Source organism: Chenopodium album, chromosome 17 (assembly GCF_948465745.1).
Source record: "Chenopodium album chromosome 17, dcCheAlbu1.1, whole genome shotgun sequence".
Classification (NCBI taxonomy): domain Eukaryota; kingdom Viridiplantae; phylum Streptophyta; class Magnoliopsida; order Caryophyllales; family Amaranthaceae; genus Chenopodium; species Chenopodium album.
This window is the reverse complement of record NC_137850.1, coordinates 11,002,949-11,075,037: the sequence shown is the minus strand read 5'-3', so window position 1 is coordinate 11,075,037 and position 72,089 is coordinate 11,002,949. Positions and strand designations below refer to the sequence as shown.

General features: G+C 37.5%; 1 protein-coding gene across 1 annotated transcript; it reads left to right on the top strand.

Annotated features, from left to right (window-relative positions):
* Nucleotides 1-45,282: 45,282 nt before the first annotated feature.
* On the top strand, nucleotides 45,283-48,626 carry LOC145589491 (ran-binding protein 1 homolog b-like). The gene is made up of 4 exons (XM_081646081.1): nucleotides 45,283-45,488; nucleotides 45,743-45,894; nucleotides 46,016-46,141; nucleotides 48,027-48,626. Exons 1-4 carry the CDS (start codon nucleotides 45,343-45,345, stop codon nucleotides 48,335-48,337), a joined length of 735 nt encoding a protein of 244 aa, XP_081502207.1. The 5' UTR covers nucleotides 45,283-45,342; the 3' UTR covers nucleotides 48,338-48,626.
* The last annotated feature ends 23,463 nt before the right edge of the window (nucleotides 48,627-72,089 follow it).

Here is a 72,089-nt window from a genome sequence, read left to right as displayed (position 1 = left end):
ATATGTACAATAACTAGTGCATGTTATTTTTAGAGTTTGTAATTGAATTTTTTGCTTAGTTTTTAGGCAGAGTATGATAATTGGAATTGATCTTGATTTTTAGGTAGAGTTTGAGAATTTATAAGGATAATTAGGGAATTATCATCTGTGTTTTAATTTAATAATAAGTATATGTTGTAGCATATTATTCACACAAACACTCCTACCAAAGGATTATTATAAGGATTAATACAAACATATCAAACACAGTAAAGGGGAGTAATACTATATGGTATATGGATCACTCATATGAATAAAAAGGGTAATATTTGTGCATACAAATGGTGACTTTTTTTTTATACAACCTGAATTTTCTCAAGAGTAATTTGTGAATTAGTAATTCATGCGTGGTAACTTTTATCTCTGTATTAATCATTATTCATAACTATTTTATATAGGTGGTTCTATAGGTGGATATCGTTATAAAGTGCCTTCAAAGGGGAAAGCAATGCCTAAAGAGTTTGCTCAGGGTAACATAATACCTAAAAAGGTCAAAACGGTACCTAAGAAGGCCAAAGTAGAACCTAAAGAGTCTACTAAGGGTAATCTAGTACCTACAAAAGTCAAAATAGTACGTAAGAATGTCAAAACAGTACGTGATGTAAAGAAGAGAAAGAGGAGTTCTCAATTGGAATTGGTTTCTAATTTTGATTTTGATACTTCAGTGTAAGAGAAAATGTTTTCAATGACTCTTGATTTGCATTTTTTTATTATATTTTGTTTGTAGTCTATATTGTTTTAGTTATTTTTTTAAAAAATTATTTAGGGTCCAGAGACCTTTGATGACAAGGTGTAGACCGCATACCTTGGGAAATTTGGTGAAGAACCAAAGTGATAAACAAAAATAAGTTGTTATTGAAAGTTGGTTTTGGCGGTTTGTTACATTTAAAATTAAAAACTCTTTGTTCGTAAAATGCTTCCTTAGCTTGTTGAAAACTTTAATGGTGGTAACTGCATGTTTACTGTTACTAGTGGCCAAAAAGGCAACCAAAAGGACCACCAACCTAATTAGCAAGGGATTGTTTCACCTTACAACCCCTAAAACTGACCAACCAAGTGCCAAAGACAACGATAACACTGCGATAACCTCCATAACTAGAACTACCCTATGGAACTCTAACTTATTACCAAGCAAAGAAGTAGAATTATTGAAAAAAACCCAAACAAGCAACTTACACAAGAGCAACATAACTAATCTAAGACAAACCAAGAACAATATCTAACCCCTACTAACCAGAGAAAAAAAAATTTTAACACAAACATAAAGAGATTCATGAATCAACATGAAGAAGCAACAAGAATCCGAAATAAATTTCACAAGCAGAAACCGACCAAACACCAAGAACTTTCATCACGGTCAACGCAAGAACGAACTGAAAGGAATGGTGTCTTTCGAACAAGTGTATTATTCAGTGAAGTCAAGTGATCGGAATGCCTAGTTGTAGGGCGCTTCTAATCAATAATATTAATGCATAACTAATATTACAGCTTGCTCTTGAGTGAACCCTTCGGGTCACACCCAATCGTGTAACCGAACAAATGCGACGAATAAATTCGAAGGATTAAATAAGTCGATAGAGATTTTACCAACTCAGACGTCAAATTATGAGCTTAGAGCGTCGAACGTCAAGTCGATTCAAGGAATTGACGAGACGATAAATAAGTCAAATGACAAGTCAACAACTAGCCATAGCCTTGCAATGGCCTAATTAGTAGCTAGGCATGCGAGGGCTAGGCTAATTGGGCTGCTTGCTGCAAGGCAAGGCTTGGCCGCAACCCCAGCATGCATCGCATGCCATGGCTGGCCTGGGCGAGTTAAGTCGAGCAGCCAAGCATTGCTAGCAGGGGTTGCTGCCTTTCGAGCTATGCATTGTAGTGCTAGCAGTAGGAAGCACACCAGCCTGTAACCGAACAGGCACCAGCAGTGCTGGGCTTACGAGTGTAAGCCCAACTAAAGGCCAAGGCTGCCAGCGCGGCATGCCTTGAGGCCCAAGGTTGGGGTGTGTGCCGTGCACATGGGGACGGTGTGAGTTGGCGGTTTTGCTTGCTCCCCAAGGAAAGGGTTTGTGGTCCTTACCTAACCCCTCCATTACATTGCCACCTGTCATTTGCTTATTGTTTAAACTATTTAACTTAATTTAGAATTAAATTAATTGATTATTTTTCTCACTTATCATTTCTCCCACATGGAAAGATGATTGAAGTTTTTGGGAGCCTTTTCCTATAAATACCAACCTTGGGAGTTAGGATTATTCACTTGTGTTGAACTCAATAAGGTATCTCCTAAAAGCGTGAGAAAACCTTTAAGTTAGTAATACTCTAGTTTTCTTTGGTCTAGCCTCGTCTAAGATACGAGGTAGGGACATGTTCAGGCGCGTGGGTGTGCAAGGAAGGATGACTTACACTTTTGGGTCTAGAGATTTCTATGTTCGTGCTCGCTGTTCGTGAGAAGCACGCTTCATAAGGAAGTCTTTTCCTTACTTTCTCTCTCTCTCCCTCTTTGTATATTTATGTGTTTATTACTTTTAATAATTGCATGTTAGGTTATTTAGTTGTATTAATCATGCATGCGATCATTTGCAGGTTTTGTTCCTGCGAGGTGTCGGACATCGTAAAAACCAACACGAACCACCTCGCTGAACCTAACCTTGGAATAAGCAAGGAAACTCTAGCCTTAACTTCACCTTTACCTTTGGAAATATAATTTATGGAATTCCTTTCAATGGTGGCGTTAAGAATAGCCTCGATCCTTGTTTCGTTGATATGAAACTACCTGACGATACACTTTGTCCTCACCAAATTTTATATAAATTTAATCAATTAAAATGAGGACATTCAAATATGATATAAGAAATATAATGATAACCATTGGTTGATTTATCTTTGGTAACCTCAAATCATTGTGAGACTAAAATTTGCATGTCGTATCCCCCTAGTTTATTTAATAAAACAAATTCACAATGTATGATACTAGCTCAAAATTAAAAAGGTATGGCATGTGTTGCAAGTTTGCAACGAATATAAAGTTAAACATACTCTTAATTCAAACCCAAATAATATAGGTTGTTATTTTGGCCAAATGCACCATAATTTGTCTCTAGCTAGTCTTGATTTTAAAACTACATATCAGTTGAATACATATTATCCAACTTTTATATGTTCATAAAGTTTTATAGATATGAACAATTATTATTCTAGTACATAAACATATCAGTGGACGGAAATGAATATATATGCATACATTATACAAATGAACATATGTATTTTGTAAATGATTATTTTACATTAGAGTTGAAGACATTTTTAGATCTGGACGTGAGGTATTTAAAAGTTTGAATCTACATATTAGTTGAATATTATCTAATTTATACATGTTCATAAAGTTCTATAAGATAAGAACAATTATTATTCTGGCTTATAAACTTATCAATTAATTAAATTGTACAAATATGAACATGCATATGCAACCAAACATTTTAATGAGAACACTATCCAAAAAAAAACATATATCATTTTGTAAATGATTATTTTACTTTGGAATTATTGGAGACATTTTTAGATCATTACCACATGAGGGTTTTTTTTTTTTTTTTTTTTTTTTTTTTTTTTTTTTTTTTGGTTTGGATCTACAATAGGATATTTTTGTTCGCTTTTTTTTTTTAAAAAAAAAAAAAAAATTTCTAGTCTTGACTGAATAGGAACTCCTTCATAATCTCTGTTTTTTTTCAAGAAATTGTTAATGTTTTTTTTTACTAAAACAATCTTCAAGTAATATTTATAAATAAATACTTTGATAAATACCACTTATGTATTGTCAGACTCTTTGTTTATGGTCTCCGAAATACTCTTCACCATTCAGCCATTTTAGAAAACTATCATAAATGATTGTAGATTTTAATTATTTTTGAGCAACCATATATAGTACTATATAAAAAGAAAAGGCATCTTGGTTGGATAAATTTGACTATTTCCAAAATATCCCTCTAAAAATGCAAAATTACATATAATTTTTTATGCACAATTAAATATTTTCCTTATAATAATTACCCCTTATTCCCGTTTTTAATATTTTTTTAATATTTTTTAATTTTTTTTATCAAAAACATTGAAATTCACTTCTCCGGACCAAATAATTGATTGAATATTGTTTGCTTTTTAGAAATCATTCAGCGAAAAATTGAACTTAGGAGTGAAGTACTGAGTGAGAAATAAGAAATGGGAGGGAAAAAGGGAGGGAAGGTATTATGTGGGGCCCACATGACGTCATAAGGTGGTTGAGAGCCAACTAGGTGGGAACTTTTGGTGTTTAAGAAAAAAGTTAGTGGTAATTTTCAAAAAAAAAATAATAGTAGGTGATAATTGCTAAAATGAAAACAATAGTAGGTGGTAATTGTCAAAATTTCCAAAAATTAAAAATAAAAAATTATACATCACTTTTATTTTTTAGATACTCTCTTTAATCATACATATATCTTAGGAACAAAGATTATCTGGTTCAAAACAAAAAGGAACAATGATTATCTTTTAGCCATGGTTAATTGTTAAATTAGGAACAGAAAAAATAAATAAATTAAACCACCAAGGTTAAACGTATAGTTTCTAAATACCTAATTAATGCCTTGGCCCTATATTCACTACCTACAGTTACCATTAAAAAAATAAAAATAAAAAAACAATACCCCACATTAGTCTTTCATCCGGAGTTTGTATTATTTACTCCTAGATCATGTACTCCATACCAATTATGATTAAGTTATTTTTCCTAAACCTTAGGTTATTGAAAAAATTGTCAAAAATAATACAAACTTTGAGTTGTTCGCCAAAAACTAGATAATCTTTTAATTATTTCTAAATAATACAAACTTTTGAGGGCATCAGCTTTAAACAAGTTATGACATGTTGTTGACTTGATTAATAGGTATATAAGACATGTGTCATTGTTTGATTGGGTTAAAAAATTTAATTTTTTTTATTTAATATTTTAATTTTAATAAGTAATAATATTAATTATTATCATTATTATTATTTGTAAAAAAAAAAAAAAAAAGCAACCCCCTCCTCCACCACCCACCCCTTCCTCTCCCAGCCAAGGCTGCCAACACCTCTTCCCGGCTGTCTGGCCCTCTGGCGACCACCTACCAGCGCCACAGCCCCCTCTACGCGCCGAAAAAGCCGACCAAGCATCCTACCCCTTCCCCTTCCCCTTCCCATTACCCACCCAACTCCCCTTATGAAAACCGCGCTATATACTTCCTTTCCCACCACTAAATTAAACCCCAATAAATCGCCCCTCCTCACCCCTGAAAACCTAGAGGCTAGGGTTTTTGAGGGTGGAGGGAAGGGCGGTTGGGGTTTTGGAGGCAAGGGAGGGAGTTTTTAGGGAGTTTCTTGGGGAAGGAGGGGTTTTGGAAAAGTTATTTCGGGGGGGAAGGGGAGGAGCGACGACCGGCAACAGGGGTGGGGGAAGGGCGTCGGCTCGGCAAGGGAGGGGATGGGCACCGCCGGGAGTGTGGTTGGGAGGGAGTTCGATGGTTTTACGGGGAAGAGGGAGTTCGGTGGTTCAGCCAATGTCGGGAAGAGGGAAGGGATTACGTGTGGGGGAGGGGAGGCTGGCACCAGGGATTGGGATCTGGGTGCAACCGGCACCAAGGGCTGGGAGTATCCGCCAAAAATAAGTCAAACTTTTGATTATTTCTGAATAATACAATCTTTGGGGAGCATCCTCTTTAAACAAGTTATGACCTGTTATTAATCTAATTAGCAAGTTATGTGGGACACGTGGCATCATCTTACTGGTTGGGACATAAAATTTGTTTTTTTTTTAATTTTTTACAAGAGTATTATTATTATTATTATTATTATTATTATTATTATTATTATTATTATTATTATTATTATTATTATTATTATTATTATATTTATAAAAAAAACCCCACCCATCTCCTCCACCAACCACCAGCCACCAGCACCACCACGCCAACCTCCCTCCCAACCCTAATCGGACCTCTCCATCCATCACTAGGGGTTTGGTTAGGGTTTTCAAGAGTGAAGAATGGGTTTTTGGTGCTTTTACAAGGGAGGGAAGGTGTTGGGGAAGGGGTTTCAGGAGTTTAGGCCAGCCTCGGGGATAGGGAAGGAGGTCGGTGCTCACGTCGGCGCCGGGGGAAAAAAAATCCGAGCATGGCCGACGCCGGTCGGCTTGGAGTAGGCTGGCGCCGCTGGTGCAGCAGCTGGTGGTTAGAGGATTTTTTATTTAATATTTTATTTTTGAAGAAATTTTTGAAAAATAATTCAATTATTAATTAATCATAATTAAAGTTATTATTAAGAATTGATTACGTTCTTAAATAAATTTATCAAAAAGAAATAAATAATTTAACCGGTTATTCAGGTTGCAGGTAAAATAACTTGTTTAAAGCGAATACTCCTTAAATTTTGTATTATTTAAAAATAATTAAAAGATTAACTTATTTTTGGCGGGCCACTCAAAGTTTGTATTATTTTTGACAATTTTTCCTTTAATTTTTGTAAAAAGTTTTTAAAAATATTTAATTGTTTTTTTTTTTAAAGAATAAAAATATTTTAAATGTTAATGACCATCATTAAAGTTGTTATTAAGAGTTAATTACATTATTGTTCCTCCATTATTGACAATGAGAAAATCAACCCTGAAATATTATACAGCATACAACCCTACCAGATAACTTGGTATACATAACCAACACCAAAGCTTCCCTAATGCTCTTACAGGAGCTCTCACCTTGGTAGGGTAAGGGGGTTGGATATACACAGCCTCACCCCTGAAATTTTAGAAAGGATACTTCAATTAAGTCATTGGCCATTGATCCGAGAGGACCAAGATAGAGAAATTGTCTACGCTATACAGCTTCACAATGTTAAAGAAGCACAAAGGGAGTTGCTATATTTTATTTCATTAAAATACAAAAGCCAAATACTAGTAGAGAAAGAGGATATTCAACAAATACGAATATAAGGAGCAAGCTGTATGTATGTCGAATGCTCTAATTGTAAAATTTCTAAGAAGAAGACGCTTGTCCTCAATAATTTAATCAATCCACCGTAGGGATACTTATAAACCTTTAACTAAGTTGATAACCATGAGATTGCCTCATTTAATATGTATTATTTTAATAACTTAGTCAATTGTGACAAGGATACACTTGAAGAGGACACATGTTGTAGGCTTGTAGCTATGAAATCTTTAGAGTTGCCAAGGTTGAAAATGCGCGCTTAAAAAGTTGTTGTCACTATCTCAAATGTTGATTCCTAATGATGCTAAGTTTAGAAGAATTGTTAGGTTGTACCTCCCAAGCAACCAAGATGGAGTTTGTTCACGAAGAATGTGGGGATGGGATAGGATCTCGAGAATGGAGATCCCATGGATTGAAAGGTATCGATGAGAATTCTATTGCGCCAATCAGACATTGAAAAATGCATTCAATTATACTATGTAAATTCAATAGCTACTCGAATTTTCTTGACAAAAATAGCAGAGTTTCACTCTTCCCATGTGTATGTTTATGTATTACATATATTTTGTTTTCAGTTTTTAAAATTAGCTATATTTTTCATTTAAAAGTCCTCACTGATTCACTAAACCTATGTTTGATTCACCTCATTTATGGAGTATTATTTTTTTTCAAAATTAAATTAGAAATAGAAATTAGGGATAGATTAAATTAGAAAAAATAAATTCAGATAATCTATGACTTTGGTTGGACTTTCAAAATCTACAAGTCATCCTATTCATCAACAATCTTCTTCCTTTTTTCTCTTATCATTCCTTGGCTCTGCAATACAACCCTTCTCACTCCTCGGCCGTTGTATCTCTTCACCGGCGGCCACTTTCTCGACTCCATTATCTCATTCTCTTTCTCTAGACCATGTTCTCCAAATTCTACAATCTTTATATAAAGGAAGAGAACAACATTGAAGGATTGTATTACTACTCGTAATGGAGAAGCAATTATGGGTATTAAGTAAGCAGTGATGCCACCCTTCATTCATTTCACTTTGACTTACCCTATTATAAGGAGCAATAATGTAGATAATAAAGTCCTAAAAGTTTGACTTCTCCTTATGTTTTTTCTCGTAAGCCTCTAGGGTTTTCGTAGAGAAATATTTCTACCTTCTTGATCCAAAGAAGTTTGATCGCTGGTCTAATCCTAATTTACCCGTGATTTCGTGGATTCGTGAGTTAGCAAGTGTGAGATGTCTGCGGCTTTGGAGAACAAAATTTATGGCATGACCTTTACAGAAGAAGAAGAGGAGATTTTAGGTTGTGATGACGAGGAGGAGGAAGCAATCAATGAACAGCTAATGTTATGCTTGGTTGGTAAATTACTGACCACAAACCCGTTTAGTATTGAAGCATTAAAGAACACGATGCGCTCAGCATGGAGACTAAGCAAAGGGAAGGTTGTGCATGAGATCGATAGCAATGTCTTCATGTTCTAATTTTTTGCTTTGTCAGATAAAATCAAAGTTTTGGAGGAGGGGTTATGGATGTTTGATGGAGCACCTTTAATTTTAAAAGTGATTAAGGAGGGTATCCAACCATCAGAGTTGGTTTTTGACACTGTTAGGTTGTGAGTCAAGGTTGAAGGTGTACCTTTGAATAAGAGGACCAAATCAATGGCAGTCTCTATGGCTACAAACATGGGGTCATTCGTGGAGTTTGATGAATCAGATCCTATAGGTTGGAGTAAGTACATGCGCTTTCGAGTAAACTTGAAGATAAATAAGCCGTTACGCAGGGGAATGAGAATCGCTGTGACAGGGGGTAGTAAATGGGTGAAATTTAAGTATGAGAAGCTAATTGATTTTTGCTTTGCGTGTGGTATGCTTTGCCATTGTTACCAGCAATGTTCTAACTATGATGATACAACTCCAATAGCAGAGTTACCTTATGGGAAGTGGATAAGGGGATCTCCAACTCGTAGACGTAGGACTATGGACTCAAGGAAGGAGGAGGAAATAGAGATGTGTCGTGAGTTCAAGGGAAGCCTTAAGTCTACAAAGGCTAAAACAAAACTTGACTTTGATGAAAGGGGGAAGAATCTGGGTTTTGATCAGGGCCACAAGGTTTAAGGAGGTGAGATGTTAGTGTATGAGAACCCTATTGCAAAGGAGGGGAGTATGATAAGGAGTGATATTGCTCAGACAGAGGATGATTATATGGAGGAGGAGGGTGGGAATGGGAGAGACCGAAACCTGAAGAGAGGAAGGCTGGAGGTTAAGTCAATTAAAAAAATTAACCCTAGTACTGACTGAAAGTATGCCTATGATACTCCTATGTACGGTACACCCAGCAACATGAATAGTGCTATTTTTCCCAATGAGGATGGTAGTAATATGGATGGTGCGATTGAAAATATATCAGCGGCGATTGGGGCATCCCAATCCCGTCGGGTGCAATGAGTCTTATAAGCTACAACTGCCGGGGGCTTGGCAACCAACATGCAGTTGGACAGCTTAGGAAGTTGCTACGTAAGGATTTACCAGATGTGTTATTTTTAATGGAGACAAAAAGAAGTGCGAGAGAAATGATGAAAATAAAAGCAAAGTTGAATTTTGAAGAGTGCTATTTTGTTGATTCGGCTGGGAGGTCAGGTGGTTTAGCCTTATTTTGGAATGATAGTGTTAATGTCAGTATTTTACCAGTTTTGCTACATCATATTGATTGTGAGATACAGGGTCTTTTTTGTGAAGAAAAATGGAGATTAACCTGCTTTTATGGGTGGGCGGATAGTACGGAGAAATATCTTTCATGGGAACTGATTAGAGCTCTAAAAAATAATTCTTCTCTACCTTGGTCGGTGGTACGTGACTTTAATCAAATTTTGTTTGAGGTTGAGAAGGATGGTGGGGTTCAAAGAAGTCAAAGGGAGAGATGGACTTTCGAGAAGCTCTTGATGACTGTAACTAATAGGATTTGGGGTTTAATGGGAAGCCGTTTACCTGGTGGAATAAACAATCAGAGGAGTACGCACTTTTTGAAAGACTTGATAAGGGAGTGGCTACATATTCATGGATGGAGCTTAACCCAAGTGTTGGAGTTTTTTTATCAATCGAGTGACAAATCTGATCATGTTCCGATCAAGATTTCCTATATGACAAGGGGAAGGAGTCGAGAGAGAAAGAAGGTGTTTAGGTTTGAGGATATGTGGCTTTCATCGCCAGACTGTGAGCAGATTGTCCATAATGCATGGTTGAATGAAATGGGGTTATGGAATGCTAATGACATAATAGTGAAGATTAAAAAATGTAGTGAGGCACTTACAAGTTGGAGTAGGCAAGAGTTTGGAAATGTGAGTAGGAAAATTAAAGAGGCAAGGGAAAAGCTAGCTAGTATTGATGGTTGTGAGCCAACATATGAGTCTATTGAAGAGAGGAAAAGAATATGTGAGGACATTGATTATTTGATTGGCTTGGAGGAAACTATGTGGAGACAACGTTTGAGGGTAAACAATTTGAAAGAAGGTGATCGAAATGCAAAAATTTTCCACACGAAAGCTTCGGCTAGGCGCAGAAGAAATACAATTCATGGGATCCGAAAGGAGAATGGAGAGTGGGTCTGTGAACATGAGGATATTGCAGCAACAGCTACAGAGTACTTTTCGGGGTTGTTTACTTCGGTACATCCTGAATTGGTTGAAGTAGCTCTTGAGGGGATGGAGGGTAGAGTGACTGAAGCCATGAATCAGCACCTTATGAAGCCTTATGATCGAGAAGAGGTTCGTATTGCAATTTTTCAGATGCATCCTAGTAAAGCTCCGGGTCCAGACGGTATGAATGCTAATTTTTTTCAAAAACATTGGCATATAATTGGTGATGATATTTCAAAATATGTGATCAATGGGAGAGGAGAGATGGAAGCTATCAATGAGAGAACATCGTCCTATTAGTCTCTACAATGTAATTTATAAAATTATCTCAAAAATGTTAGCTAATAGGATAAAGCTTATTCTTCCTGATATTATTTCCCTAAATCAGAGTGCATTCACCCCAGGAAGATTAATAACTGATAATATTATGGTAGCATATGAGATTTTTCATTACATGAATAGTATTTCTTTGGGAAATGTGGGTTGTATGGCGGTTAAACTTGATATGAGTAAGGCATATGATCAGGCTGAATGGAGTTTCTTGAGGAAGGTGATGAAGAAAATGGGATTCAATGACGGTTGGACTGAGTTGATAATGGGATGCATTTCGTCTGTTACCCATGCTGTTATTATTAATAGGGAGCCGTCAAATCAATTTAAACCCGGGAGAGGGTTACGCCAGGGGGACCCCATCTCGCCATATCTCTTCATTCTTTGTGCAGAAGTCTTCCCTCATTTGATTCAAATTCTGATTCTTTTCTATTGTTTCTGGACAATTTTCTTTATAAATAGGCTCTTATTTCCCCGTTTTCATTCATTCAGATTAATTCAAGAACAATCAACAATCATCAATAATTCTCTCAAGCTAATAGCTTATTCTTCTCTCTTTTTCTAACCTTCCCTTTTACAAAATTCTGCATTCACGAGTTCTAGACACACCTAGCCAAGTTCAAAGTTGCCTTCGGCCTAGACGTGAAAGGTTGATTAATTTCTGAGGGTTTAGTCCCAAATTCCTATTTCAATTATTTGAATTAATTTTTTGATTTAATATTTTCCTTGAAGTTACTAATGTGTGTATTGTTTTGATAGAAAGAAATACGAGGCATCGAAGTAAGTAATTTAATTGCTTAATTATTATTTTGACATAGAAAAGCATGCTTATATTATTTTAAATCCTAGTATCATGTTAGGATGCTTTTATTGCTTTCTAGTATCATGCTTAGGTTTGCTTCCTATTCTTTCTTCTATCATGTTAGTATCATGTTAGGGATAAAGCTTTGATCTTTATTGTTTAGTGACATGCTAAGATTTGTTATTAATCTTGTTAGTATCATACCTAGGATCTTGTTAATATTATTATGCTTTATTGAGATTGAGATTATTTTGATGATGATTGTTGTTATTGCTTGATCACGCCCTCTCTTGCAGGTTTAAAGGGAATTTGTACTTGTAATCACTCTTAATAAGTGTCGGGAATATTTCAAGCATTACGATAACCCCAAACTTGAACCCCACTGTGATCATACACTAAAGTACGGTGGCGTTCCAAAGGGAAAGACAAAGAGCAAAAAGAGTCGCCAACAAGTTTTAGGAACTTGTAAACCCAAAAGACAATCCAAAAGGACCATCAACTACTCCATAAGGTCTTGAACCAAACAGGGTCCGGGGATGAAGGTACGAATCCAATCTACAAAAGAAAGGACCCGCCCTATAAAATAGGCCTCTACTTTGTTCTACTCGTATTCATGTGCGCTTTTCGAATAACATACAAACGTTATATTAAACCTACCCTGTTTATCTATGTTGGTTGAATATTAATGCACAAATAAATCTATTATTGGCGATCACTTGAATTAAAATCACATTAGCCTAAACCAAATTATTAATTATCTTATTAAGCGTGATTTCAAGTACAAATTCCCTTTAACAAGCATAAAAGGTGTGATCAAGCAATAACAATAAAATATATCAAGCAACATAATAATAAATCAATAACAAATAAACAATAACAGCGATGATAATAACATGATATAATAAAGCTTAAATATAATAGCAAGATCCTAGGCATGATACTAACAAGATTAATAACAAATCCTAGCATGTCACTAAACAATAAAGATCAAAGCTTTAAACCTAACATGGTACTAACATGATATTAGAAAAGATAAGAGGCACCCTAAACATGATACTAGAAAGCAATAATAACATCCTAACATGATACTAGGAAGCAGTAAAAGCATCCTAACATGACACTAGGAATTAAACATAATAAACATGCTTTCTACATTGTGAAAGAGAGTAATAAGATTACATACTTTGAAGCCTCGTACCTCTTTCTAATAACAAAATACACAAGTTAGTAAACTTCAATGAAAATCAATAAAGAATAATTAAAGAATTAAATTAAAATCAAATTAAATAAAGTTTAGACTAGTTTTGGACCAAACCCTCAGAAATTATCAAACCTTGCACGTCTAGGGCGAAGGCAACTTCGAACTTGGCTAGGTGACTCTAAGTCTTGTGAATACGGAATATTTTATTTGTAAAAAAGCTAGTTTAGAAAGAGAGAGAAAGAAAGCATATATTGCTCAAGAGAGAAGAGAGAGAATTAAGGAAGAGAATAGATGAGAATTGATAGAGAAAATTCATGAAAGTTGATGAAAAGTTGATGAAGAGTTGATGATTGTGAATGATGTTTTTTAGATGATCTTGAAAACAGAGATTCGGACGCTATTTATAATGAAAATAATCCGGAAAAACATAGAATTTGATAAGGAATAAAACTCCACGCTGTCGCCAGGAAATAACTCTGTCGCGACGCGACAATGTCTGTCGCGCGGCGACAGGGTCTGTCGCGCGGCGACAGACTTGTCGTTTGGCGACAGCCTGTATTAGCGCGTTTTCTTCACGCGGAATCCGATCTTTAATCAACTTGATCTACGGAATCCGTACATAAGATAAAATACGTATTTTTAAGATAACCAAACAATATTTTATTCCAAATAAAAATCTTTTAAAGATAATTAATTATTAAATCTAACAATATTAGAATTAAAAGGAACTTTCTAGAAACTTCTAGAAAACTATAATTAATCCTAATAATTTTAGGAATAATAATTAATATTGGGCCCTCCTCTAGATCATTGGGCCGTATTAAAATAAATAACCGGGCCCAGTTTAGTATTTTGGCCATAACTTCCTCAATATTCATCGGAATCGGGCTTATAATATATCGTTGGAAAGGTCTTTTCAAGCCCCATCCATCTACTCCATTATTGGACCCTTATCATGGACCAAAATAAACCGAAATGGACGTTTTCATAAAATAGAGTCGTTTTCAAAAACAGAGAGAAAAGAGAATTTAATTAAAACTAAACCGCAACATTTGGCTTTCGAATCACTTTCACCTAATTCGATAATAACACAACGTGCAAGGCATTCATCACTGGGTTTGGTTTTGGGGAGACACAATTTGGTGTCTACAGAAGCCCCCACTTTGACTGAGTTTGAAGAAACTTATGTTTCGAAAAACGAGAGTCAAAGTATCGATAGGGACGGAGAATGATTCAAAATGTTCTGCAATTCCAAATCATTCTTATAACGCCGATACCTGCAAAACAATCATTAGTTAAACAGATAAAAGAGTTAAGAAACACGTATCTTGCACCGTCGAGCACACGTCTCTGAACGTAACCATTTTGTTGTTGCATCGTATGTTGTTTGTGACAACCTCCAGTGTGCCTCGTGAATGCCATCGTTGAAGATAACCATATGTCGTCGCCTTCAATATTCTTGATGACAATCCTCCACAGTATTTCGGGAACATCGTCGAAAATAACTGTATGTCGTCATCTTCAGGGTTGTGGCCGTATGTCGCCACGGCAGTGCATCGCCGCTATAGACAATCTCTTCTTTACCTTGAGGGACCGTCGAAGTTGACCTTGCTTTGCCATCTTCAAAATTTGTGACATTACCTCGCCACGGCTGTATTTCGCCACTAGACAACTCTCCACATCCTAGGGAACACTGTCTATCATTGCTGCTACATCTCGAGCTTTTCCTTGAATCATGGTGACAACCTTCCCAATCATAGCGAATGTCGTCGAAGACTGTCTTATCACGAACCGCTCTTCTCAAATCTAGGTGACAACTTCCACAATCTTAGTGAATGTCGTCGAAGATTGCCCATCTCGTGCTATCTTCTCAAATCTTGATGACAACTTCCACAATCTTAGCGAATGTTGTCGAAGATCGCCCATCTCGTGCTATCTTCTCAAATCTTGATGACAACTTCCACAATCTTAGCGAATGTTGTCGAAGATTGCCCATCTCGTGCTATCTTCTCAAATCTTGATGACAACTTCCACAATCTTAGCGAATGTTGTCGAAGATTGCCCATCTCGTGCTATCTTCTCAAATCTTGATGACAACTTCCACAATCTTAGCGAATGTTGTCGAAGATTGATCATCTCGTGCTATCTTCTCAAATCTAATAATAACCTCCCCAATCATAGTGAAAGCTATTGAAGGTCGCTTCATCTCAAACCGCCCTTCTCAAATCCAAGTAATAGACTCTTTTAATCTTAAAGCCCCCTGTTGAAGGCTTCGTCATCTTGAACCTTCAAATCATCTTCCATCCTAGGAAATCGTTTTGAACCGTTACTTTGGTGCTTTTTGCCTTTGTAAACCATTATTTCGGTGCCTCTATTGAACCATTATTTCGGTGCCTTGCTATGAGCCAATACTTAGGCGCTTTAAGTTAAGTGAGACGATCTTTTGTCAGGTCGATCACTTATTGTTGTTATAATCGAGCCGACTAAATCATGTCAATTTTGCTTAAAGGGGCTAACTGGCGTACCAAGGAACCCAAACTACTAAAATAGACCCACAAAGTCATAAAGAGGGGCCCAGCATTCTGTCGCCGCGATATCATTCTGAACTTTCAATTTGGTCATTTCCTTACAACCAAATCTGCTCAAATCTTTTATAAATTAAGGCTTTTCATAATTTTGCTCAAACTTCTCTCATCTTGGAAGAATCTCATATATCTATATTCACGGTTTTTCGAAAAAATCCGGGAATATTCTTGCTCGCTGGAATGTACCTGCATTTATATTTTGGACTATAGGACTTTGCTCATCTTTTATTATCTTAGGGTTGACCTAAGGCTTAGTGTTGCTTGACTCATTGATTTGACATGACTTAACTCAAAGCGTTTGACACATGTGTTAGCTAGACTCCACTCGATGTGATATGACACGACATGACTCAATGTACATGACTTGTGTATAAAGTGCGACTTGAAAATGCAAAAAAGCAAAAATTTTCCGTCATTTTTGTGGAGAGTACCGACTTTCTCCCGAAAAAGAAAGACGCGAAAAAGAATCGAAGTGTTTGATGGTGCATGTTGAATGAGCTTGATCAAGTATATGAATTTGATGCTATCTCTCAAGGTGCAAGGATTAATTCCTCCTAAACTATCGTAGTTGACTCGATTATGAAAGTATTTGGGTAACTTAGGCACGGAGGCTAAGTACTTCATACTTTGATACAATGATGGTTATAAGTGATGAGTGATGTGTGATATGACAAAGCATGCTTCAACGTTATGTTAAGAATTCATGACAAAGGGTTCCTAATTGGAAGTCTATTTGGCCATGTATCTGTGATGTGTGTGAAAGTGACACTAAAGTTAGGCTGCAAAGGCTAAGTGTATGGAAAAGTATTATTTGATAAGAGTCAAATAATGATGACTCTTAGGCTAGGTAGGCTAATGATGTAAGGATCAAGCCCCCAAGTCTAGCTCTAAGTAAATAGGGATGAGCATTGGAAATCCCTTGATATGATCATGGTGTAAGTGTGTGAATGTGAAAATGAATGCATTTTTATTATGGCCGCACCTCAATATGAGGTTGCCTACGTATCCGTTAGGAATCAGGCCAAACGTAGCTCTAGCCGAACCTCGCACAAGTGTGTGTATACCTCAAAAAGGTCTTTTAAGGGTTGTAACGTGGTTAGGCTAAAGGTTGAAGAAGAAGGGGATAAAGGCTCAAGACCCTAGATAAGCCCCCAAGGTGTGTAACCTTGCTTTTGAATCTTTGTATTTTTATGCTTGAGGTTTCTCATTTTTTAGCTCTCTTTTTTTATTTTTTGCTCTTCTTTTTTTTGCTTTTGCATTTTTATTTTATTTTCATAAGTGTGGGCAATCCCGATCATGCGGTCTATCACTCACTTGGCATTCATGTTTCTCAAGCACGGTACCGAGCACTCGATAAGAAACGCAATCTGAGACATGTTCTTATCAAAAATATTTTCATATCATAGACATTGGAACACTTGCCCTTTTGTACACTTTTATTCATTTACTTATTTTTATTTTATTCTTTTGAGATCACTCAAGCTTTCATATTTGTAAATTGCATAAGTTACACACCATCCCATCCCAAGGTTAGTAGATGTGGGTTGAAAAATGAAAGGTCTATCGTTAGACGAGGCTCAAAGTGGTTTATCAAGAAAGGGATTATATATTTGAAGGGTGAAGATGATATGACATGGCTACAAGGGGTGCCTCAAATCATTGGTATACCTTGTGCTTAATTCGGCGCTTTTTTTTTTTTTTTTTAATAATGCAATGATCATATGCAAGAAATTAAAATGCTCATTTTATTAAAGGGGAACAAAATAAAAAAAAAACCTATGTAATAAATCTAAGGTAGACAAAGGGTGCCTATGCTAGACTTATTGGGAAAAGGTTTGAAAAAAGAAAAAGAAAGCATGAAATCTTAGTGAGAATCTTGCCTTGTGTTTTGTCTCATCATTACTCCTTTTTTTTATTATTATTATTGTCAGTCACATGACTCGAACTCGATTCAACATGCATAGATGGGAAGAGATCATGAAAGAATGAAGGGAATGGTATGTGTGGAGAAAGTATGTGGAGTGTAGGAGGATGATGTAGATGAAGAAATATTGAAGAAATAGGAATAGAATGGACCCCCACTCAAATGACGGAAAAATCGACTCATGCATGAACCTAAGACATGGTCATGGTAACCTGTACAAAGTGTGTGCTAAGACTAGTGAGTTTAGGTGACATGTTAAGACTTTTGTCATGACCATGTGGCTAGACTATGTGACTAGACTTAAGCAAAGACTAAATTAAGACTTCACGTATGTGCATTAAACTGGACAGGCTGTGGTATTTTAGTCATAACTTTTAATCTGTGACTCTGATTGGGATGAAACCAACGCCAAATTAAAGATAAAACTCGGGGCTACAGATCCATAGGTTATACGACTCGTGGTTCTTCCTAGAACTCCGGCTATGACCAAAACAAGTTGACGCATGTGCAGTATACGGGAATAAAAATCCGGGTTGACTTAATGGAACTATGACTCGATTTTAGGCTTTTCTTATTAGTTCAAATTAATTAATTAATTAATTAAACAAAGTCCTTTAGTCATTGGTTAGTTTATTAAGTCTTTAACACAAGTCAAACAAACGGTTAACACATATATAAATACAAGCAAGGGTGCACAAGTAGTTCACATAGTCACAAGATGAGTTTGCAACCTAACCATGGCTCTAGTTCTCTAAAGTTCGAGGATATGGGTTAAGTCAAAAAGGTCCATGGTTAAGAATCCATATGCATTGGACACAAGCCTACCGGGAGGGTTGGAGCGAATGGACAGGATTCCGCGAGTGCGAGATGAAATCGGACTCGACTCCATGGTTTGGTGGATTCACAAACATTACACGTACCCAAATCTGAACTTTGCACATGATAGTGGGATATTCCATTGGGCAGGTGAAGCAGGAACCCCCAGAGGGTTATTTCCATATGTAGAACACATATGGGTTCAGAAAAGTGAGAAAATGACTCAATCAATAAGCAAAATCAAGCCAACAATGCTAGAAATGGTCAAAGCAAGAAGGCAGACCCCTGGCTCGGTATTGGAAGAACTTGGCGCCAGACTACAGGGACTGTCGCCGCAAAAAATCTTTTGTCGCCAGGCGACAGAAACTTTTTACGGGCGACAAGCCCTGTTTTCTAGACGCTAGTTCCTACATGCCTTGGCAAGTTTCTGTGTTCTTCGAATTTTCCAGATTTCGCATCATCTTTTCGATTCTAGTCATGAAAGATATTTCCCAAATTTCCTACGTGTAAAATTCCTATGGATTGACTCATGGGTTACTCCCATGAGGACCTTTTAATGCATATGACAATAATGTTAATCAAATCACACACATGAAATACTTAGAATTTTTCAAGTCTCATCCGCTCATTCTAAATAATTGCCAAAATTTAATAAATTTCAGGAATATAAATAGAAATCCTCCCCAGTGGAGTCGCCAAAAACTGTAGGGAATATTTCAAGCATTACGATAACCCCAAACTTGAACCCCACTGTGATCATACACTAAAGTACGGTGGCGTTCCAAAGGGAAAGACAAAGAGCAAAAAGAGTCGCCAACAAGTTTTAGGAACTTGTAAACCCAAAAGACAATCCAAAAGGACCATCAACTACTCCATAAGGTCTTGAACCAAACAGGGTCCGGGGATGAAGGTACGAATCCAATCTACAAAAGAAAGGACCCGCCCTATAAAATAGGCCTCTACTTTGTTCTACTCGTATTCATGTGCGCTTTTCGAATAACATACAAACGTTATATTAAACCTACCCTGTTTATCTATGTTGGTTGAATATTAATGCACAAATAAATCTATTATTGGCGATCACTTGAATTAAAATCACATTAGCCTAAACCAAATTATTAATTATCTTATTAAGCGTGATTTCAAGTACAAATTCCCTTTAACAAGCATAAAAGGTGTGATCAAGCAATAACAATAAAATATATCAAGCAACATAATAATAAATCAATAACAAATAAACAATAACAGCGATGATAATAACATGATATAATAAAGCTTAAATATAATAGCAAGATCCTAGGCATGATACTAACAAGATTAATAACAAATCCTAGCATGTCACTAAACAATAAAGATCAAAGCTTTAAACCTAACATGGTACTAACATGATATTAGAAAAGATAAGAGGCACCCTAAACATGATACTAGAAAGCAATAATAACATCCTAACATGATACTAGGAAGCAGTAAAAGCATCCTAACATGACACTAGGAATTAAACATAATAAACATGCTTTCTACATTGTGAAAGAGAGTAATAAGATTACATACTTTGAAGCCTCGTACCTCTTTCTAATAACAAAATACACAAGTTAGTAAACTTCAATGAAAATCAATAAAGAATAATTAAAGAATTAAATTAAAATCAAATTAAATAAAGTTTAGACTAGTTTTGGACCAAACCCTCAGAAATTATCAAACCTTGCACGTCTAGGGCGAAGGCAACTTCGAACTTGGCTAGGTGACTCTAAGTCTTGTGAATACGGAATATTTTATTTGTAAAAAAGCTAGTTTAGAAAGAGAGAGAAAGAAAGCATATATTGCTCAAGAGAGAAGAGAGAGAATTAAGGAAGAGAATAGATGAGAATTGATAGAGAAAATTGATGAAAGTTGATGAAAAGTTGATGAAGAGTTGATGATTGTGAATGATGTTTTTTAGATGATCTTGAAAACAGAGATTCGGACGCTATTTATAATGAAAATAATCCGGAAAAACATAGAATTTGATAAGGAATAAAACTCCACGCTGTCGCCAGGAAATAACTCTGTCGCGACGCGACAATGTCTGTCGCGCGGCGACAGACTTGTCGTTTGGCGACAGCCTGTATTAGCGCGTTTTCTTCACGCGGAATCCGATCTTTAATCAACTTGATCTACGGAATCCGTACAGAAGATAAAATACGTATTTTTAAGATAACCAAACAATATTTTATTCCAAATAAAAATCTTTTAAAGATAATTAATTATTAAATCTAACAATATTAGAATTAAAAGGAACTTTCTAGAAACTTCTAGAAAACTATAATTAATCCTAATAATTTTAGGAATAATAATTAATATTGGGCCCTCCTCTAGATCATTGGGCCGTATTAAAATAAATAACCGGGCCCAGTTTAGTATTTTGGCCATAACTTCCTCAATATTCATCGGAATCGGGCTTATAATATATCGTTGGAAAGGTCTTTTCGAGCCCCATCCATCTACTCCATTATTGGACCCTTATCATGGACCAAAATAAACCTAAATGGACGTTTTCATAAAATAGAGTCGTTTTCAAAAACAGAGAGAAAAGAGAATTTAATTAAAACTAAACCGCAACATTTGGCTTTCGAATCACTTTCACCTAATTCGATAATAACACAACGTGCAAGGCATTCATCACTGGGTTTGGTTTTGGGGAGACACAATTTGGTGTCTACAATAGGATAATTAATAATCTTGTTTTGGCTAATATGATTATAATTCAAGTGATCGCCAATAATAGTTTGTTTGTGCATTAAGATTCAACCAACATAGATAAACAGGTTTAGGATTAATCTAATGATTGTATGTTAGTCAGAAAGCGCACATGAATATGAGAAGAATAAAGTAGAGGCCTATTTTTAAGGCAGGTTCAATCTCTTTTAGGTTGGATTTGTACCTTCATCCCTGAATATCCAGTCATGGTTCCAGACCACTATGGAGTTAACGATCTCATGGATCATGAAGGGGTGTAACCTTCACCCTTTGAACGGTTTACAAGTTCCTAAAACTTGTTGGCGACTCTTTTACTCTAGCTTCCTTCCCTTTGGACGCCACCATGCTTAAGTGTATGATCACAGTGGGGCTCAAGTGTGGAATGCTTGAAATATTCCCTACAGTTTTTTGGCGACTCCACTGGGGAGGATTTCTATTTTAATTCCTAAAATTTATTTTGGCAATGATTTAGAATAAGTGGATGAGACTCGAAAAGTTCTAAATATTCATAAGCGTAATTTTGATTGGTATTATTGGCATAAGCATAAAAAAGGTCCGCATTGGAAAGATCATCCTTAATTCGTCAAAAACATAGGATTTTTACACGTAGGAAATTTGGGAAATATCTTTCACAACTAGAATCGAAAAAACGCTGCAAAAAATTAGAAAATTCAAAGAATAGAAAGCTGCTGAGGCATGTAGGAACCGGCGCCGAGAAAACAGTGCCAGTGCCATGTGATGGCTCTATTGCCGTGCGACAGAATTGTCGTTTGGTGACAGGGTCATCGTCTGGCGACAGGCCCTGTTGTCTCGTGCCATGTTCTTCTAATACCGAGCTAGAACTCTACCTTCTTTGTTTCAACCGATTCTAGTACTGTTTGCTCGATTCTACTTCCTGATTGAGTTTTTCTCACTTTACTGAACCCATATGTGTTCTACATATGGCCATAACCCTCTGGGAATTCACGCTCCATCTACCCAATCAAACGCTCATGGCAACGAAGGGAACATCCGAGTTTGTTGAATTCACCAAACCGTGGAAGCGAGTTTAACTCACGGGGTCCCATCCACACGCGCCAACCCTTCCAAAGGTAAGGCTTCCGCTCGGTGCATCCGGACTCCTAACCATGGACCCTTTTCACTAACCCTTATCCTCAAACTGTAAAGAACTAGAGCCATGGTTAGGTTTCAAACTCATTGCATCATATTGTGCTTACTTGACTACTTGTGCATTCTTTGCTTGTGCATAACCTATGTGTGCTTACATTAACCGTTTGTTTGACTTGTGAATAAGTCTAAATAAACTAATTAATGACTAAAGGACTTTGCTTAATTAATTAATTCACTAATATGAGTCTAAATAAATTGATCAAACCTGACTTAGTACGACTATAGGCTTGTCGTTTTAGAGTAAAACACTGGAAATAGGCCCAGACTACTGCTCTAGTAATGGCGCATGAGTTTGGCCTGTGGCGCGACACGCTAGTGTCCAGCGTTATGCGACAGCACTGTCGCATTACGCTGGTCCTGGCGTATGGCAATAGTTCTGTTGCTTCGGCGACGGTCCAGTTTTTTGCTCGAGTCCTCACGTTGAGTCTAATTAATCAATTTATTAAACGGCAGAAGCTATACTTAGTCCTTAATTGAGTCTAAGCACATAGTCCATGGTCTTACACAAGTGTCAAAGTATGTCACTCTCACTCACTATTAAAAGCACACACTTTACATGTATATTTCTCCTTGACCATATCTAGAGAGTCTTGTATGCGTGTGTTTTCCGTCATTTTTTTTAGGGGGGAAAGTCGGATATTAATCCTCCAATTAAACCATACTTGTTCAAATCCTATACTTAATTCCCATTTGAACCCTATACACCGATTCCCAAAAATATACACCCTATTTTTGCTTTTTTGCCTTTTAAAAACCAATAAAATCAAAGTCAATTTGGGTCAAGTCATTAAAATAAATGGTTTAATTTACAGCGCTTGGTCAAGAAGAAAAGGGCAGCGAATCAAGGACAACACTTTTGTTCAAATCTCACTTTTTGATAAATCGATTCGTCAAAAAAGAAAAGCTAAGAGGATAATGGCAACTCAAGAAGAAGTCAATGAACTTAGGCAGAACTTGGCCAATGTAACCGAAATGATGAAGGCTATGGCTGTTCAAGTCAATGACCCTGCGAAACAGCAACAGATGCAGCGAATGGAGGAAAGTTTGAACAAACTCTCCAACGACTACAAGTTCTAGGGCATTAGTTCACAAGGGGTCTCAATGGACAAGGAGATTCTTCCGCAAAAGTTCAATGATAATAACATCCCTAGGTTCAAACCTACAGACAATCCTTGTTTCCACTTAAGAGCTTTCGAAACCATAATGAACATTAAGGGGATTGATAGGAAAGTCTTTCACTCTTTGTTCTCTTTATCTCTTGAAATCGTTTGCCAACAATGGTTCTTTTCCCTTGACAAAGAAAAGATCTCTACTTGGGATGGGATAGTAAACGCTTTCATTGGTAGGTACAAATGTAATATTCAAGTTGAAACTGATCATAAAGAACTTGAAATGTTAAAACAAAAGGAGAATGAAGGTTTTACTTCTTTCTTCAATAAGTGGAGGGAAACTTCTACTAAAATGGTTGAGGTGCCGAGTGAAAAGGAATCTGTAAGGATGTTCATTAAGAACCTTCAAGAAAAATATTCTAAGCATCTCAAGTATCGAAGTAATTTGAATAATTTCAAGGCTGTCTATGACATAGGGATCAACATCGAGGACAACCTTGCAAAGCAAAAAGCCGCTAACAACTCTAACAGTGGCTGGAAAGGAAAGAAGAAAGACAATTCTTCTTCCTCCAAAACCACCCACTCAAATAACGTTAGTACCTTTAATCTGAATGAAGTCCTTGCTATGAATAATCAAGGAAAAGAAGCCATTTAGGAAGAACTTTACTCCTATTGGCATGAGTTATGACACCGCATTTGATCGCCTTCATGAAAAAGGTCTTATAACTCCCATTAGACCATTTGGAGATCCACCAATCGAAAGGAGGACGGCTAGTTGGAACCCCAATGCACATTGTAAGTACCATCAAGGCAGGGGCCATCTTACTGAAAATTGTTGGAAGCTAAAGGAAGTTATTCAAGATCCATTGATAGCAACAAACTTCCATTGCCCCTGCAAGTAAGAAGCCAAGCATCAATAGCGCCCCACTTCGAGAGTGGGAAGATCAAACCTCTCGAGCCAAGACCATTTGAATCATTGAAAAGGACAGATAGATTCTATTGTCCATACCTTCAAGCTAGAGGGCATACCATAGAACACTATTTCAAATTCAAAGATCTAATCCAAGGGTTGATTGATTGTAAAAAGTTGGTCCAAATCCCACTAGAAAGGGATGTTAGCATCAACGGAGTCTGGGAAAGTGATGATGAGGATGTCTACCTCAAAGATGTAGAAGAAACCCCACTTTCCACAATATACCCAGTAAACGACAATTGGGATGAAGAGGATTCACCCATAGAAGACAACGACGTTGTCAAACAACTTAAAAAGACTAAGGTCGAAATGAACGTATGGAAATTACTAGCCACATCTCGTGAACATATAATTGCAGTAATGGATGCTTTGACTAAAGTAGGGATAGATTCGGAAACCACTCCTGAGGGATTAGCTAATTTTCTCACGAGTGATCTTCCAAGTCCCATCAATCTAATCACCTTCTCTGACAAGGACTTACCTCCAGAAGGTGACAAACATAATAAGGCCTTAAACCTCACAGTAATCTGCAAGAGAATGAATGCCCCAATGACTCTTGTAGACAATGGGTCAGCAATTAATGTTTGCCCACTACGAACTACGAGGATGGTAAGAATAAGGGATGAAAACTTGTTCCCATCCACACAAGGAATAAGAGCTTATGACAACACTCGTCGTCAAGATCTTGGGACTATTACTATTAATGTCACTGCAGGAGTTATAGAACATGCTACAACTTTCCAAGTGGTTGATATCAAGGCTTCTTTCAACTTATTGTTGGGACACCCTTGGCTTCACAACCTTAAGGCCGTCCCTTCATCACTTCATCAACAGGTGAAGGCTATAGTTGGAGGAATTCCTGTTACAATCGATGCCTCCCAACTAAGAATCAAGGCAATTTATAAGCCAATCATAAATGTGGAACATGATGATAACGATGAAGACCTATGGGGCTTCAACGCAGAAGAGGTCTTCTTAATCAAGGAAGATGAAAGGACCCCTCTTTGCTACGACCTCCATTCAAATATGATAGTTAATGGTATACTCCGAAAACAAGGACACTTTCCCGGAATGACTCTAGGAAAGAAGAAAAGAGTAGCAATGCAAACAAGATCGTCTGGCCTTCCTAAATTAGATACTTTTGGACTTGGTTTTGAACCGACTCCGAAAGACTATAAGCAAGCCCAAGAAAAGGCTAATGCGCGGAGAAATGCTCTTACTCAAAAGAAAGCAATCCCAATGGATCAATATCCCCTCACCCTAAATGGACAATTCATAAGAGAGGGTAAAGATTATCCATGCTATGAATTTCCCGAGCCCTGTATCAAAGATGGAATAAGACAACCTGGGTTAGAAATCTTCCAGGATTGTCACTTCTTAGATGACATCCCAACTCCTGTCTGTAAGGAGAAAGCACCTCCGTGCTTCGACTTTAATGTCATGGGACTTCTTTTTGGACACGAGAAGAATGAGCCAAAATATGTTGAAGATAACTCCGCGCTCATTCAAACAGCATTACAAAGCGAGAGCTTTGACCCCTCAAAGCTTATCACTCTAGCAGAGGGATTAGTCCAAGGATGGCGAAAGACTGTGAAGGTGACTACACCAAGCGGACAGAAGATCTCTATAACAACAGGACAAGGACCAATGTTCGAAGAGTCTTCTGAGTCAGAGTCTGAATCTGAGTCTTCCCCTATCGAGTCTCCAAAATCTTTAGCTATAGTACCTCTCCCTAGTTCTTCTACTTTAGCACCTACTCCTAGGATAGTTAGTAGTCAAGTCCCAATGGACATGTCTTTATTTGATGTAATACTTTCTGAATTCAATAATATGTCTTCTTTTGCTTACTCCTCGTGTCATTCCTTAACCCAAGATGACGAGCATTGGTTAACTAACAATGAAAGTGACAAAGAAATAATTAAAGCAATGGAAACACTTGAGAATAAAACACCAGTAATAGAAGACACTGAAACAATGGATATCTCAAAAGATCCAAACGATAAAAGAGAAGTTAAAATCAGACTGACTCTTACTAAAGAAGAAAGAACCGGTTTAATTAATTTACTAAAGGAATATATCAATGTATTTGCTTGGTCATATGAAGATATGCCAGGAATAAGTAGAAAAATAGCTCAACACACAATACCACTGACTCCAGGAATGAAACCTGTAGAACAAAAGTTACGTCGAATGAAACCCGACGTAGCTCTTAAAATTAAAGAAGAAGTTCAAAAACAAATTACTGTAGGTTTTATAAGGGTTTCTAAATACCCCGAATGGTTTGCAAATGTGGTGCCAGTTCCAAAGAAAGATGGAAGGGTAAGAATGTGTGTCGACTATAGAGATCTAAATAAGGCAAGTCCAAAGGACGACTTCCCTTTAACACACATCGATATTTTGGTAGATAACACAGCAAATCATGCGCTTCTCTCATTTACGGATGGATACGCGGGGTACAACCAAATTCTCATGGCCAAGGAAGATATGGAAAAGACTACATGGGGCACTTACTGTTACACGGTAATGTCATTCGGTTTGAAAAACGCGGTACCAAAGAGCAGCGACTGCCTTATTACATGACATGATACACGAAAAAGTTGAAGTCTACGTGGATGATATGATTGTAAAATCAAAAGATCGTCCAGGACATCTAGTAGTCTTAAGAAAATTCTTCGAAAGGCTGAGGAAATACAACATGAGATTAAACCCATCTAAGTGTGCCTTTGGAGTCACCTCAGGAAAACTCTAGGGATATGTCATTAGCTCTAGAGGAATAGAGATAGACCTAACCAAGATTAAAGCAATCATGTCAATGCCACAACCTAAAACCGAGAAACAGATTCGAGGATTCATTGGCCGGTTGCAATACATAAGTAGGTTCATATCCAAATTAACCGTGATATGTGAACCCATATTCAAGAAACTAAAGAAGAACGTGCCAGTAATATGGGACGATGAGTGCCAAAAAGCCTTTGAGAAGATCAAAGTCTATCTCGCTAATCCTCCCATATTAGCACCTGCGCTCCCGGGAATCCCTCTTAGGTTGTATTTAACAGTCACTAAAGAGACAATGGGGGCTATGCTCGCACAAGAAGTAGAAGGAAAAGAAAACACCATCTACTATTTAAGCAAAAAGATGCTCGAGTATGAAGTACGCTACACACCACTTGAGATATTGTGCCTCGCATTAGTGTGGGCCACAACCAAGTTGAGACACTACATGCTCGTTCATACAGTCTATGTGGTATCTCGGATGGATCCACTAAAATATCTCTTCGAGAAATCAACACTTAATGGGCGAATATCAAGATGGATAGTTAACTTAGCCCAATTTGATGTAAGGTTTATGCCTAAAAAGGCTATCAAAGGATCAGTGGTCTCAGATTTCTTAGCGGATTTCCCAATAGAAGATTCGACACCTATACATGAAAATGAGTTTCCAGATGAAGACTTAATGCTTATAGAAGATGATACTTGGACGTTATACTTCGATGGAGCATCAAACCAAAAGGGTTGTGGTGTAGGAGTATTATTAGTGTCACCTAAAGAGGAACATGTTCCAATCTCCATAAAGTTAGATTTCGACGTTACCAACAACGATGTGGAATATGAAGCATGCGTGGTAGGCCTCGAAACAACTTTGGCATTGGGAGTAAAGAAACTTCGAAGATTCGAAGATTCTTCTTTAATCATCAACCAAATTTCCAAAAGGTGGAAAGTAAGGAGTGAAAGCTTGGCTCCTTAACAAACATATCAGGAAACCCTCACTAATCAGTTAGAAAAGGTAGAATACACATATCTACCAAGAGAAGAAAATCAATTTGTTGATGCTTTGGCAAGGCTAGCCTCAATTGTTAGAATTCCCATAGAAATCGAGCAAATGCCTTTGACAATAGAAAAGAGGCATAAACCTGCTTACATTGAAGCCATAGAAGACGATGAAGTAGTCCAAGGAGAAGAGGAAGAAGAAGAACCTTGGTATACAGATATCCTCAACTATGTCACCAAAGGAGAATATCCACTCCACGCTGACAAAAGAGCAAAACGAGCCTTAATACTTTTGGCTTCTCAATATGTACTCATAGACAATGAGCTACACAAAAGGGTACCTAAAGGTCGAGCTCTCTTGTGTGTAGGCAAAAAGGAAGCCTAAAAGGCAATGAGGAAAGTCCACGAAGGAGTATGTGGAACTTATGTGAATGGCAAGATGCTAGTCCAAAAGATAATGCGCGAAGGATATTATTGGATTACCATGAATAGAGATTGTTATCACTATGTAAAAAGATGTCCTAAATGCCAAATATACGCCAACTTACAGCACGTTCCTCCATAACTCCTTTACACTTACACTTCACCATGGCCATTCTCAACATGGGGAATAGATATCATTGGAAAGATTACTCCTCCTGGGACAGGACGTCATGAATACCTCCTAGTAGCAATCGATTACTTCACAAAGTGGGTCGAAGCAGCATCATACACAAAACTCACTTCAAAGCATGAAGCACTCTTTATCGAAAGAAACATTATATGTCGATATGGAGTCCCACGTGAAATGATAAGTGACAATGGAACTCACTTTCAAGCAGAATGTGAGGAATTGCTACAAAATTATGGCATTCAACATCATCATTCTTCCCCATATAGACCTCAAGCAAATTATGGCATTCAACATCATCATTCTTCCCCATATCGATAATGCTCTTTGGGATTATCGCACGTCAATTCGCTCATCAACAGGAAATACGCCATTCTCCGTAGTCTATGGAATGGATGCCGTACAACCTGTAGAGCTAGAAATACCTTCCCAACGCATTGCGTTGGAAAGTGGACTCGATGAAGTCGAATAAACTAGAGCGAGATATGAGGAGCTAATTCTACTTCATGAAAAACGACTAGAAGCTCTACATCATACTCAATGCTACCAAACTCATATGGCTAGACACTTTACAAGAAGGTCAAGACAAGAAACATCAAAGTAGGTGACTAAGTGTTAAAAGCATTAAGGAAAAATGTTCTAGACCTAAGAGGTAAATTTAAGCCTAATTGGTCCGGACCATACATTGTCAAAACTATCCTATCAGGAGGGCTGCAAAACTAACTGATATGGATGGCAATGAATTCTCAAATATGACAAATCTTGACCAACTTAAGAAGTATTACCCATAATTACTTGAGTAGGATACTCAAGAGAGCTACGTTTGGCCTAATTCCTTAGGAAAGCATACGTAGGCAATCCCTTACAGGGTGCGGCCACTTTAATCTTCACAAAAATCAATTCGTCATTAACAGAGCAACAAGCGCGCAAGAATTAAGTCTAGCGCGACACGCCGCGACTGTCGCACAGCGACAGAAAGCAGCGCATCGCGATAATCGCTCAGAATGGCGACAAGTTCAAATTCGCAGCGCCAGACGTTCTGCGTCGATCTGGGCAAATTTCGGTGTTTTTCTGAAATTTTCGACTTTCGTACTCGAATAATTCTCAGAAAATTCAAGACGTTTTCACTGCTTTAATAAATTTTTAATGGAAAAGCTAAAAATTGCATTAATAAAATAAAGTAAATTACATTATTGATGGAATTTTAAATAAAGCTTAATGAATAAAAATTGACTTAAAATTAAATTTGTCTAATAAATTGAAAGTAAAGCAATGCTCTAATCTATTTTCACTTTTCTAGCTCTTTTCCAATTCTTGTCCGCTTCTTCTTCATCATCCATCACTTTTGCTAGTAGACATCCTTTCGAAGATCTACACTCAATCTTGGTGTCAATAGTTTCTCCAATAGCCATTACACCATTCTTCTTTTCAACCCATACTTTCTTTTCTGTAGAGTCAGCTTTTCTTTTCTCTTTACCCTTAGTAGAACTTTTCTTCTTAGGCTTAAAAGGAGTCTTGCATTCAACTCTTTCACCCAAATGCTTCTTAGGAGGATTTTTCCTATCCCTTAGGCGGTCCTTCACATTGGTCTTGCTCAACTTCCGAGCTTTGTTCTTGTCCTTTTGAGATCTACCAAGTAACCATATTCACATCCCTAGACAAAGAAGGTGGGATCTTTTGGGTAACAACTTCCCATAAAGGCCTAGCACACCAATAATCGTCAAATCTCTCTACATCCTGTGAAACGGGAAATTCATAGGGACGACGGAGATCACCAGATGGAACAGTTTGAGCAAGACCATATTGTCTTCTTACGCTGGAAGGGTAATAAAAAGTCAATTTTGACAAGCTAGGAAGACGGCAAAAGGGTTGACTATTGACACCAACCATCTTTTCAATTTTCCACCAAGGAACGACCCATTTGATGACAAAGTTGCAAGTTTCAAAGATTCTCCTCCACTCCCGGCGGCCCATCTTTATGGAAAAGCGTTTCTTCTGTCTTACAAAGCAATTTGGTGTATATTTGTCAACATTGCCTGGAGGGCTAATTAATTCAAGTCTCTCCATTGGCCATATCTGCAAAAAATTCAATGTAAATAATTATTATTACTATACAAAGTTAGATATTTTTTATTTCTGTGATTAAAAGTATTGATTTTTCACCTGTAATAATATTGGAGAACCTCGAAGAGGTGCTTTTAGATTCTTCTTTAATTCATCTAAACCAAGCATGGTTTCTCCAACGATCAAAGGCATTGGATTTCTACCTGATTCAATTTGCTCCATGACAGATGCTAAAATAGCTTGGCCCTCATGAATATTACCGCTAGTAAGTATATATTGGTTCAACATGCAAAAAAGGAAGGCTCTACTCCTGTAAACATGAAAAGATTCGGAGCGTGGTCTGTCAAAATAAAAAGTGCAAATTCCTTCAAATTAACTACGTTCCCATGCACTATATCTTTCAAGTCCTTATCCTTAAGGTTGAGGAAACGCTCAAAATCTTTATAATAATACTCGCTCACTTTAGGAATTACCGCAAGATTTAGGGAAGGAAAGCCTAAAATGGCACCAAATTCTTCCGGTAAAGGACAAATTTCATCATAACCAAGTCTAAAGCAATGAGTTTTTGAATCCCAATACTCCAAGGCGGTATGAATAAAATCTATGTCAAGATCTACCCCCCTTATACCATATATACCCCCCAAATGAAAAAAGTCAAGCTCTTTTCTCTCCTTAGCAGTAAGAGACCGGCACCACCCACGAGTGAAATCGCTAAAACTCATAGACATAATTGAGAGATAAAAGCTAGAATAATTTTTAATCTGTTCGACTATACAGAATCGACAAATTTGGGGGCTATTTATGCACAAAATTGGCGCAAATCAAATCCTGTTAAGATTCGGAAAAATAGGTCCAGCGCCATGCGACAGAAATCACGCACCGCGTGATGCTTGTCGCATCGCGACAACTAGGTGTATGTCACGCCAGCATCGCGCACTACGCTAACTGATTTTTTTTTTCGACTTTGACTCAGTTTTGTACTACGATTTTACGATTTCTACCCTTTTTTTTTTCAAAACCTCATCCACTCAATTCCGACCTTATTCCATATTTGATTGTCTCGAGTTTAAATTTAAGCTTATTAAAGACAAACTCACTTTTATTTTTCATTTTTCTTTTTGGGGGAGAAAGTCGGATACCCTCCATTGATAATAAAAATGACAGAAATTTTTTGCGCAAAAAATTAGTCGTAGTCTCCACACGCTCACACAAAATAAAAAATGCAAGGCTAAATAATCATAGATATATATACAAAGTATCTAGTACAAATGATGAGTCAAATGAGCAAAGTCCTACAAAGTCAAAATAAATATAAGTACAGGTACATCTATGACGGCGGAAGACGCAGATGAAGAGAGACTCTGAATGTATCAAAAAACTGTACAGTCCGTGGAGTATGATCCTCGTCTGTAGCTTGATCAGTAGTAGCCGGGATCGAGAAAGTAGGGCCAGCACATCCAGGCTCACCCTGTTGCTAAACTCCCGAATGTTGAGGCTGCTATGGCTGCTGCGACGACGAGCCAACCTCGTATGTCCTACCACCCGCTAAAGGAGTTGACGTCGTGCCTCTTTGGCCAGTCGGCCTCCCTGATTTACGGTCTGACTCTGCTCGACCGCCCTGACTCCCAGCCGAGGTACGACGACGCCTCGAATCAGACCCCGATCTTTCCCTCCTAGCCTCGGGTCTCGTACGAGTCCGCGTCGAAGGAATAGGCTGAAATAGAAAAAACAAACTAAGTCAAGTACAGAAAGACAAATGTAAACATAAGAGAAGGTCAAGAGAAATACCTCCATGCCTTCATCACCGCGACGACACATGGCTCGGTGGCTCAGCCTCACGAGCTGGTAACGGAAGGCGTCTATGCCTCTCGCCATCCTCGTCAGCACCTCACGAGAAAACTGTCAAAGTCACAAAGTCAGAGATAATCAAAACATATGTGCAAATAATGTAACAAATAAAATGCCTTACCGAAGTCTGGTGACGAGGTATCGACTCCTCTATGAAGCATCATGGCTCAGGAACCAGGGAAATCATCTCCTCAACAGGACCAAAAGTACCCTGGTAAATGATGGATACCGCGAAGGCACGAACTCTCTAGTCGAATCCTGCCAAAATAAAAATGGTTAGAATTTGTTAGGGGGCTACCAAATGAATAAATAAAAGAATACAAAAGATACCTCTGCCCTCTCTAGCAAGCAAGGTAATGGGGCCAAACGCGGCAAAAGCTTATCCCCATAACTCCGGTTCGGATAGGTATGACTCCGCCAATCAGTACCCGCTGGTATCCTAGCCGCCCGAGCTCTCAGCCTCGTCTGATCGAACATATGGCATGGAGGGCGAGAAGGAACAATAAGGGACTTTGAAGAGTGCTGAATCGCAACTCTCTCACCCAGGTATACCATGGCGTCGTAGGTCCCCTGAAAATACCGACGTTGGGCAGTGTAATGGACGGCCAGTGCAGGAAAAACGAAATCATCCCACGGCCGAAACTGAACATCAGGCTCCTATAAAACGAACATCCATAAGCTCAAATCCTACTAAGGGTAATACAAACAAAAAGTGTTAAGAAAACATGCCGAGAGAATCAACTCACGAACGCGAGTAGTAGCAGTTTGGTCGTTATAACGGCCTCCCCAACTGGCAAAAATGGGGAGCCCTCGAGGCGAGGCCTCGCTGGTGAAAAAGAAGTGAAATACTCGTAGAACCAGACCTAAAACAGGGAAGCGTCAACGAGTGCTAGCATAAAACCTAAAGTGAACTTCGATTAAAGGAAATAAAGTATACCTCTATGAGTCCCCAGAAACAGGAAAGTATGACTTCCCCATCAAATCTGCGGTGGCGACAAGCGAGTCGCAATCCAAGCAGGAAGTCAGCATAGGCCAAGCTGGCCCAGTCATATAACCCGACCATACGAAGGCCGCGAAGAGCAGGCAAATAGTAGAGTAGCACACGGCTACCCTTGTCAAGGGAGAAGGTCCCCGACAAAAGAATCAAAGCAAAGATGCGCACCCGCTGCTCCAGGGTAGTCGCACCATCTTGAAAGGCCTCTGTCAGCATGGTCTGACGAATGCACCGAGCATTGATACACGTCGGTCGAGCCTCGCCACGAGCTCGAACAGTTATAGGGTCGATCAATTCCTCTACCTCCGGAGAGAAAACAGTAATGTCGCTACCGAATGTAATCGCAGCTGGCCGAAATTCCAGTCCAATGATGAGAGAGAAGTCGAGGGGAGTGATAGTCATCTCACCCCAAGGAAAAGTGAAAAGTGTTGATGCTGTCCCAAAAGAATTCTACCAAAGCTCGAACCAGAGAATGGCTCGACACGAAAGAGTACATGGCCTAAGTAGCCTAAAGTAGAGGAGTCAGACCACAAGACTCCCATAACTCGCGCAACTCATTGTTGTCGCGAAAGTAAAGGTCGTACAGCTGACCAATCGCCTCGTTGCCTAAGCCATGACAACAAACCCGATTGCCAGTCATCCTAAGCCGCACCCACTCCAAGATGTGAAACTCGGGCGCAAAGTAAAGAGTACGCTCATCCCACTCAGGGAACTCCCCTAGGCTAGTGGAAGCTCCCTCGTCAACGGGATCGTCCTCCCGGTAAGCCTCGCGAGAACGAGAGCCAGAGCCACGACGTCGAGACATGCTAAATTATACAAAGCAATAGTAAATCAAAGGTTTTATAGTATCTAAGGTTTAGCCGCATGATACTATGTTTGAAAAAAAAACAGAGTACGTAGTACTAAAACAGAGCATAATTTTAATTCGAGCAGAGATAGCATTTTCAAGCAATCAATGATTTCTTACAATACTATGACAAATATTGTGACAAATTAAGCATGAATAGCTAGCAAGAACATCAAGAACAAGTCGCATTGTTCTCACGAACTCAAAGGGCTCAACAATGGCAGAATGTTCGTTTCTCCACTAAATCGAGTCAAATAAGTCTCAAAACGCTCCCAAGACAATATACAAACATAAACAAACAATTGCATGGCATAAGATTCAACGAACAAGGCGAATTGAGCAACATAAGTTTCGAATTTTTCGAAAATTCGCGAACAAAGCATGCAAAATTCAGCAAAAACCGAGGTAAGTGTGAGTAAAACTTACATGGATCGGGAGACTTGAGATCGAAAGCTTCGATTTTCCAAAAAACTTGAGCAAATTCGGTTGAGAAACGAGTGAGAATGAGCGATTCGAAATTTTGAGCGAAACCGAGCAAATAAAAGCAGCCACGACAAAATGGAGAAAGAAGGGGTTTTTATTTCGAAAACCCAACTTGTCGCATCGCGACAGCTCCTGCGCGCAACGACGGCGTATAGCAGTGTGCGCTGGCTCGGCGACAAAGCCTGTGGCCCCCATATTGGTTTATGCGAACCTAATGCAACGATTTTGGGTTCCTTGGTACGCCAGTTAGCCCCTATAAGAAAATTAACGTGATTAGTAGTCGGGTCGATTATAATCGCATAAGTGATCGACTTGGCAACGATCGTCTCACTTAGCTTAAGCGCCTAAGTATTGGCTCATCACAAGCACCAAGGTAATGGTTCACAAAGCAAGCACATGCGCCAAGGCACCGGCCCATTACAAAACGCACCAAGGCACTAGCTCAGCAAATAATCGCATTGAGCAACTACAGCAACGCAGCATCACAACAAGCGTTCAAGCAAAGCATCAGCAGACAGAGGATCACAAGGCAATGAGATCTTTGATGACTTTCACTAGGATGAGAAGGTTGTCAATTAAATGATCAAGTTAAGGCACAGACGAAAAATTGGAGGTAGCTACAAGCAGCAATCTCCGACGATGAGCCAAAGCAAGGAGGAAATTGTCTACAGCGGTGAGGTACTGCCGTGGAAAGGTATTGCCACAACCCTGAAGACAACTACAAGCAGTGGTCTTCGACGATATTCTCTAGGATGAGAAAATTGTCAAAACTGAAGATGGCTACAAGCAGTCAACTTCGACGATATTTCCTAGGATGTGGAAGATTGTCACAGCAAAGCTGAGGATGGCTACAAGCAGTCACCTTCGACGATGATCCCTAGGATGTGGAGTGTTGTCACAAACAATCGAGGATAGCTACAGGCAGCGATCTTCGACGATGGCGTTCACGAGGCACTGTGGAGGTCGTCACAACAAAATGCAGCAACAAAATCGGTTACTCTAGAGACGTGTGCTCGACGGTGCAAGATACGCATTTCTTAACTCTTTTATCTGTTTAACTAACTCTAATTTGCAGGTATCGGCGTTACAAGGATTGTAGGGAATAGTTCAAGCATTACCCCAAACTTGAACCCCACTGTGATCATTCACTTAAGCATGGTGGCATCCAAAGGGAAGGAAGCTAGAGCAAAAGAGTCGCCAACAAGTTTTAGGAACTTGTAAACCATTCATAAGGTGAAGGTTACACCCCTTAACGATCTATGAGATCGTCAACTCCAAAAGGTCTTGAACCAAATAGGGTTCGGGGATGAAGGTACAAATCCAACCTAAAAGAGATTGAACCTGCCCTAAATAGGCCTCTGCTTCATTCTTCTCGTATTCATGTGCGCTTTCTGACTAACATGCAATCAATAGATTAACCCTAAACCTGTTTATCTATGTTGGTTGAATTTAATGCACAAATAAAACTATTATTGGCGATCACTTGAATTATAATCAAATTAACCCTAAACAAGATTATTAATTATCTTATTAAGCGTGATTACAAGTAAAAATTCCCTTTAAGCATGCATAAAAGGCGTGATCAAGCAATAACAATAATAAAATATATCAAGCAACATAATAACAATCATCATAATCATAATCATAATAACGCTAAAGCATAATAATAGCAAGATCCTAGGCATGATACTAACAAGATTAATAACAAATCCTAGCATGTCACTAAGCAATAAAAATCAAAGCTTTAGCCCTAGCCTGATACTAACATGATATTAGAAAAGAGTAAAAGGCACCCTAAACATGATACTAGAAAGCAATAATAACATCCTAACATGAAACTAGGAATTAAACAAATTTAAACATGCTTTCTACAAGAATAGAGCAATAAGACTACATACTTTGATGCCTCGTGCCTCTTTCTAATAACAAAATACACGCGTTAGTAACTTCAAGGAAAATAATAAATCAAAAAATTAAATTAAATAATTGAAATAGAGATTAGGGACTAAACCCTCAGAAATTATAACCTTTCACGTCTAGGGCGAAGGCAACTTCGAACTTGGCTAGGTGTTTCTAAATCTCGTGTATGCGGAATTGTGTTTGAGAAAAGTTAGAGAGATGAGAGCATAGAGAGAATAGATGATGGATGATGAGAATTGATGATTGTGAATGATTAAAAACGGAGGTTCAGGACCCTATTTATAAGAAAACAGTCCGGAAATAAGTAGAATTAAAATAAGGAATAAAACTCCACTCTGTTGCTGCAAAACTGACCTTGTCGCCTGGCGACAAGGCTTGTCGCGTGGCGACAGGCCTGTCGTTTGGCGACAGTCTGGATTCCTACGCGCTTTCAAACACGGAGTCCACTTATCAATCAAAATTGATTTGTACAGTCCGTATGAAAACTGAAATCGTATTTTTCATAAAATAATATTTTATTCCAAGTAAAACTTATCAAAATATAATTATTAATTCTAATTCTATTAGGACTTAAAAGAACCCTCTAGAGAATTCTAGAAGACTATAATTAATTCTAATAACTTTAGGAATAATAATTAATATTGGGCCCTCCCCTAGATCATTGGGCCGCATGTAAAGATCGATCAAACCGAGCCTAATTTAGTATTTTGGCCATAACTTCCTCATTATTCATCGGAATTGGGCTTATAATATATCGTTCGAAAGCTCTTTGCAAGACCCATCCAACTACACTATTATTGGACCCTTGTCGTGGACCAAACTAAACTGGATTGGCTATTTTCATAAAATACAGTTGTTTTTCGAAAACAAAAAAAAAAGAATTTTTAATAAAAACCAACTGCAACACCTGACCTTTCACACTTTCACTTCGTTCGATAATCATTCGACGCAAAAGGTATTCATCACTGGGTTTGGTTTTGGGGAGACACATTTGGGTGTCTACAAGGATGATTTAGGATCGCAGAACGTTCTGAATCATTCTCCGTCCCTATCGCTACTTTTGACTTTCATTTTCGAAACATGCGTTTCTCCAAACTCAATCAAAGTGGGGGCTTCTGTAGACACCCAAATGTGTCTCCCCGAAAATCAAACCCAGTGATGAATAGTTTCCACGTCGCTTGATTATCGAATAAGGTGAAAGTGTGAAAAGTCTTGTGACGCGGTTATTTTTAATATAAAATCTTTCCTTCTGTTTTCGAAAATCTTCTCTATTTATGAAAATAGCTAGTCCAATTTATCTTGGTTCATGACGAAGGTCTAATAATAGTGTAGTTGGGTCGAGCTCGCAAAGAGTTTTTCAATGATATATTATAAGCCCAATTCCGATGAATAATGAGGAAGTTATGGTCAAAGTGCTAAGTTAGGTCTGAAATGGTTTTATGGCCCAATGATCTAGTGGAGGGCCCATTAATTATTATTCCTAAAATTATTAGAATTGATTCTAATTTTCTAGAGTAGTCTAGAAGGTTCTTTTGAATTATAATAGCGTTAGCACTGATAATTATCTTTTGAAAAATAATTAATAAACACGGAGTTTAATTGCTTAATTATATTAAGAAAAGGATTCCGTACAAAAGCACGTTTTATCTTTTAACTAGCGCAAAACAACAAGTCTGTCACCAAACGACAGAGCCTGTCGCCATGCGTGATGCTTGTCGTTTCGCGCTGGGCTCTGTCGCTGGCGACAGGGGACAGTTTTATTCCGATTCAAATTCTGATTCTTTTCTATTGTTTCCGGACAATTTTCTTTATAAATAGGGTCGTATTTCCCCGTTTTCATTCATTCAAGAACAATCAACAATCATCAATAATTCTCTCAAGCTAATAGCTTATTCTTCTCTCTTTTTCTAACCTTCCCTTTTACAAAATTCCGCATTCACGAGTTCCAGACACACCTAGCCAAGTTCGAAGTTGCCTTCGGCCTAGACGTGAAAGGTTGATTAATTTCTGAGGGTTTGGTCCCAAATTCCTATTTCAATTATTTGAATTAATTGTTTAATTTAATATTTTCCTTGAAGTTACTAATGTGTGTATTGTTTTGATAGAAAGAAACACGAGGCATCGAAGTAAGTAATTTAATTGCTTAATTATTATTTTGATATAGAAAAGCATGCTTATATTATTTTATTTCCTAGTATCATGTTAGGATGCTTTTATTGCTTTCTAGTATCATGCTTAGGTTGCTTCCTATTCTTTCTTTTATCATATTAGTATCATGTTAGGGATAAAGCTTTGATCTTTATTATTTAGTGACATACTAAGATTTGTTATTAATCTTGTTAGTATCATGCCTAGGATCTTGCTAATATTATTATGCTTTATTGAGATTGGGATTATTTTGATGATGATTGTTATTATTGCTTTATCACTTCCTCTTTGCAGGTTTAAAGGGAATTTGTACTTGTAATCACGCTTAATAAGATAATTAATAATCTTGTTTAGGCTAATATGATTATAATTCAAGTGATCGCCAATAATAGTTTGTTTGTGCATTAATATTCAACCAACATAGATAAACAGGTTTAGGATTAATCTAATGATTGTATGTTAGTCAGAAAGCACACATGAATATGAGAAGAATAAAGTAGAGGCCTATTTTTAGGGCAGGTTCAATCTCTTTTAGGTTGGATTTGTACCTTCATCCCCGAATATCCAATTATGGTTCCAGACCACTATGGAGTTAGCGATCTCATGGATCGTGAAAGGGTGTAACCTTCACCCTGTGAACGATTTACAAGTTCCTAAAACTTGTTGGCGACTCTTTTACTCTAGTTTCCTTCCCTTTAGACGCCACCATGCTTAAATGTATGATCACAGTGGGGCTCAAGTGTGGGATGCTTGAAATATTACCTACAGTACTAATAATAATTAGTCCTCGAGAACGTCTTTCTCAAAAAAAAAAAAAAGAGTTAATTACATTATTAAACGAAGTTATTAAAAAGAAAACAATAATTACAATATTTTATTTTTGACAATATTTCCTATGTTGTTTTGCTTAAATCTTATGTTATTTTGCTAAAAAAGTGTGAACTTTTGACAATTTTTCCTATGTTATTTTGTGTTATTTTGCTAAAACAGTATGTTATTTACTTAATTACTTCAACATGTATAAAAAAAAAAAGGAAAATTGGAAACTAATAATCCCACCTTTGCCTTTTCTGCTCAAAACAATCACACCTTTTCGAATTACCAAAATAATCCCACCTTTGACCCCCATCTTCTCAAAATGAGCCTTTTAACCCACAACTTGTTTAACAGGTTAACTTTTTTTTTTTTTAAACTTTTTTATTTTATTAACTTTTTTATTTTTTTCAATCTCTCATCTCCCACCTTAGCTACCCACCATAACCACCACCACACTTCCATAAGCACCACCATATCACCACCTAACCCTACCACCTTCTTTCTCTCTCCTAACCCCGACCACCCCCATCCCCCCACAAAACCCCCTAACACCAACCACCCCAGCCACCCCGAAATACCACTGCCCACAAACCCCAGCCACCCCGAAATACCGTCGCCCACGAACCTCGACCACCCACGAACCCCAATCTCACCCACGAACCCCCGACCACCCACGAACCTCGACCACCCATAAACCTAAACCACCTCGAAATACCGCCGACCACGAACCCCAGCCACCCCGAAATACCGCCGCCCACAAACCCCAATATCACCCACGAAACCCAAGCTACCCACGAACCCTGACCACCCACGAACCTAGATCTCAAGCCCACGAACCCCAGCCACCCTGAAATACCGCCGGCCACAAAACCCCAATATCACCCACGAAACCCAAGCTACCCACGAACCCCGACCACCCACGAACCTAGATCTCACCCACGAAACCCAAACCACCCCGAAATACCGCCGCCCACGAACCCCCACCACCCCGAAGTACCGCCGCCCACGAATCTCAACCACCCACGAACCCCGACCTTACCCACGAATAATACCTAATTAAAAATAATACCTAAATCCACTAACTATGTAGATAGGGAAGAAGGGTCGAATCCATAGGGAAACGAGTCTTTCTATTCCTAATTAATTATTATAATCTAAATTATTAAGTAACCCAAAGTTGTTATTTGAAGGAACTATACTACGAAGAATATGAGTAGGGAGAAATAAAAGTAGGGAGAAATCAAATAATAAAAGACCTAGGGCTTAGGTTCATCAATAAATAATATTCCAGGGTAAAATATAACAATCAAACATCAATGCATCAATTAATCAGATCATAAAGGGCTTTCACTACGTATTACAATCACAGAGTTAATTTACCGGTATTAAATCTCATCTCTCAAATCTCGACCTAACCATTTATAAATTAGTCTGCCTATTGAAACTATGCCTAAACATCAATTCTCATCTCTCGAATCTCGAATCAATATTGCTAAACTCATACGAAATAAATCTGGCCAAATCTAATCGCATAGCATTAAATCAATCAATAGGAAATTAATCAAGCATTGACAATTAACAATAATAAATTACCCCTTCATATTATTTATGGATCCCCATAACCCTAGAAAGAAAACTACTCACACATAATTAAATATAAACTAAACAAATCAATTAAACAAGTCATGATGGAAAAGAGAGAATAAATAACTGAGATTAAAGGAGAAGAAATCATTACCAAAGTTGAAGGAAACAAGAGATGGAATTAAAAAAAGAGTTGTAGAGAAAGAAAATAATACTAGAGTTTAAGAGGAGAGAGAGAAAAGTTAGAGAGAGAAAGAGAGAGAGTAAGGGAAGGGAGAAAAAGAATACCAAACTCGCTTAACAAAAGCGTATATAAAACTAAGTTCGAAAATCCTAAATTAAAACAACTTAAACGACACTTAAACTTCTCCTCAAAAACACGCGTCCGATCGGGCCCGCCTTTTTTTTTTTTTTCCTTCGTGAGCTTCTCTCCTCGCGCCCGATCGGGCGCAGCACTGCCTGATCGGGCGTGCCATCGGGCGGAGACCCTTGCATAGGGCGGTGACACTTCGGGCTACTTGGACTCCTTGTTTAGGCTTGTAACTCGGCCCAAACCAAATATCCTCCTTAGGGCTTTAATCATTCGGTCCAATGCCTCATCTTCTTATAAGTCGAGCCCTTAATCACCGATTCGATGACTCTAACCGATCTTGGGCTATGAAAGATGGTCGTGCTCCTCCAATACTCGTAGTCGCTCCATAAAATCCCGGAAAAATGCTCCAAGAGTGCAATTCCCTATAAAACACAACCAAAACTACGAAAACACTAGAAAACACGTATTAGTAATAAAAGTGACTCTAAAGAGCCAAAAACACTACCAATTATGACCAAGGGACGGGGGTAAAATACTATATAAATTGGACACATCAAACCCCGACCTTACCCACGAAACCGGGAAAGGGAGGTGGAGAAAGGGGAGGGGTGGTGAAGTGGTGTTTGATGCAGTGGTGGGGAGTTGGGGATGGAAGATTATTTTTGTTTTTTTTTTAATTGAAAAAATTAAAATTGTACCAATCAGAAGGTGACACGTGGCAATTCACCTTCTAAAATAAGTTACCAATTTCACAAACCGGTAAAAGGCTTGTTTTAAGAAGATGGGGGTCAAAGGTGGGATTATTTTGGGAATTCGAAAAAGTGGGTTTGTTTTGAGCAGAAAAGGCAAATGAGGGATTATCAGTTTCCCATTTCCCTAAAAAAAAGCATGCAAGAATGAAATAACATGTACTTATTTAAAAATAACATATATATAAATTGAAATAATAAGAAGTTCATTTATCAAAATAACATGAATTTTATAAACTTGGAGTACATTAAAATGATCGACGTTTAATATAAAAAAAATATGCAAGTATAAAATAACATGTACTTATTTCAAAATAACATATATATAAATTAAAATAATAAGAAGTTAACATCAAAATAAATTAAATTTTATAAATCTGGAGTACCTTGTGCATGGTGCTCCAGGAGTAACATAGAAATTTCCTTAATATCTTACTTTTCTCTTTTAATTTTTTCTACACAGTTCTTTCTGTACATTATTATCTTCATTCCTCGGTATTTATAATTGTTTATTAAGTTTACTAACCTCTTCTATCTTTCTAAAAAAAAAAAATTATAAATTACGAGTAAATTAAAATAGTTAATTTCTTATACTATACATGCGCAGCATGTGCCTCTTAACTTAGCTTGTAAGTATAATTAGATTAGATTACATTTCAGAACATATAATCACAAAAAAATCTAGAAAAACTAGAGTTTATACATAAAATTGTTCCAAAAAAAGATAAAAAAAATAAAAACAAACTACTTACAGTTTCGTAAATTGTTGTTATGATTGAAGATTTTCTTCACGAATGTTAGATAGTTGGAGTACTTGTTGTAATTTTCTACAAATTTAGCGTGATTATGTTTGAAATTGTTCATGAAGAGGAAAGTTGAAGAGAGAGAAAATGAATTGAAAAAAGTGTTTTTTTTTTTTACGGATATCTTTGTGGGATAGGGGCAATTAATTTGTAGCAACTGCGGTTAATGGGGTAAATGGGTAGTTACTGTGATTAGTGGGATGAAGTTAAACACCGTATTGAAAGAGGAAATATAAGTTAATCAGATTGATATACATCTATTGTATATCAGGAGGTATTTTGGTATATTTTCGAATAAATTTGGGGACAAATACGTAAATATAATCATGTCTTCCTTTGACTGTTCGAAGTTCCTAACACCATGTTGTTGAGATGAAGATGTCGCTGCGAATAACATTTCATCGCGAATACGATGCTTTCCCTAAGGGTTAATATGACCCTAATTTTACACTCTTTGCTATTAGGGTGTCTTTTTGCTATCGCCACGAAGCGGCGTTGGATTCATTATTCTTGAGAAAAGAAGATGACGGTGGAACGCAGATGTTTGTGGTTGATCGACGGGAAGACCAATGGGGTGCCTGTGAATTTGTGATGGATTTTGAGTGGTAGTGGTTGATTGGTTGTGAACTATGATGGTTGGTAGAGCTGTCAAAAGCTGACCCGACTCAAAATACTGACCCTAACCCGACCTATTAACCGACCCGTCTGAACCCGAAAAAAATGGTGACCCTAACCCGACCTGAAACCAACCCTAGACCCGAGTTGACCCGAGTAATTGAGACCCGAACCCGAACATTAACCGACCTAGAGACGACCCGACCCGAATGTAGCCCGTAAATTATTGACCTGAACTGAAATTGACCCAAACACGTTTTAACCCGTCAAAACCCGAATTCAACCCGATCTGTTCCTAATCCGACCCGAATTCAACCCGACCTGTTCCTAACCCAACCCGAATTTAACCCGACTTGCTACAAACCCGACTCGAATTTCAACCCAACCTGTTACAAACCCGACCTGAATCAACCCGACTTGTTATTGACCCGACCCAAATTCAACCCGACTTGTTATTGAATCAATATGTATAGGTCGTTATCTCATGTTGGTATTGGAACGGAAATTGAATCCTAACTCTATTCCTTCAATATTTCACTTTGAATTTTAAGAGGTTAGTTTCACAACATGTTTTTAGGAACGAATCTCAGGGACGAAACATGTTTTCCGCAAATTATTGACTTGAACCGAACCCGACTCGAACCCGAGAATGACCCGACTTGATTATAACCCGCAAATTATTGACTTGAACCAAACCCGACTTGAACCCGAGAATGACCCGACCTGATTATAACCCGTAAATAATTGGCTTGAACCGAACCCGACTCGAACCCGAGAGCGACCCTAACTCGTTTAAACCCGTAAAGACCCGAATTTAACCTGATCTACTTTTCACCCGACCCGAATGTAACCCGACCTAAACCCGACCCAAACCCAATAAGATGTATGATCCGATGTGACCCGACCCAAGCATGACCGAACCCGACCCGCATATGTTATGACATTAACCCGAGATGACCCGACCCGAGATGACCCGACTCACACTAACCCGACTCAAACCCGACCCGTTTACCCGAATTGACAGCTCTAATGGTTGGTATGCTGGATCTGAATATTTGATTTATTCTATTTTATTTTCAATTTTTAAAAAAAGTTGCAAAAAATTACCTATTTGCCACAGTGGGGGCAGCCCTATTTTGAAATGGGTGTAGGTAGTTCTAACTCCTTAAGGTGTTGGAATTAAGAATTAAGCTTCAACATAACTCAAATCCAAATTAGACCCATCCTAGCCTAACTAGACCTAACTAAGGTTGAACCAATCACCCGAATTGACACCTTAAGTGGTGGGTGAATGGTAATCTCTTTTTTAAGCTTAACTAGCAATCCAACCTTTATGCATCTATATAAAGTTGAAGTTTAAGAAAACCCTTCCTCTCTCTTTCATTTCTCAATCTCGACTATTCATTCTCTTCTGCCGTTCTCTCTCTCTCTCCTCCCACACCACAACACTCTCAACACAGTATAACAATGGCGTCAGTAGATCCTGAGCACAGAGACGACGAGCACGCTCCCGCCGAAGAAGAAGACACTGGTGCCCAAATTGCCCCCATCGTTAAGCTTGAAGAGGTCGCCATCACCACTGGTGAAGAAGACGAAGATGCCCTCCTCGATCTGTAATTTTCTCACTTTTCTTCATGATTTTTGTTGATTTAATGGTTGAATTTTGCCACAATCCCAGGTTTTTTTTTTGCCCTGATTTTTAGGGTTTTGTGTTGTTTTTAATTGGGTGCTCTTGAATTGTTGTTTTCAATGCATTTATTGATCCAATCTTTGAATTTTGCCACTAATTTAGGGATATGTTCGGATTTCTAGGGTTTTTGTGATGGTTTATTATTTCTAATTGTTTGTGTTTTGGAATTGTTATTAGAAAAGCGAAGCTTTACAGATTTGATAAAGAAGGAAATCAATGGAAAGAAAGGGGTACTGGTACAGTGAAGTTTCTAAAGCATAAGGTTTCTGGGAAAGTTCGATTGGTTATGCGGCAATCTAAAACTCTTAAGATCTGTGCTAATCATCTGAGTATGTGACTTTATTTCTATCATTTATTAATTGTTGTGGGTTTTGTTTTCTTGTTTAATTATTGTGTGAAATTGCTTGAATTAATGAGTTTTTTCTATGAATGATCAATTTTTATTTGTAGTTATTGCGGGTATGACGGTTCAAGAGCATGCCGGGAATGAAAAATCTTGTGTGTGGGTTGCTAGTGATTATGCTGATGGAGAGTTGAAGGAGGAGATGTTCTGTATTCGATTTGCATCGATAGACAGTGAGTAAATTTGGTTTAATGGTTTATTACACCGTATTTACATATTCACATGCCTGTTTATTACTCCATGCCACCAGTCCAATATTCTTTTTGTGATTCTTCGTCTGTATTAATTGATATCGTGTGTGTTCTTGATTGGAAGTGTTTCCGGGTCTTAGTTGATTAGTGAATTTGTTATTTTTTTGCTATAGCTCTTATCATGTCTAATGTGTCTCATCTCTTAAGAGAAGCTTTTTATTTGTTGATTAGTGAATTCTTTATTTGTTTATGTTGGCAAGTTTGATACTATGAGGGTAATCTAAACTTTGAGCTTATGTTTCTAAAAAAAAAAAAGAGTAAACTTTGAACTTATATCCTAGAATATAGGAATGTAGAATGATGAATCAGGGATTTTATTCATTTGACCAAGCTCAAGGATTTCGAGTTTTTTATCGTCTAGTTCTTATGTCAAAACTCAAAATTACAAAACCATTGTTTAGGTAATTTAATGAACCTATATATATATATATATATATATATATATATATATATATATATATATATATATATATATATATATATATATATATATATATATATATATATATATATATATATATATATATATATATATATATATATATATATAATTGTGAGTACTTGTGGCCTTGTGGGTTTAACTTAGTGTGTTCCGATTTAGAAATAACTTAGTGGGATACAGTTAAGAAATAATTGGACACCATATCAGAAGAATGGATGCATATGTTATCATCTTGTTGGTAAAATTTCTTTTTGCTGTTGGATTACATAGTTTATGGAAAGTGGTTATCAGTTGGAGTTTTAGAGATATCTTGATCATGATGTGTGTACATTGGATGGCAACAAATAAGCTAAACTTTAACATGCTTAAACATTAGCTGCAAAGTGGATTTGTGCTTGCAACATTATTTATTTGATACTTGATCTATATTGTTTTAGTTGCAACCTTTTCTTTGTGAGGGGCTTAAACTTAACTACCTTTGATTGCACTAAATCTCTGATTTATAATTAAAAGTTATCAATTGAATATGTTAGATTTGTCTCAACTTTTTACGGTTTTTATTAATATGTAATTAGAGATTTTAAAGGTCCTTTTCCATTGATGTCCATAAATAATCAAACATTGCAATTAATCTAGAAACAGATGAAGTATGAATTTGTCATATCTTATCTCTATTATCTTTCATATGTTTTAGCCTCTTTGGTTCTGATTTGTGTTGATAGGCTGCATCTTTTTTACAATTTCTTAAGCCATGTATATGATTTTTCATCGATCAATATTTATCAGCAGTATATAGAGACCAAGTGGAAGTGCTTTTTTTTCTGGGTTTCCTAATATTTTGTACTTGTATAAAGAATAATTATGACCTCTATAGCATACTTTTGACATATACATCCTTCTCTTGGATGTGGTGTTTTTCTTTGTATAGTTATGTTTGAGGGGCCAACTTTGTTCTACCCAAACATAGTTAAGCAGAAAATTTTAATTTGCTTTGTTTCAGATTGGTGATTACTGTTTCTTGGCTGCTTGTTCTAGCTTGAGCTTTTGGATATATACATATTTGTGCACTGTGTGATTTGATTTTATTTTGAGCAACAGTCACAGTTTGCCAAGTCTGAATTTGTTTTCCTTTCCATTTCTCTTGTTATGGTTATGTTATTGGGTAAAAATTTTGGTTGTTTTATACTCGTAGTTGTCATAGACTCTATGCATTTGAATAACATTAATTATATTGTATTCTGTACAATTTTCTTGTTTTGGCTGGTTATAAGATGAAATACTGGTTGTTTTAAAGTAGTCTGGACTTTATATATTTAGGATTTTCCTTGTACATAATAATTAATCATGTTACTGTTTTATGATCAGATAATAAATCCTTCATGGAGATGTTCCAAGAGGTTGCTGAATCACAAAAGAAGCAGGAGGAGAACACAGACGCTTCTGAGACTGCTGAAGCTCTTGAGAAGCTGAGTGTTGGAGAAGAGAAAAGCAAGGACAAAGCCTCGGAGGAAGAAGCTGCTCCTGCCAAAGAAGAAGCTGCTCCTGCCAAAGAAGAAGCTTCTCCAGCTAAAGAAGCTGCTTCTCCAGCTAAAGAAGCAGCTGCACCAGCAGAGGTGACAGAAACCGAGGCTAAGAAGGATGATGTGGAGAAGAAGGGTGAGGATTCCAGCGCTTGATTTTAGTGTCTACCAATTTTCATCGGTACCACCACATCAATCATTGCATAGTATTTCAAGCTCCTTGTCTGTGCTTTATTTGGCGCAAATATTTTGGTAGTAATTATTTTGGTCAGCATCTATTCTGGGACCAAATGGGTCGTCTTTCAGTAGAGTCTGTTGGTGTTTGGTCTTTGTCTATTTGGGTGTCGAGGAATATTTATTGATTTTAATCTGGGTTTTATGTTGAGGCGCTTAGAAAGTGTTCTTTTTCTTATATACTTAAATTTGTACTGGGTGTGTTGGCGTGTTTTTGGCTGTCCGTGTATGAAAATGCTCTACAAAAAAAGTTTTTGTTCAAGGTCACTCACAGTTTGCTTATACCTCTTTATATTGATATCCAAATGAAATTCTACACTGCAAAAAAATGTAATGTATAAGGTGTGAAATATAAATCTAAATATTGTACTGGAAGTCCTCTATATATGATCCTGATTCCTGAACTGGGGTTTAAAGTTTTTGGTTTGATGGCTGCTAATCTCCGCGTTTTTATCTCAGAAGTACACAGTTGTGCCCAGCTGGTCATTTCTGGTTCAGGAACAATATTTTCCAAGTAGTCAAAATTTAAGATTTCTCCAGGACGCCAGGATGTACAAAAAGAAATATTGTTTAAGATTTAAGAACATTCGTTATTCAAATTTTGAGATTTCTCCGGGAGTCCAAAGGTATCTATGCTGCTTATTTGAATTGAGGGCAATTTGAATCCTTGTGGTCGTCCCACTAGGCCATTAGTTTTAATTACACTTAATTCACGTATGTTTGTCATGATTTTTGAAATTATACTATTTTATAATTATTATTAAAATATGGATAATGCTATATGTAATGCTTAATGTTAAGAATAAACATGTAATATCTCTCCTAATTTGATATCCTTTTGAGCCCTTCCCCTAAATAATGCTAGCAGAACATCCAATTCCATAAATACAGTCTCTTTTTCAAATATTCCCACTTTATCGTTCACATCACCGGTTCAAGGGAATTTTATTATTTTACGGTTTAAGTGGAAAACCATTACTTCAAGTAGCGGTGTACGTTGGAAAACCGCTACTTGAAGTAACGGTTTATACTTACTCAAAACCGCTACCTCAAGTAACGGTTTCTTGTTTAATAAACATCTACTACCATAGTACCAGTTATTCAAGCAGCAAGGAATTCTACCTCAACTACGAAGAACACCTCCACCCTTTTTGTTGACGGTGGTCCTCCTCCCATACTGCTGTTGGCTTCTTGCCACCCTACTGTCGTCGTTTTAGCCCCCCAACCTCGTCTTGGTGCTGCTGTAAATTAGGGGTCAGATGAAGGGTTGTTTTATATTATACCCTAATTTTGTTTTACCTAATTAACTTGTTAATTTTGTTCTTATTTTCAATTCACATAATAAATTTGACAAATAATAAACATTGATTTTGGAGATTGTACATAATGGTGAGTTTATAGGAACAACAAGAATTAAAGCTTGCGAGTTGCGACTGGTTTTCATGTTGAAATCCACTACTTTGTTTTTATATAAACCGCTACTTCAAGTAGCAGTTTCTATTTTGAAAACCGCTATTTTAGTGGTGGTTATCTGATATAAGTAGCTGTTTATAGCTGAATCAAAAAAAAAAAAAAAAAAAACAGTTTATTTATTTTAGCTTACGTGGACGGTTGTAGGCGTCGTTCGAAGCGCGCCTACGTTAAGCATGTGTGAATATGCTTGGCACTCTTAGGAAGTGGGAATTAACATATACGATTAGGGACAACGATAGTAGGGAGCAGCCAACAGGTTTTTAAGGAACTTGTAAACCGTTCACGGATCATAAAAGGCAACCACGATAAGGGACAACGAAAGGCAACAACGATTGACCCGTGAAGGTTACACCCTATTCATAATCCATGAGATTACTAATTCCATATGGTTCGGAACCACGAAAGGAGGATTGGGGATCATGGTACGAAGTGAGTCATGGAGTCACATTCGCCCGTATTGGCCTCTACTCGATTTTTAAAGTGAAAAGTGATTCATGCGATCTCAAAAGCATGCAAACAAAGATTCAATTCGCTCCAAACTATTATTATGCTAAATTGGTTGAATATTAATGCAACAGATAATTCTAAAATATTAGTGATCACTTTAATTAAACAACAAGATTAAAAAGGAACCTAAACCGGTCGTCCAAATTATCTTATTAGGCATGATTTTTCAATTACATATTCCCTTTAAACATGCAATATGGTGATCAATAAATATATAATAGAATAAACATTAATATTGGAAGCAATTTAACAATAAATTGTTAATCAAATCAAATATAAATTAACCTAATTAGGATACTAGCAATATAAAAATAAAATAAGTAATTAAATTAATTAATTATTCACATTACGCGTGTTCCTTAAAATTGCTACATCATGAATAAATTGTTAGTAACTTCAATAAAAATATAAATTAAATTGAAATTAAATTAAATTAAAAGTAGAGTTGATTTGATCCAAACCCTCAGTTATTTATACCTTTCACGCCTCAGTTTAAGTATAGAACTTCGAGTATTGTATGAACTCTTTGGAGTGCTTAAGGGAAGTATTTTTGAAGAATAGGGTAGGCTAGAGCATAGAAGAGAGAAGAGAGAACTAATTAATGCCCCAAACTGTAGAAAGGAGGGGGTATTTATAGAGAAAATGAGTAGAGGGAACACACGGAACCCTAAAAAGATAAAACCCTAGTTTTGGGGCCCCGCCGCGACACGGCAGAGGTTGCCGCGACACGGCAAAACGTGCCGTGACACGGCAGAAAATGCCGTGTCGCGGTACAATATCTGCCTTGTGCAGGTTTTACGCGGAGAAAACACGGGAAAATTCCGTGACACGGCACATATACTGTGACACGGCAGAAAATGCCGTGACGCGGCATAGTCCACTATGGCGCGGCACGTGGCGCCGTGTCACGGTGTACTTTTTTTTCAAAATGCGCGAGGAAGTGTGGAAAATACACGAAAAAGGCACCGTGACACGGTGTAGAGTACCGAGTCACGGCAATATGCACCGTGCACGTCAGTTCTTGCCGCGTCGCGACATTTTAGCTGCTGCGCGGTAATTCCAGTTTTTTACGCGTTTTTAAAACTACGATAACTTTTGATCCGTAACTCGTAATAACGCATATAATATATCATTGGAAATATTATCAAGTCTACTTTCCAACCCAATTAGAATCAGGTCAAAATCTTTTGTAGATTTTAATATATGACCGTTTTAGTGAAAGGGTATCGGTTTTGGGCTGAGTTTAGTATTTTGCTAATATCTTCTTCGTTTTAAATCGGAATCGGGCTTATGATATATTTTGGAAAGCTTATTTCAAGGCCTATCCATCCAAATAATAATTGGATCAAAATTATTGGACCACAAAATCAGTTTCTCTCGGTTTTGTGATGTGGACACGAAAAGAGGAAAACAAGTTATGGGGTAGGGAAATGAGCTAGGAAATGGATTGGTTTATGAAATGTATTGAATGGAAACATGGATATAAGAACTCTAATTATTAAATAATCAACCCGACCAATAATGGCGGTGAAAGGTTTTTCATCATCGGATTTGGTTTTGGGGAGACATTTTTAAGTGTCTACAAAAGCCCCCACTTTGACTGCGTTTGTGGAAACGTAAGTTTTGAAAACGATAATCAAAGTAGTTGACAGGGACGGAGAATGATTTAAAGACGTTCTGCGATCCTAAATCACTCTTTATACGCCGATACCTGCAGAAAAATGTTAGTTCCACAGATAAAAGAGTAAAGGGATAGAATGCTTATCTGACACCATTGTATCGGTGGCAAATATGTTCGACAGTATCTGACACCAGTGTATCGGTGACAAATGAGTTTGGTAGCTTTTTACGCTTGAAGAAATCCACTGGATGATGTTTGTTGAGATACTTTCCATGCTTGAGGAAAGTCGACAAATGATATAATCGCTGACTTCTTCGTCTTGAGAGGTGGCAAAGATCGACAATTTTCCATGTGTAGGGAATATTTCAAGCATCCCACACTTGAGCCCCACTGTGATCATACACTTAAGCTAGAGTAAAAGAGTCACCAACAAGTTTTGGGAACTTATAAACCGTTCACAGGGTGAAGGTTACACCCCTTCACGATCCATGAGATCACTAACTCCATAGTAGTCTGTAACCATGACTGGATATTTGGGGATGAAGGTACAAATCCAACCTAAAAAAGATTGAACCTGCCCTAAAAACAGGGCTTTACTTTATTCTTCTCATATTCATGTGCGTTTTCTGACTAACATACAATCAATATATTAACCTGTTTAATCTATGTTGGTTGAATATTAATGCACAAACAAATCTATTATTGGCGATCACTTGAATTATAATCATATTAGCCTAAACAAGATTATTAATTATCTTATTAAGCGTGATTACAAGTACAAATTCCCTTTAAACATGCAAGAAAGGCGTGATCAAACAATAACAATAATATCAAGCAACAATATATAACATTGAAAACAAATCATCATCATCAAAATAATAATATTCTCATCAAAGCATAATAATATTAGCAAGATCCTAGGCATGATACTAACAAGATTAATAACAAATCCTAGCATGTCACTAAACATTAAAGATCAAAGCTTTATCCCTAACATGATACCAACATGATAGAAGGAAATAGGAAGTAACCTAAACATGATACTAGAAAGCAATAAAAGCATCCTAACATGATATTAGGAATTAATACAATATAAACCTGCTTTCTAAAGATATATAACAATAAAACAACTTACTTTGTTGCCTCTTATGTCTTTCTATCAAAAAAATACATACATTAGTAACTTCAATGAAAACATTAAATCAAACAATTAATTTAAAATAATTGAAATAGGGATTTGGGACCAAACCCTCAGAAATTATCAACCTTTCAAGTCTAGGGCGAAGGCAACTTTGAACTTTTCTAGGTGTGTCTAGAACTTGTGATTGTGGTATTTTGTAAAAGGGGAGGTTTAGAAAGAGGGAGAAAGAATAAGCTTCTAGCTTTTAGAGAGAGAAAGAATAGAATTAGATCGTTGTGAATAAATAAAAACGGGGAAACACGACCCCTATTTATAAGAAAAATAGTCCGGAATCGATAGAAACAAATCAAAATTTGAATCGGAATAAAACTGACCCCTGTCTCTAGCGACAGAGCCCGGCGAAACAACAAGGATCACGCATGGCGACAGGCCCTGTTGTTTTGCGACAGGCTTGTCGTTTGACGCTGGTTCAAGATAAAACGCGCTTTTGTATGGAATCCTCTTCTTAATATAATTAAGCAATTAAAACTCCGTTTTAATAAATTTTAAATCAGATTTTATCATAATAAAACACTTGTTTTATTTCAAACCAAATTCATTATTTTTCTAAAAGATTAATTATCAATCCTAATACTATTAGAACTCAAAATAATCTTCTAGACTATTTTAGAAGACTATAATCAATCATAATAATTTTAGGAATAATAATTAATGGGCCCTCAAGTAGATCATTGGGCCATAAAACCATTTCATACCCAATTTAGTATTTGGACCATAACTTCCTCATTATTCATCGGAATTGGGCTTATAATATATCATTGGAAAACTCTTTACGAGCCTGACCCAATTACACTATTAATGGACCCTTATCATGGACCAAGATAAATTGGACTGCTATTTCCATAAATAGAGTTCATTTTCAAAAACAGAAAGAAAGTATTTTATTAAAACGACCGCATCACAAGACTTTTCACACTTTCACCTCATTCGATAATTAAGCGACGTGAAAAGTATTAATCACTGGGTTTGGTTTTTGGGGAGACACATTTGGGTGTCTACACCATGCTTGAGGAAAAACTTGTCTGATGATGAGATTGCAAGTCTCTGTGTATCGAGAACCTTGCACCGTGAATCATCTTCTCTTGGGAGATGATCACTAAAATGGTGATGGATCAATTGTCCCCGAACGTGGGCTGTAGATGGTTCGCTTGTCCCTTGTCCCCGAACGTGGGCTGTAGATGGTCCGCTTGTCCACGAAGGTGGGCTGTAGATGATCCACTTGTCCCCGAACGTGGGTTGTAGATGGTTCGCTTGCCCCCGAACGTGGGCTGTAGATGGTCCGCTTGTCTCCGAGCGTGGGCTGTAGATGGTTCGCTTGTCCCCGAACGTGGGTTGTAAATGAGACCTGCAAAATGAAATTTGCCAAAGGACCCGTATAGACTGAGATTGACTTGACCAACTGACTTGACCAAACTTGACTTGACACGACATGACATGTGTATGACTTGTGAGTGTGTATGTATGTGTATGATTTGAGTGTGTGTGCAGACACAAGCAAACGAAGATGCAAAAGCAAAAAATTTCTGTCATTTTTGTCAAGTGGAGGCTACCGACTTTCTCCCGAAAAAGAAAGACGTGAAAAAAAAGTTTTGTTTTTTACTTTCCCTCGATGAAAAAATTTTGAAAAAGTTTTTGAACTTCCTCAGAAGAAAAATATGAAAAAGGGAAGAAGTTTTGAACTTCGTCGTTGAGCAAGACAAAATGAATCGTATGGATTGCATTGCTTGTCTTGAAAATAATGTATGCATGATGCATGTTCTTAGGCCTGGAGGCTAAGGACAATTACATCATGTGACACGATAGATGAATGAACTTAGGTCATGGAGCTAAGCATCATATATGGTGTAAAGAAACGATCTTGAACGTCACTTAGGCCTGGAAGCTAAGCACGTATATAGACGAAGTGATTATTGCATAATGAACGTTGCTTAGGTCAAGGAGCTAAGCACGATATGCTTTGTAAATGTTGCTCAGCACATTATGCGATGCATGAAACAATGAACATTGCTTAGGTCAGGAAGCTAAGCAAGTACATATAATGTTTCTTCTAATGAATGTTGTCTTGAAAGATGATGAAGCATGTGTGGTAGGGAAACAAGATTTCATGATAAAGGGTTCCTAAGGGAAAGATGATATGGCTATGTATGTGTGAAAGAAGTGTGTGAAAGTGATACTAAGGTGAGGCTGCAAAGGCTATGGTGATGGAAAGAGATGTGAGAAAAGTCGAAATGGTGACTCTTTAGGCTAGGTAGGCTAAATGATGTGGGTTCAAGCCCCCAACTCTAGCTCTAGATGGATAGGGTCATAGGGATAAGAATGGGATATTCTTCAACTCGATCATGCATATGAATGTGGCCGCACCTCAATGTGAGGTTGCCTACGTATCCGTTAGGAATCAAGCCGAACATAGCTCTAACCGAACTTTGCACAAGTGTATGTACACCTCAAAGAGGTCTTTCGTGGGTTGTAATGTGGTTAAGCTAATAGGTGAAGAAGAAAGGGTAAAAAGGCTCAAGACCTAAGAGAAGCCCCCAAGATATGCAATTGTGTATTGGACTTTGCAAGTTTTATTTTCAACATTTTTTTTGTTTTTTTTTTTTGTTTTTGAATCAATATAGGAAATCTCGGATCATGCGGTCCATCACTCACTTAGCATTCATGTTTCTCAGTCATGGTACCAAGCACTCGATGAGAGACGCAATTCTAGACGTGTTCGTATCCAAGACATTGGAACACTTGCCTTAAGACATTGTTTTTTATTTACTTATTGTTTTTTTTTTTTGTAATTTGAACTTGCTTTCTGAATGTTACACAAATTGCACACTTTCCCATCCCAGGGTTACGTGAATGTGGGTTGAAGAAATGAAGGCCAAACGTTAGACGAGGCTAAAAATGGTTTGTGTCAAGAAATGGAGTGTATCTTTGAATGGTTAGTGGAAAAAACGGGTTGCAAAGGTGCCTCAAATCATGGGTGTACCTTGTGTTCGGTTCGGAAATTGATTTTTTTTTTTTTTTTTTTGTGAAAATGATTGAGATGTAAAGAATACTCAATTTATTGATGAAAATGGTGAATAAGCTAACAAAATTATCAAATTACAGAAAGGGAAATCTATGCTAGACTTGAATTGGGGAAAGGGAAACTAATAAAAAGAAGAAATCATGAAATCTCGCACGAAGGGCTCGCCGTGCACCTTGTCTTCTTTGCTGCTTGTCACTTCTTACCACCTGGAGGGACGGGAAGTTTGTTGGCATCTACTAAGTCTTGAATGGCGTCCTTCAAATTCCAGTATTGTTCGGTAGAGTGACCCCTTCCTTGATGGTACTTGAAATGGGCATTGGGATTCCATTTGGCGCTCCTTTCTTCAGGTTTTGGCTCTAGAGATGGCCCAATAGGTGTGATCAAGCCTTGACTGCAGAGGCGATCAAAGGCCGCATCATAAGTCATTCTTAAAGGAGTATAAGCTCTCCTTTTCTTGGGCAATGGAGCATCAAGAGCTAACACTTCATTGAGATCAACTTGGCTTATATAGTTGGTGGTATTTTCGTGCTTAGAAGACGAAGAAGAAGGAAGGTCGTTCTTCTTGTTTTTCCAAGTGTTATTATTGTTACTACCAGCAGTCTTTATTAGCTCGTCCTCGATATTGATGCCAATGTCGTATACAGCTTCGAAAGTGTTTAGTGGAAGAAATTTGAGATGTTCCCTATACTTGTGAGTCAGATTTTGGATGAAGAGGTGAACCATCTCTCTTTCTTTAGGAGGATCATCAAAGTGAAGCCGTTTCCCTCCACCTGTTCAGATAAGCGGTGAAGCCTTCATTCTCTTTCTATTTGAGGATGGAGAGTTCACGTTCAGAAGTTTTGGTTTAAATGTTACACTTGTAACGATTTATGAAACTATCGGTGACATCTTGCCAAGTCGCAGTACGCATGGCATCTAGGGAATAAAACCATTGTTGGCAAGCATGCTCTAAGGAGAGAGGGAACACCATAGGGAAGAGTGTTACGTCCAATCCCTTGAGAGCCATGGTTGCAGAGAATGCCTTCAAATGGAATATTGGATTATAGGCTTAAACTTTGGAATATCAGCAGTGGAGAACTTTTCAGGGAGCCTGTCTTTCATATCCAAAGGAGTGGGAGGTTGTTCCACATAAGTGAAATCCTCAGAAATCTTACTCATCTGTTCCTGCAATTCGTCAAGGGTAGAAACAGTGACCTTGTTTTGTTCCATGGTAGTGACCCTAGTGGTAAGGGTTTTCATCATGGCAGAAAGTGCCTCGATGTATTTGTTGATGTTCTCAATATCTTCCTTAGTGGCCATTGGAACAAACTGAAAGTAGTTTGAATGTGAACGCCTCTTAGATTGTTGCGGTGATGACTCGAACTGTATTAATCTACCCCTGCTCCTTAACCAAGTACTGAAATAAAACAATTCACTTAATTTTTTAACTCATTGCTCAAGATAGGAAAGGAAGGGGAAAAAAATGGACATTTGAAAACATGTCAGAAAAAAAAAACTCCACTCGTTTTTTTTTATTATGAGGAAAAAAAAGGGGTGCATGAACCTAGTATACGATCATAAACGACATGGTGCACGACTCGAGTTGGAAAATAAAGAAAGTGTGTGGACCATACCTGACTCGTGAGTGATTAAGTGATGTTATAAGACTCGTGGTATGATCGTATGGCTAGATATGTGAACAGTAACCAAAATGACTGACGCGAGGACCAAGTTAGCACGGAAGACTAAAAAAAGCTGACTGGACTTATTTCTTAGGCACCGTGACACAGCAAAATGTACCGTGTCGCGGTACAACTGCCGTGACACGGCACTGAATGCCGTGACGCGGTGATCAGCTCCTGGTGTTTTTGTGTTTTTTTTTTCTATTTTAGTGTTTGCTCTAATTACTAAGTGAGTACTTTCCATTGGCATTAGTTAGTCATAAAATAAACCACCATAGATAAAGAAAACTCGTTGAGGTTAAGATCAAAACGATCACATATAGGGCACGTAGGCACAATGATGCAAAGAAGAGTTCGCAACTGTAGGGAATATTTCAAGCATCCCACACTTGAGCCCCACTGTGATCATACACTTAAGCATGGTGGCGTCCAAAGGGAAGGAAGCTAGAGTAAAAGAGTCGCCAACAAGTTTTAGGAACTTGTAAACCGTTCACAGGGTGAAGGTTACACCCCTTCACGATCCATGAGATCGCTAACTCCATAGTGGTCTGGAACCATGATTGGATATTCGGGGATGAAGGTACAAATCCAACCTAAAAGAGATTGAACCTGCCCTAAAAATAGGCCTCTACTTTATTCTTCTCGTATTCATGTGCGCTTTCTAACTAACATACAACCAATAGGTGAACCCTAAACCTGTTTAATCTATGTTGGTTGAATTTAATGCACAAACAAAACTATTATTGGCGATCACTTGAATTATAATCATATTAGCCTAAACAAGATCATTAATTATCTTATTAAGCGTGATTACAAGTACAAATTCCCTTTAAACATGCATAAAAAGGCGTGATCAAGCAATAACAATAATAAATGATATAATATCAAGCAACAATAACAATCATCATCATAATCAAAGCATAATAATAATATTAGCAAGATCCTAGGCATGATACTAACAAGATTAATAACAAACCCTAGCATGTCACTAAACATTAAAAATCAAAGCTTTATTCCTAGCATGATACTAACATGATATAAGGAAAGAATAGGAAGCATCATAGAAACATTCATGATATTAGAAATTTTAGTTATTACCCTAAACATAATACTAGAAAGCAATAAAAACATCCTAACATGATACTAAGAATCAAAATAATCAAAGCATGATTTCTATATCAAAATAATAACAAAGTAAATTACTTACTTGTATGCCTCGTATCTCTTTCTAATAACAAAATACACGCGTTAGTAACTTCAAGGAAAATAATAAATCAAACAATTAAATTAAATAATTTAAATAGAGATTTGGGACCAAACCCTCAGAAACTATCAACCTTTCACGTCTAGGGCGAAGGCAACTTCGAACTTGGCTAGGTGTGTCTAGAACTTGTGAATGTGGAATTTTGTAAAAGGGAAGGTTTAGAAAAGCAATAAAGAGAAAGCTTCTAACTTTTTAGAGAGAAAGAAGAGATGATTGTTGATAATTGTGAATGATGATTGTGAATGATTGAAAATGGGGAGATACGACCCCTATTTATAGAAAAATAGTGAGGAAACAAATCAAGTCCTAATAGGAATAAAATACCTCCTGTCGCCAACGACAGTGGTTAGCGCCAGACGACAGGCTTAGCGCCAGGCGACAACTGTCAGCGCCAGGCGACAGCTATTAGTGCCAGGCGACAGCTGTCAGCGCCAGGCGACAGCTATTAACGCCAGGCGACAGACTTATCGTCTTGCGCTAAATCAGAAATCAAACGAGCTTTGTACGCGGAATCCTCTTCTTAATACGATTAAGAAGCTAATTCCGCGTTAATCAGATTAAAATCATGTTTGTGATAAATCACTCATTTTATTCAAAATAAAACTCTTTAAAATATAATTATTAATCCTAATCCCATTAGAATTTAAAAGAACCTTCTAGATTATTCTAGAAGATTAAAATCAATCCTAATAACTTTAGGAATAATAATTAATAGGCCCTCCTCTAGATCATTGGGCCACGTATAAATTTCATTTCGGGCCAAATTTAATTTAATCCATAACTTCCTCATTATTCATCGAAATTGGGCTTATAATATATTGTTGGAAAGCTCTTTTCGAGCCCAATCCAACTACACTATTATTGGACCCTTATCATGGACCAAACTAAAGTGGACTGGCTATTTTCATAAATAGAGTATAATAAGAAATATTTTCAAAAACAGAAAGAGAGATTTTAATAAAAACATCCGCATCACTAGACTTTCCACACTTTCACTTCGTTCGATAATCAAATGACGTGAACGGTATTCTTCACTGGGTTTGGTTTTGGGGAGACACATTTGGGTGTCTACAGAAGCCCTCACTTTGACCGAGTTTGGAGAAACGCATGTTTCGAAAACGAAAGTCAAAGTAGCGATAGGGACGGAGAATGATTCAGAACGTTCTGGGATCCTAAATCATTCTTGTAATGCCGATACCTACAAACTAGAGTTAGTTAAATAGATAAAAGAGTTAAGAAACGCGTATCTTGCACCGTCGAGCACACGTCTCTAGAGTAACCAATTTTGTTTGACGATCTTCCTCAAGCTAGGGGACATCGCCTAAAGACTGCTCCGCTTGTAGTTGCCTTCAATTTCTGCTATTTTAGTCTTCCACATCTTAGGGAAAACCATCGAAGATAATTGCGCTTGTAGCCATCTTCTATTGTTTATGACAACTCTCCACATCCTAGGGAACGTCGTCGAAGGTGACTGCTTATAGCCATCTTCATTTTTACTGCTGTTGATGTTGTGGTCGCGCTTCGCTACTGTTGATGCTCACTCGTCTCTGAACAAAAGAGCTTCTTTTTGAGGAATGCTCACTCGTCTCTAAACAAAAGAGCTTTGATAGGATGCCCACGCATCTCTGAGCAAAAGAGCTTGAAAGGAATGTCCACGCGTCTCTGAACAAAAGAGCTTTGATAGGATTTCCACGCGTCTCTGAGCAAAAGAGCTTGAAAGGAATGTCCACGCGTCTCTGAACAAAGAGATTTGATAAGATGCCCACACGTCTCTGAGCAAAAGAGCTTGAAAGGAATGTCCACGCGTCTCTAAACAAAAGAGCTTTGATAGGATGCCCACGCGTCTCTGAGCAAAAGAGCTTTATGATATGTCCACGCGTCTCTGAACAAAAGAGCTTTATAGGATGCCCACACGTCTCTGAGCAAAAGAACTTTATGATATGTCCATGCGTCTCTGAACAAAGAGCTTTGAATGATATGCCCACGCGTCTCTGAGCAAAAGAGATTTATGATACTTGAATGTTTGTTGAGATCGTTCGATTGGCTACGAACAGGAGCTTTGTTGAATGACTGTATCCTGTAAAAATCAAAAGATTGCCAAAAGACTTTGCTGGTGTTTTTTCTTAGGGTTGACCTAAGGTGATAGATTGACTTGAGGTTGACTCAATGTGTTTTGACACGTGTGTGACCCTTGTGTGACTTAATGTGTTTTGACACATGTGTTAGACTCAATTCGAGGTGACATGACTCAACGTACATGACTTGTGTGTGCATTGTAATGTGATTGTGTGACTTAAAAATGCAAAAAATGTCCGTCATTTTTTGTGGAGGGTATCGACTTTCTCCCGAAAAACAAAGATGCAAAAAGAATTGAAGTGAGTGTTTGATGGTGCATGTTGAATGAGCTTAATCAAGTGTATGCATTGATGCTGTTTCTCCTGGTGCAAGGATTATAACATCCTAGACCATCTCGATTGTTGACTCGGTAATGCAAGTATTTGGGTAACTTAGGCACGGAGGCTAAGTACTTCATACTTTGTGATGCAATGATGTTTGTGATGATGAGTGATGAATGACTCTAAGATGACGAGGCATGCTTCAATGTCGTGTTGAGATTTCATGACAAGAGGTTCCTAAGGGAAGGATTATTTGTCTATGTATCTCTGATGTGTGTGAAAGTGACACTAAGTTAGGCTGCAAAGGCTAAGTGTATGGAAATATATTTTAAAAAGAGTCAAATAGTGGTAACTCTTAGGGTAGGTAAGCTAATAATGTAGGGATCAAGCGCCCAAGTCTAGCTCTAAATGGATAGGGATGAGCATTGGAAATTCCTTGATACGATCATGGTGTAAGTGTGTTAATATGAATATGAATACATTTTTATTATGGCTGCACCTTGATGTGAGGTTGCCTACGTATTCGTTAGGAATCAGGCCGAACGTAGCTCTAACCGAACCCCGCACAAGTGTGTGTATACCTCAAAGAGGTCTTTGAAGGGTTGTAACGTGGTTAGGCTAAAGGTTGAAGAAGAAGGGGATAAAGGATAAAGACCCTAGATAAGCCCCCGAGGTGTGCAACCTTGCTTTTGAATCTTTGTATTTTTATACTTGAGGTTTCCTCACTTTTGAACTCTCTTTTGTTTATATTTTACTCTCTTTTTTTGCTTTATCATTTTTTCAAATTTAAATCTCTTTTTTATAAGCGTGGGCAATGCCGATCATGCGGTCTATCACTCACTTGGCATTCATGTTTCTCAGGCACGGTATCGAGCACTCGATAAGAGACGCAATCTGAGACGTGTTCATATCAAAGACATTGGAACACTTACCCTTATGCACACTCTTATATTTTTTGCTTATTTTGAATTTTTTTTTTTTTTTGAGATCTAGGTAAAATCACTCAAGCTTTTGAAATTGCATAAGTTGCACACCATCCAATCCCATCCCAAGGTTAGGTAGATGTGGGTTGAAAAAATAAAGGTCTATCATTAAACAAGGCTCAAAGTGGTTTATCAAGAAAGGATTGTATATTTGAAGGGTGAAAGGTAATATGATAGTGTATGGAATATTTCAAGCACTATGATAACCCCAAACTTGAACCCCACTGTGATCATACACTAAAGTACGGTGGCGTTCCAAAGGGAAAGACAAAGAGCAAAAAGAGTCGCCAACAAGTTTTAGGAACTTGTAAACCCAAAAGACAATCCAAAAGGACCACCAACTACTCCATAAGGTCTTGAACCAAATAGGGTCCGGGGATGAAGGTACGAATCCAATCTACAAAAGAAAGGACCCGCCCTATAAAATAGGCCTCTACTTTGTTCTGCTCGTATTCATGTGCGCTTTTCGAATAACATACAAACATTATATTAAACCTACCCTGTTTATCTATGTTGGTTGAAATTAATGCACAAATAATACTATTATTGGCGATCACTTGAATTAAAATCACATTAGCCTAAACCAAATTAATAATTATCTTATTAAGCGTGATTTCAAGTACAAATTCCCTTTAAACCTGCATAAAAGGCGTGATCAAGCAATAACAATAAATAAAAACAAGCAACATAATAAATAAAACAATAACAATAATAACGATAATAGCATGATAAGGCATAATAAAGCTCAATAATAATAGCAAGATCCTAGGCATGATACTAACAAGATTAATAACAAATCCTAGCATGTCACTAAACAATAAAGATCAAAGCTTTAAACCTAACATGGCACTAACATGATATTAGAAAGAATAAAGGCACCCTAAACATGATACTAGAAAGCATAAAAAACATCCTAACATGATACTAGAAAGCATTAAAACATCCTAACATGATACTAGGAATTAAACATTAATAAACATGCAATCTATATTGTGAAAGAAATAGGGAGTAAGCTAATCTACTTACTTTGAAGCCTCGTACCTCTTTCTAATAACAAAATACACAAGTTAGTAAACTTCAATGAAAATAATAAAGAATAATTAAATAATTAAAGAATTAAAGAAAAATCAAATTAAATAAAGTTTAGACTAGTTTTGGACCAAACCCTCAGAAAATATCAAACCTTGCACGTCTAGGGCGAAGGCAACTTCGAACTTGGCTAGATGTTTCAAGATCTAATGAATGCGGAATATTGTGTTTTGTAAAAAGGTAGTTTAGAAAGAGAGAGAGAAAATAAGAATTAAGCAATATTGCTCAAGAGAGAATAGAGAGAATTAAGGAAGAGTTAATAAGAATTGATGAGAGATCATGAAAGTTGATGATCCTGAAAACAGGAATTCGGACCCTATTTATAATGAAGATAGTCCGGAAAATCATAGAATTTGATAAGGAATAAAACTCCACGCTGTCGCCAGGAATCAACTCTGTCGCGACGCGACAATGTCTGTCGCGCGGCGACAGACTTGTCGTTTGGCGACAGCCTGTATTAGCGCGTTTTTCTTCACGCGGAATCCGATCTTTAATCAACTTGATCTGCGGAATCCGTACAGAAGATAAAATACATATTTTTAAGATAACAAAACAATATTTTATTCCAAATAAAAATCCTTTAAAGATAATTAATTATTAAATCTAACAATATTAGAATTAAAAGGAACTTTCTAGAAACTTCTAGAAAACTATAATTAATCCTAATAATTTTAGGAATAATAATTAATATTGGGCCCTCCTCTAGATCATTGGGCCGTATTAAAATAAATAACCGGGCCCAGTTTAGTATTTTGGCCATAACTTCCTCAACATTCATCGGAATTGGGCTTATAATATATCGTTGGAAAGGTCTCTTCGAGCCCCATCCATATACACCATTATTGGACCCTTATCATGGACCAAAATAAACTGAATTGGACGTTTTCAAATAAATAAAGTCATTTTCAAAAACAGAGAGAAAAGAATTTAATTAAAACTAAACCGCAACACTTGGCTTTCAAATCACTTTCACCTAATTCGATAATAACACAACGTGCAAGGCATTCATCACTGGGTTTGGTTCTGGGGAGACACAAATGGGTGTCTACAGATAGGCTACAAGGGGCGCCTCAAATCATTAGTATACCTTGTGCTCAATTCGACATGGATTTTTTTTTTTTAATGACATGCAATAATCATATGCAAGGAAAAGTAAATGCTCATTTTATTAAAAGGAAATGAAGAAAAATCCTACAAAACAAAATCTAAGGAAAATAACAGGTACCTATGCTAGACTTATTGGGGAAAGAAAGAGTAAAAGAAAATAGAAAAAAGAGGTCACGAAATCTTGTCGTTGAAGCTCGCCTCGTGTCTTTTGTTGATCATCACTCGGTCTTCTTGCCGGCTGGAGGTATGGGAAGCTTGTTATTATCGATCAAATATTGGATGGCTTCTTTTAGCTTCCAACAACTCTCAGTAGTATGACCCTTACCTTGATGGTACTTGCAATGTGCATCTGGGTTCAAACTAGGCAATCTCTTCTCAGGTGCGGGATCTTGAATAGGTCCAATGGGAGTAATGAGTCCCTTGGCATGGAGTTGATCGAAGACAGTATCATAGCTCATCCCAATAGGAGTGAACTCTTTCCTTAATTGCTTTTTAGATCCTTGGTTATCCATGGATAAGACTTCATTAGGATCAAAGGTACTAACATTGTTGCTAGAGTGGGTGTTTTCAAAAGAAGAAGGGTTGTCGTTCTTCTTTCCTTTCCAGCCACTGTTGTTGCTATTGTTAGTAGCTTTTTGCTTTGCAAGGTCATCTTCGATTTCAATACCTACGTCATAAACAGCTTTGAAAGTATTCAAGTTGTGTTGATATTTCAAGTGCTTTGAATACTTTTCTTGAAGGTTCTTGATGAACATCCTTACAGACTCCTTTTCAGTAGGAACTTCAACCATATTAGCGGAAGTTGCCTTCCACTTGTTGAAGAAAGAGGTGAACCCTTCGTTTTCCTTTTGCTTTAGCATCTCAAGTTGTCTATGATCAGTTTCAACTTGAATGTTGCACTTATATCTATCAATGAAAGCGTTTATTATTCCATCCCAAGTAGAGGTCTTCTCTTTATCGAGAGAAAAGAACCAATGTTGACAAACGGTTTCTAGAGATAGTGAGAACAAAGAGTGGAAAATATTCCTATCAATCCCCTTAATGTTCATTATAGTTTCAAAAGCCCTTAAATGAAAATAAGGATTGTCAGTTGGCTTAAACTTAGGGATGTCATTGGCATTGAACTTCTGCGGAAGAAGCTCCTTGTCCACTCAGACCCCTTGTGAGCTAATGCCCTGGAACCTATAGTCATTGGAGAGTTTGCTCAAGTTTTCTTGCATTTGCTCCATTTGTTGTTGTTTCACAGGGTCATTGATTTGAAGAGCCATAGCCTTCATCATTTCAGTCACATTAGCCACGTCCTTCCTAAGTTTGTTGACTTCTTCTTGAGACGCCATTTTCTTCTTAGCTTTTCTCTTTTGTCGAATCGGTTTATCAAAAGTAGTACTTGGACAAAAGTGTTAACCTTGATTAATCTCCCTTCTCTCCTTGACCAAGTGCTGTGAAAAGGGAAGTTATAGATACTTTTTGTTAATTATTTCTCTCGAACTCTATTCAACATGCAGTAGATGGAAGGAGGTAGGAAGAATGAAGGTTGTGATATGGAGAAAGCATGTAGAGAATGGAAAGATGATGTAGATGGAGAGATATGAAAGAATTAGGAATAGAATGTACCCCCAACTCAAATGATGGAAAAATCAACTCATGCATGAACCTAAGACATTGTCATGATGACATTTACACAAAGTGTGTGCTAATACTAGTGAGTGTAGGTGACATGTTTGACTCATATCATGACCATGGGACTAGACTATGTGACTAGACTAAATATGACTATTGTCATTAATAAACTGATTAAACCGATTAAGCAAACTGATTAATTGGACTCGTCGCGAAGACTCGAGCAAAAATATGGACTGTCGCCGGAGCAACAAGACTGTCGCCAGACGCTAAAGACCAGTGCCAGACGACAACATTGTCGCCTGGCGCTAATGACTAGCGCATGGCGCTACAGTCAAGACTTCTGCGCCATTGCTGGAACATTAGTCTGGAATTGTTTCCAGTATTTTTACTACAAAAGGACAAGCCTAAAGTTGTACTAAGTCAAGTTTGATCAATTTATTTAGATTTTAATCATTTATTAATTAATTAATTAATTTAGCAAAGTCCTTTTGTCATTAATTAGTTCATTAATACTCATTCACAAGTCAAACAAACAGTTAGTGGAAACACATATAGGTTATGCACAAGCAAATAATGCACAAATAGTCAAATAGTCACAAAATGATGCAATGAGTTTGCAACCTAACCATGGCACTAGTTCTCTAAAGTTCAGGATATGGTTTAGTCAAAGAGGGTCCATGGTTATGAGTCCGAATGCACCGCGCGGAAGCCTTACCTTTGGAAGGGTTGGCGCGAGTGGATGGGACCCAACGAGTTAAACTCACTTCCACGGTTTGGTGAATTCAACAAACTCGGATGTACCCTTCGTTGCCAGGAGCGTTCAATTGGGTAGATGGAGTGTGAATCCCCAGAGGGTTATGGCCATATGTAGAACACATATGTGTTTCAGAAAAAAAAAAAGGAAAAAACTCAATCAGGAAGTAAAATCGAGCAAACAGTATTAGAAACTAATCGAAACAAGAAGGTAGATTTCTGGCTCAGTATTGGAAGAATTCAGCACGAGAAAATAGCGTCTGTCGCTAGACGATGGAACTGTCGCCAGAAGACAATTATTGTTGCCACGCAACAGAGCCATCACTTGACGATGGCGCTGTTTTCTCAGCGCTAATTCCTACATGCCTCAGCAGCTTTCTGTACTTGAATTTTCCAGTTTTCGCAGCGTTATTTCGACTTTAGTTGTGAAAGATATTTCCCTAATTTCCTACGTGTAAAAATCCTATGTTTTTTATGCATTACGGATGGTCTTTCCAATGCGGACCTTTTTTTATGCTTATGCCAATAATGTTAATCAAAATTACGCACATGAAATACTTAGAACTTTTCGAGTCTCATGCACTCATTCTAAATTATTGCCAAAATAAATTTTAGGAATTAAAATAGAAATCCTCCCCAGTGGAGTCGCCAAAAAACTGTAGGGAATATTTCAAGCATCCCACACTTGAGCCCTACTATGATCATACACTTAAGCATGGTGGCGTCCAAAGGGAAGGAAGCTAGAGTAAAAGAGTCGCCAACAAGTTTTAGGAACTTGTAAACCGTTCACAGGGTGAAGGTTACACCCCTTCACGATCCATGAGATCGCTAACTCCATAGTGGTCTGGAACCATGACTGGATATTCGGGGATGAAGGTACAAATCCAACCTAAAAGAGATTGAACCTGCCCTAAAAATAGGCCTCTACTTTATTCTTCTCGTATTCATGTGCGCTTTCTGACTAACATACAACCGATAGGTGAACCCTAAACCTGTTTAATCTATGTTGGTTGAATTTAATGCACAAACAAAACTATTATTGGCGATCACTTGAATTATAATCATATTAGCCTAAACAAGATTATTAATTATCTTATTAAGCGTGATTACAAGTACAAATTCCCTTTAAACATGCATAAAAGGCGTGATCAAGCAATAACAATAATAAATAATATAATATCAAGCGACAATAACAATCATCATCATAATCAAAGCATAATAATAATATTAGCAAGATCCTAGGCATGATACGAACAAGATTAATAACAAGCCCTAGCATGTCACTAAACATTAAAAATCAAGGCTTTATTCCTAGCATGATACTAACATGATATAAGGAAAGAATAGGAAGTATCATAGAAACATGCATGATATTAGAAATTTTAGTTATTACCCTAAAAATGATACTAGGAAGCAATAAAAACATCTTAACATGATACTAGGAATCAAAATAATCAAAGCATGATTTCTATATCAAAATAATAACAAAGTAAATTACTTACTTGGATGCCTCGTATCTCTTTCTAATAAAAAAAATACACGCGTTAGTAACTTCAAGGAAAATAATAAATTAAACAATTAAATTAAATAATTAAAATAGAGATTTGGGACCAAACCCTCAGAAACTATCAACCTTTCACGTCTAGGGCGAAGGCAACTTCGAACTTGGCTAGGTGTGTCTAGAACTTGTGAATGTGGAATTTTGTAAAAGGGAAGGTTTAGAAAAAGAATAAAGAGAAAGCTTCTAACTTTTTAGAGAGAAAGAAGAGATGATTGTCGATAATTGTGAATGATGATTGTGAATGATTGAAAACGGGGAGATACGACCCCTATTTATAATAAAATAGTCCGAAAACAAATCAAGTCCTAATCGGAATAAAATACATCATATCGCCAACGACAGGGGTTAGCGCCAAACGACAGGCTTAGCGCCAGGCGACAGCTGTCAGCGCCAGGCGACATCTATTAGCGCCAGACGACAGACTTGTCGTCTTGCACTAAGTAAGAAATCAAATGCGCTTTGTACGCGGAATCCTGTTCTTAATACGATTAAGCAGCTAGATCCGCGTTGATCAGATTAAAATCATGTTTGTGATAAATCACTAATTTTAGATTTTAACACCTGATAAAAACTCGAAAATGGTTTTTAACACCTCCATAAAAAAAAATTTATTTTTACACCAACAAATTTTTCGAAAATTTGATTTTACCACCACTTAACAGATTCCGTCCATGAATCTGTTAAGTGGGGTCGACACTGCCACGCGTCGCTTGTTAATTGGTTAAAAAAATAAATAAATAAAAATAAATCCTAACACTACCCAGCCACCCCAGCGCCACCACCGCCTCCCCTTTCTCCGCCCTCACCCAGCCGCCAATCCGCACCTCATCACCTCCACTCCTCCTCCCCCAGCCTAACCCAACCCCACCGGAACCCACCAGAACCGCGACTAGCTTCAAATCGCCGACAGCCCCACTAGAACCCACCATAACCGCGACCAGCCCCAAATCGCAACCCCCCTTCCCCAAAAAACGACCAAGATTTCGGCCATTAATGGCCCAAATCAACCGGTTTAGGCCACTCAACCCCAAAACCGGCCAATTTCGGCCATAACTGGTCGTTTTCGTGGCCGTTTTAGAACTTAGGGTTTCGGTTAGGATGGTTTACGGGTGCGGAATGGGAGGGGTATAGGTTCCGGTGGTCAGGGCTGGGTAGGGGGATGGGTTCCGGTGGTCGGGGCTGGAGAGGAGGGTGGGTTTGGTGCCGGCCGGTTGAAGCTACGCGTGTGGGGTGGGGATGTGGTGGTGGTGGTGGTTGTTGTTGGGTGGCTATTGGGTGGTTGTAGGGTTTTAAAGTTTTTTATTTTTTTTTATTTTTTTGACCAAACAAAAAGAGACACGTGGCAGTGTAGACCCCACTTAACAAATTCATGGACGGAATATGTTAAGTGGTGGTAAAATCAAATGTTCGAAAAATTTGTTGGTGTTAAAATAATTTTTTTTTTTATGCAGGTGTTAAAAACCATTTTCGGGTTTTTATCAGGTGTTAAAATCTAAAATTACCCTTATTTTATTCAAAATAAAACTCTTTAAAACATAATTATTAATCCTAATCCCATTAGAATTTAAAAGAACCTTCTAGATTATTCTAGAAGATTAAAATCAATCCTAATAACTTTAGGAATAATAATTAATAGGCCCTCCTCTAGATCATTGTGCCACATATAAAATTCATTTCGGGCCAAATTTAATTTAATCCATAACTTCCTCATTATTCATCAGAATTAGGCTTATAATATATCGTTGGAAAGCTCTTTTTGAGCCCAATCCAACTACACTATTATTGGACCCTTATCATGGACCAAACTAAATTGGACTGGCTATTTTCATAAATAGAGTATAAGAAGAAATATTTTTAAAAACAGAAAGAGAGATATTTTAATAAAAACATCCACATCACTAGACTTTCCACACTTTCACTTCATTCGATAATCAAATGACGTGAAAGGTATTCATCACTGGGTTTGGTTTTGGGGAGACACATTTGGGTGTCTACAACAACCTAAGGTCAAGTTCTATGTTCCACTATGGTCAAGTTTATTTGGTGTCAAAGGGTACCATGGTTAAGAGTTTGGACGCGTTGGCAAGGCAGCCTCCCTTGAGGGTGTATGCCAACGGGCGGCTCCGCGAGTTCGTGATGAATACGAACTCGACTCCATGGTTTAGTTGGATTTAATAACTCGGATGAACCCTTATTGCCATGAGTGTTTTTGGGGTAAATCCCCGGGGGCTAAGACATATGTAGAACACACACGTTTTTTCAGAAAAATCGGAGGAAGCTGACTGTGAGAAGATAAATAAAGCCACTGGAAAGATTTCAGGACTGCCGCGACATGGCGGAATATACCGTGTCACGGTGCTGAACACCGCGTGACGGTGTCCTGCGCCGTGACACGGCATGCTCTGCCTTGGCGCCGCAGTCAGGAAATCTAACTAGTGCCTATGTTTTCTTCGTTCACGAGCAGGTTATCCAATTTTTCCTACGGGACAGACCTAGATATGACGTTAAAAACGTCTATGCACTAGGTGAAAAAACGAAATTGGCACCGGTTCAAAACCCCTCAATGCCACCGGTTTTGAACTGGTGCCAATGTGGGGGTGCCAATTACTTGGATGAAAAGACACCGGTTCAAACCGGTGGCAAAAATGGTTATTGGCACCGATTAACCGGTGCCAAAAATGACCCCAAAAAATTTTTTCATTGTTTTTGGCACCGGTTAACCGGTGCCAAAAGTGCCCAATTTTTTTTTTTTTTTTTTTGTTTTTTGTCTTTTTCACTTAAAAATTAAATAAACTAAAATAAATAAGAACACAAAAATATAAATCCAATATCAATCAATATAATCGAATCTCTACAATGTATAATCAAAAAATTTTTACAATATAGATCAATAAAATAGATCAATTACAACATATAAATCAAAAAAAAAAATTTACAACATCACAATAAAAAATAACCCCATACAACATCTAAATCAATATACTTGCACCTTGATTCTTGCATCAATATACCTGCACCAATTAAAACAAAAAAAAATCGATTAAAAGAAATTATAGTAGCTACGAAAAAAATATTAAAAAAAACCCAGAAAATAAATTAAAAAAAAATCAGTTAAACACCCAGAAAATTAAAAAAAAAATCGATTAAAATAAAAACAAAAATCGAAAATCAGTTAAAAACCCAGAAAATAAAAAAAAAATTAAATTAAAATCGATTAAAATAAAAAAAAAACCCAGAAAATAAAAAAAAAACGAATTAAAATCAATTAAATTAAAAAAAATTGATTAAAACAAAAACCTAGAAAATAAAACACAAAAACGAAATAAAATCGATTAATAAAAAAATCGATAAAAATAAAAAAAAAACGAATTAAAATCGATTAACATAAAAAAAATCGATTAAAAAATCGATTACAA

Bases quoted from the DNA above. Each gene is read 5' to 3' on its own strand.
- LOC145589491 (XM_081646081.1), top strand. From the start codon at position 45,343: ATGGCGTCAGTAGATCCTGAGCACAGAGACGACGAGCACGCTCCCGCC. The intron at 45,489-45,742 runs GTAATTTTCTCA...AATTGTTATTAG, and splicing joins GAAGATGCCCTCCTCGATCT to AAAAGCGAAGCTTTACAGAT. The intron at 46,142-48,026 runs GTGAGTAAATTT...TTTTATGATCAG, and splicing joins TCGATTTGCATCGATAGACA to ATAATAAATCCTTCATGGAG.